We start from the raw sequence: 71,919 nt of genomic DNA on the forward strand, positions 1-71,919 counted from the left end.
CCACAACCCATTTCATGACGACATTGGTTCTAGCCAAGAGAGTTCCTTGCTGAGCTAGGGCTTTTGAGTTTTATTTATTTACTTCATCAGATTTATACGTGGCTTGATTGTAAGGGGTTGGGGTGGGGTTTGTTTATAAAATAAATAAATAAATAAATTTATCACTAAAAAGTTAGAACCGTAATTAAAAACATAGAGATCTTTGAGGATTTTGGGCTGTCTTTTTTAATAATAATAATAATAATAATAATAATAATCAAGCTGTGTATCCATTTTGTGAAATAATAAATAAAATTAAAAGCACAATAGAATGCACCAAAACAAATTAAAGCTTCAGTGAGAATTAAAGCAAATGTTCTATTAATCTATTCAAATATGGGATTCTTCACTTAGCACTGCTCACTCTTAACATTTCTGCAATGGTCCCAATTTTACTCTACGGTCCTTTGCGTGGATAAAAATAATAATCCCGCATCACTTGCAGTTTTTAAGGACAGGTCACACTCCTGCCCTCTAACCCCCCCCCCCCCAATATAACCTTATACCCATCACATGGCGCCGCGCATGCGCCCCTCTTTTTAAAACGAACTGCCGCAAGAACCTCTCCTCTCCCCAGGGCAGCCCTGCCCAAGAGATTGGCCAATCAGAGGTTTCCTAGTGCCTACAACGCACGCGCAGTACGTTCCTCTCCCTCGGAGCAGCAAGTTTTAGTGCGCAGAGCGGCTGATTCCTTCCTTCTTTCCCTCCCCTCCCCGCGTATAGCCTGTAGACTTTTAAAAGTTATAGACTGCCAGTTTCATAGGCTGGAAGAGCACTTCCGGGTTAGTTTTGATAACGCCTCTCTCTTTCTCTCTCTTGCCTGCAGGGATTAAAAGTGACAATTCCACGTGGGGCCTTCGCTTCTATAAGCCCTTTTTGTGAAAGAGATTGTGCGGTGGTGTGTGGCTTTTATTCACATGAACGTACAAAACAAGTACTGTACTGTATAGTATCCTGATGAAGAACTTCCTGGCAGTAAGAGCTGTTCCAAATAGTAGGACGGAAGGTGCAGTTTTTTAAGGAGAGGTTGAATGGCTCAACTGACATGGATAGGGCCGGATTTAGGTTTGATGAGGCCCTAAGCTACTTAAGGTAATGCGGCCCTTTATATGTCCAGGTGTCCTTTGTCAACAACAAATTGTCGCTGTTTCTTGTGTTGAATATATGCTATATGGTAATTTATGGACCTAATAGGTATCTAAAGCCATTTGCACATAACAAAATATGTATTTTATCAAAGTAATTGTTCAACTGAAATACAATTAAGAAGAAGGATAGTAATAGTGAAATGATTATTAAGTTCTAACTTTAAAAGATTTTATATTCATAACAAACTTAATAATGGAAACACATTGGCATTTGGCAATAACAAAAGTTCCTTTAGAAACACAATTTACAAAGTCTCAAAATCTAGTCTCTAGAAACCTGCTATAACAAATAATAATAGCAAACCAGTGATATTTTAGGGAGCAGGCTAGCAGGCGGGGGCCATTACTTACATCATAGGAGCCTACACAACACAAAACACTGCTGCTGCATGTAGGTTTTATTTTATTTGTTTTTTATCTTGTATTTTGGAAAGGTACATCCAGTTTTTTTCCTCTTTTAATTTTTTTGGGGGGGCCCAAGGGAGTGGGGACCTAAGCTATAGTTTGTTTAGCTGATACGTAAATCCGGCACTGGTATTACTCCAGACTGTGTTAAGTGGAGAAACAGCCGTATTAAAACAGCAAAACTCGCTAGGACGTACGACTCTCTTCCTCTATCTCTATGCGCTCCGAAAATCCCATAGAGATAAGAAACATAGCAGAATTATTATTTCCGCCTCTCACTTCCGGTATACATCGATTAGTTCCTGTGTCAAGGGTCTCGGAAGTCTGTGATGTCCGAGTTAGTAATGGTGGGTGATCCCTTTTTTTTTCTTGTCCCCCCCTCCCCCCCTTGCCTTCATAAGAGGACGTCCGGTATCTTACCCGGGGTGCTAAATGAGGCGGCGGCAAGGGGTTACTCTGGGGTCTCTCTGTGTTATCCCTGTACTTCCATGCCAAGTGCAGATGAGATTGTAAACATGGAAAGGATGGCGAGAAGAACCATGTGCGGCCATGAAACTGCCAGCACATTCGCAAAGCTAAGCAGGGTCCGGTGTGGTTTCACATTGGATGGGGGACCAACACATGTTGTGATTCCTGCATATTGCAATGGGGGTTGGGCTAGATGACCCTGGGCGGTCCCTTCCAAATTTACGATTCCATGATTTCTGTATAAACTCCTCCGACCGTCCTTGTCCCTGCAGAAGGACCCACTAGCAATTCTCCGCAAAGGCTGCGTGTGACTTTTCATCCATTTATTATATACACTGCCTCTCGTCTTGGTGTGCGTCTTTATCTCATCCTCCCCTTTTTGTCTTTACAGCAACTCTGTAAGGTGGAAACAAAATAAAATAAAAAAATCCTTCCAGTAGCACATTAGAGACCAACTAAGTTTGCTCTTGGTATGAGCTTTCATGTGCATGCACACTTCTTCAGATACACTGAAACAGAAGTCACCAGACCCAACAAACTTAGTTGGTCTCTAAGGTGCTACTGGAAGGAATTTTTTAATTTTTAATTTTGTTTTGACTATGGCAGACCAATACGGCTACCTACCTGTACCTGTAAGGTGGGTTAGGTGAAGAGACGTACAGCCCAAGCTCACGCAGAGAGCTTCGTGATTCGAACCAGGATCTTTCATAAGATTTATACACTGCACTTGATTGTAAAAAAAAAAGACTAAAAAAGCTTCAAAGCGTTTTACAAAAGACAAAGCAGTAAAATCAAGAAAAAGTTACAACCCTACTTTAAAACACACAAAAATTTAAAATACTAAAATGGACTAAAATTACACACCGACTTTCTAAGCATCTTGGTAAGCTCGCCTAAACAAATGGTTTAGGCAGGCACCTGCTTGATCTCAATAGGCAGGGAGTTCCAAAGTGAAGGCGCTGCCATACTGAACAGTTGAGTTCTTACAAATGCAGAACGGGTATTATGTGGCCAACCGGAAGTGTAGTGTAAGGCGATCTCATAGGTAAATTGTTCCCAAGCAGGTAAGGGCTGAATAGACCAATAGTAGGCTAACACCTTGAACTTGGCTTAGTAGCAAATAGGCAACCAAGTGCAGATCTCTGAGCGGAGGTGTTAAATGCTGCCCGTCGGGAATCGTGCAGCAGCATTCTGCACTAACTGCCGCTTCTGGATCAATCCCCACATACAGCTAATCCAGTCTTGAAGTAACCTACCCAACCTTAGTCGTCCCTCCCCCCCCCCCCCACTGGCCCATTACGACTGACTGGATTTGGTGCTTAGAGAGTTCTGATATAACTTGTCTGTGGCCTTTTGTAACGGAAGAAGGCAAGTCGGAGACATGTCTCTGAATTCGCGTAGCTTAGCTTCTCTGGGAGTTTCATATGTTGCAGATTTCCTGCAAGGTTGACGTGTCTACAAGCTGTTTCATATGTTTGCTACACCTGCCTAAACCCTGTGCGTTGTTATAAGGGCCATTCCATTGTCATGGGTGGGACACTTTGACCATGTTTTTTGGTATTCACACATGTGTAACAATGTAAATATACATAAAAATTAACAACCAAAATTTAAACTATGTTCTTAATAAGATACTGAACATTTTACTAATTTTTTATTATTTTTATGGATATTTTTGACAATTTTATTAAATGTTAAAAGTGTCATGGGTGGGACAAAAAAAGGACATGGAGCTTGAGATAAGTTTGATTTATGGAAAAACTGTGAGTTGGGAGGTGAATCAATGATAAACTCAGCATATCTGTTTAAATCAATGTTTATTGGTTACAACTATGCAATCAGGAATTAAGTTTAAGAAATTTAACGATACAAAATTAAGGAAAAAATGCTGTCACAGGTGGGACAATCATCAGAAAACTTTTAACTTGAACACTACGTGGGTGGACTTTTGAAAAGAAGGTCCATAAAATAAACTTCTTTTGTCTTTAGCTTTAAAAAAAATGGTTAGATTGCACGTTTGGAATCTTCCTCACCAAAGTCCAGCGCTCATCTAGCATTCTTATCAGGCTCATTTTTCATGGAATGGCACATAAATACGATATCTGTGAGCAGTGTAACATAGTGGGAGCATGGAAAAAATAATCACCCAATCAGGCTTGGATGTTCCAAATGTATATTTTATTATCATAGAAGTTGCTGAGGCAATCTTCTGTGTGCTCCCACTTCGCTTTGCCCGTGTTGATGCGAACAAAACCATAAACATTATGTCTACACCAGCTGTGAAACAATTCTATGCATTATGCAGAATGTGGTATAACTCTACTACTTCAGACTGCAGAGAGAGAGAAAAGAGAGCTCCGTTTTAAATGCCTGCCCCTAAACTAGCATATGCAGGAAAACACGCACGCAGAGACTACTTGTTTTATGTGGAGATGCTTTCAAAAATATTGCCCCCCCCACTAGAATTCTGCTGCTTTGCTCTACTGCTATAATTCCCCGTTTCCAGTATTAAAATGCTTATCCACACAAAAGGACACCATCCACACCCAAGAGGGAGATAACAGCAGGTTTGGGTTTGAAGAAATTCGTATTTTAAAACCTTAATGGGGAAGATCACCCCCCCCAAAAAAAAAGCTCAGTGAAGGCTGAGTGTGTTCATTGTCTATAGGATCATGACAGACAGCTGAGGAATAAAAGAGTCAATGGGATGTGAGCAGTAATGGAGTATTGTGTTGGAGGTCATAGCTGACTGACTGGAACATTGTTTTATTTCCGGTCCCTTGTGTTCTGCATAATGTCTGGATTGATTCCTACACAGAAGTCTATTAAATAGTTAATAGGCTATGTATTTAGACTTGTGGAACAAATTCCTGATCAGTGGACTATGAAACTCAAGTCACATAAAATTCTGTTTAGTCCAGCCACAGGAGAGTATTGTAAACAGGCAGTCTGCATCTTTTGAATCTGCCAGAATTTAAATTAATGTGCATTTAAAATAATGGCCATGGAGCACGCAGGTCAGGATAATAGAAGGCATGAGGAAAATAAGAAAAACTTAGCAATTTTTTTTCTAGTCTAGCATTCTGTTTCCAGCAGTGCCTAACCAAAGCTTAGGAAGGGTTAAAAACAGGGTATCAAAGCAACTGCCCTCTCTTCTTTAAAGGTAAAGAGACCCCTGACCATTAGGTCCAGTCATGGATGACTCGGGTTGCGGCGCTCATCTCGCGTTACTGGCCGAGGGAGCCAGCGTACAGCTTCCGGGTCATGTGGCCAGCATGACTAAGCCGCTTCTGGCAAACCAGAGCAGCACACGGAAACACCGTTTACCTTCCTGCCAGAGCGGTAGCTATTTATCTACTTGCACTTTTGGGGGTATTTTCGAACTGCTAGGTTGGCAGGAGCAGGGACCAAGCAACCGGAGCTCACCCTGTTGCGGGGAATTCGAACCGCCGACCTTCTGATCGGCAAGCCCTAGGCTCTGTGGTTTAACCTACAGCTCCACCCGTGTCCCTTCCCTCTTCTTTATCCCACCATTATTTGGTATTTGAAGGAATATTGGCTGTGACTTGGGAGTTTCCACCTAGCTATCCTGGCAATTAACTGTTGATCGGCCTATCCTTCAAGAACGCATCTAATACTCTGGCTGGTGGGCAGAAGTGAAAGAAGGAGCACTGAGCTTGAGTTGCAATAAACATAACTGTTTGGACAAAAATTAAGTCCTTGGCAATGAAGGATGTAAGTTGATTCAGGAAAGGTCTGTCACTTCAAGATTGCTTCGTAAATTGGTTCTCTCCTCTCAAATATTAGTGGTTTGGTTGCAGCTGGGAGAGGAGCACACTTTTAGAACAAGTTCAACTGTACTGCTAAAAAAAAAAAAACTAAGTTCAAGCTTTCTCTCTCTCCACAGGTGTAGCCCAGTGTCTTGGTGCAGAATGGGAATAAACAATGTAAACCTTGGATCTTTCGCCCCTGTACAGAGAACACATGCACAACTTCATAAAACCAAGTTTCTCCAAATTTTGGAAATGTATTTTTGTTAAGGATTCCTTTGACTGATTATAGGAGCGGGAAAGCTATGCTCAAGCAGTGGCTGCATTTATGCCCTGTTCCGAGCACTTTGCTTATCACACCACACTCTGGACGGTGACTGCTGTTCTCCTAAAAGCATGTTTGCGCTCATGAAAAGGGCATTATGGCTTGCTGTCAGCCTCAAGAGGTCATATCATGCTGGCATTTTTTCGTCTCTTTCTCTGGGTTTGGAAAAGTCTCCCGGACATTGCGTCACATTCCTCAGGCGATTTTGCTCCGAGACTCGCAAGGTGACAGTTGCCTACTTATAAAACACTTGTTACTGGGTTGATTTTGGCATGATTAACTTCACTTTGTAAATAATGCAGCTGAGAAGTAAAGGTGTGGCAAAAAAAAATCCATAGCAAGTTGCAATCCAAGTCATTGGATTGGGTTCTGAAGTAGATGACAACCGGTAGCTAATTCCTGCTACTACTTTGCAAACATAATGATGCTCCTTGGCCACCTGATGTTTTTCTCCCCTCTTACCCCCCCCCCCTTTTTTTTGTTAAATGAGTATCAGGGAGGTCAAAAATCCCAGTCTTAAGAACATATCCTTGGAAGTAAGTCTCATTCATTTCAGTGAAGCATATCTCCCAAGTAGGTACGTTTTGAGTTTGTTTATTTATTTATGTTTTGCGTTGGTCTATTTAGTAAATTTGTATGCAACATATGAGTTCACAACAGTAGAGTGGTTCACAGCATGTAGTTGCAACCTGAAACATCTCTGTTATGAGTTACTGTCAATGACTGCGTAGCTACTGTATGTGTATCCGGTGACAAATAGTAACTCTTAACTGAGATGTTACAGGCTGCTACTTAAAACACACTGTGTGCGTGTAACATAATTCAGCGTTCCCTAGACTAGTGTTCGCCAGGTGTTTTAACTTGGCTACTGTCGAGTTGCCTAATGTGAGCTGCACCACTTTGGAAAGAACAGCACAGTTTAAGTTCCTCTTGTTGAGCTATAAAGCCCTAAGTTTCATCTTGGGACCAACCATAGGGGCGGTCTTTTCTGTTATGGTGCCCAGTTTGTGAAATCACCCCCATCCCTTGAAACAAGACAGCTACTGATTTTATTACTATTTTTTTTTTTTTTAAATTTAACAACCTTTCTGTTTGCCCATGCATTTGTTGTTTATTAATGCAGATGGAAAACAAAAGCTGTAAGGCAGGGGTGTCAAAACTCAAATTCATCGGGGGCCGCATCAGCAGTTTGGTCACCCTCAAAGGGCCGGTTGTATCTGTAGGACTATGTGTCCACTCTTTATTATCATAAATTATTGTCACTGCATTCAATTATTACTGTTTTTTGTAATAATGTAAGTAATAACTAGCTCTGAAAGCAGAAACATAGTCAGAATAATGGCAAGTAGATATTCAAAAATAGCTTTAAAAAAGCGAGAATAAAAGGTGAAAGCTGGCGGCCAGCGGCGGCTACACGGGCCACATGACGAGGTCTGGCGGGCCGGATTTGGCCCGCGGGCCTTGTGTTTGACACCCGTGCTGTAAGGGTACTAAAGGGATTTGGCATCAGAATCACAAACTTTCATTGGCCTGGACCTCCTCCCAGTTTTGTATCTTGGAGCAAAAAAATGCAAAATGGTATCTTTTAGGTTTTTAACAAGAGTATAAATACCGTACATTGGCAAATACATTGGTCCACCACCCCAGACTATTCATGATTTGTGACCCTTTTTATTTATGTGCTTTAGGATACGGTGGACATGTCATTGTTTCCTGTTGAAAACATTAGAAATTTCAGCATAATAGCTCATGTGGACCATGGGAAAAGTACTCTAGCAGACAGGCTGCTGGAGATAACAGGTGAGATAATTTAACAGTATGCTTTATTTCTCATTCTGCTGTGCCAAGATTTATTTCTTTGGGTACTGCCTGTGGGATGTAATGTTAACCTTACTGCCAAAAGAAGTACAGTTATACCTCGGGTTACAGACGCTTCAGGTTGCGCACCACGCCGAACCCGAAAGTACCGGAACGGGTTGTTTCCAGGTTTTGGCGCATGCGCAGAAGTGCTAAATCACACTTTGCGCATGCGCAGAAGCGCCGAATCGCAACAATGCACGTGCGAAGATGTGGCGCTGCGGGTTGCGAACGCGCCTCTCGCACGGATCACCCGAGCATCCGCTATATAGACATTTCTCCTACCAGCTAAATATTCTCAGATTTTTGAAGTCACAGAGGCAACATATGATAAGCACACGTATGACTTGTGTAACTTGCCTTGTTTGTCGAGTCCGCCTTAGTCCATTGAAAGCGCACAGCTCTTAGCTCTTCCTTTTCATAGGGATCTTATACAGACTAGCATCTGTACAGGTGGCAATATATCCACGTCTCTGAGGCTGCTGCCCTTGCTACCATTTTCATGTGTAGCACCTATTTAGGTCCCTGATTATAGTTCTGGTAAGTCAGGTGCAGGCTGCTGCTTTCGGATTGCCTACATGTACAGGTGAAACTTGAAAAATTAGAATATCGTGGAAAGGTTCATTTCTTTCAGTAATTCATAGAATCATAGAATCATAGAGTTGGAAGAGACCACAAGGGCCATCCAGTCCAACCCCCTGCCAAGCAGGAAACACCATCAAAGCATTCCTGACAGATAATAATAATAATAAAAATTTTTTATTTATACCCCGCCCTTCCCTTGGCTGTCAAGCCTCAGCTTAAAGACCTCCAAAGAAGGAGACTCCACCACACGCCTTGGTAGCAAATTCCACTGCCGAACAGCTCTCACTGTCAGGAAGTTCTTCCTTATGTTTAGGTGGAATCTTCTTTCTTGTAGTTTGAATCCATTGCTCTGTGTCCGCTTCTCTGGAGCAGCAGAAAACAACCTTTCACCCTCCTCTATATGACATCCTTTTATATATTTGAACATTGCTATCATATCACCCCTTAACCTTCTCTTCTCCAGGCTAAACATACCCAGCTCCCTAAGCCGTTCCTCATAAGGCATTGTTTCCAGGCCTTTGACCATTTTTTTTGCCCTCTTCTGGACACGTTCCAGCTTGTCAGTATCCTTCTTGAACTGTGGTGCCCAGAACTGGACACAGTATTCCAGGTGAGGTCTGACCAGAGCAGAATATAGTGGTGAAACTTAAAAGGTGAAACTAATATATGAGATAGACTCATGACATGTAAAGCGAGATATGTCAAGCCTTTATTTGTTATAATTGTGATGATTATGGCGTACAGCTGATGAGAACCCCAAATTAACAATTTCAACTTTGGGGTTTCCATCAGCTGTGTGCCATAATCATCACAATTATAGCAAGCAAAGGCTTGACATATCTCGCTTTGCATGTCATGAGTCTATCTCATATATTAAACTCCAGTAGCTAATGAAAACAATTGCTTACCTAAATGGACTTTTCCACGATATTCTAATTTATCGAGAGTTTCACCCGTACTTTGGAGTTTAAGACAGGACTGGGAAAGGCATGGACACAGGTATTGAGACTGCACTTCAGCATTTGGGCCTTCGGGCTGTGCCACTAGAACTCTGAAATTCAGGTGTCGAAATTAACAATATATTGCATCAATTTTGAGAGTAGCCCTTTCACCAATCAGTTGCTCAAATATGTTTTAGATGACTTTCCCTGAGTATTGTCTGCCTGCTCTGCTAAACTTTGGAACCCTAGCTTTCTCGATAGGAATTGACTGAGAAAGATAACACATAAAAATTGATCATGTTTTTTTTGGTTTTTTTTTAAATAGCCATAGGTCTATGAGAATTAAATACAGCTATGCAAAAATGGACACTTATCACGATGTACATTAATTATGGAGTATTTTTGGCCCTCTAGGAACCATTGCCAAAACTGACCATAACAAACAGGTGCTGGATAAATTGCAAGTGGAACGAGAAAGAGGAATCACCGTTAAAGCCCAGACTGCGTCTCTCGTTTATAACCACAAAGGAACAAATTACCTCTTAAATCTCATTGATACACCTGTAAGTTAACCATCATTGTTGAAGTAATACAAAATTGAACTATTGTCGTTTTTTTTGAAAAAGAAAATATTGAATGCTTCTAGATTTTTTTGCATTATTGTTACTTCTTGTTGCTGTTTTTTTTTTACTTTGGCTTTATTCTGCTGTTGGTTTTATTTTGTTTAGCTTTTAGATGTATGCTTTATTTGTTTACTTTAAGTGTTGTCTGCTTTGCTCAGAGGGGAGACCCATTGAAATGAATGGACCTTAGTTAGTCATGCCCATTAATTTCAGTGGGTCTGTTTTGCCAAGAGCAAACAGTTGGGGGGAAAAAACCCCTCTGGTTTTCACTTTTTACAGCAAACTGCCCAGATAATTGGGTGTCGTGTAAATACTGTAAAATAAATATATAAATAACCGCAGACCGGAGCAAATCCATGGCTGTGATCTAGTAGCACCGAATTGGTTGTGTAGCTCAGTTCATGCAGGGGTACCATGTTCTGGTATATTAGCAGTGAGGAATCCTTATGCCTGCTTCAGGGGTTGGATAAAGCTCCATTGTTATCAGGCAGGAACGAAGTGGAGCTGCAATTAATCACTGGACACACTGCAGTTGTTAGACTAATGCAACTAATTTATTAAACGGGAGAAGCTGAGTTAATGAGGGAGTTTAGAAAGACTGAAGCAAATGAATTGGATGAGTCATCCAGAAATCTTCATCGCTCGGCACGGGGAGGAGTTTGTTGACTCCCATGGTATCTTCAGAAGAAAGTAAAAATACAAGGTTTCAAAGGCCTAACATCCCAGATAACTCAGACTACAATTCCCATCCACCCTAACTATCTTGGCCCAATGGCCAGGTCAGGAATGATGGGAGTTGTAGTCAACATGGAGAACACCAGGTTGGAGATACTTAGTCCCCTCCTCCCCACAAATTAAAAAATCTGTCATTTCTTCTACAGTTAACTAATTGCAGGTCAAGAAGCTTTCATAACTAGTTTCCTAAAGGGGGTAGGTTGCTGTTTCGATGTTATGATCTGTTCCTCCAAGTTAAGTGAGTCCCTGGCATAGGATGCTGCTGTAGACCCCCCCCCCCCGGGTGTGTTGGTAAGTAATTGGAAACTACTGATTTTGACGATATTCACAAAATAGCAGAAACTAGATTCGGTGCATTCTGGTAAGCTGTCAGACAGTGGGTTACACCATGACTTCGTGATGTTCTTTTGATGGTCTTTTTAACTGGACCTTGAGATGCCAAGTTCTTGAAATGTTTGCATCGCTTGTTTCCCCCCATACAGGGCCACGTAGATTTTAGCTACGAAGTCTCAAGGTCATTGTCTGCTTGTCAAGGCGTCTTGCTTGTAGTGGATGCAAATGAGGTAGGGCTTGTAAACCTTTGCTGTCTGAGGTGTAACTGACAACAGTAACTTCTGCATCGTCTTTGTTCTTCTTGGAGGAACGAAGAGTTTCCCTCTCCCAAACGGTTCGAGGGAAGATTCTTCTATCGTTGTAGATAACTGTAAGGACGTTCAGTGGTTGCTCATGAGTAAAGCGCCAAACGCAGAACTTCTAAACTAAGTTCTTTATTGTGCACAGCTATATACAGTGGAGCAAAAGATCAAACGTCCATCTCATCCCTCCGCAGAGTCCAGGCATGAACCCTTCCGGTTCTTTGTCCAACAAAAGAGGCGCGGGATCCTGAACCCCCGCCTCCCCTTCCATGTCCTTCCTGCCTGCGACCTCGGAGCGTGGGAACCTGACCCCGTTCCCCGCTATCTCCTCGGCGCGATCCTCTCAGAGCCCCTGCACCGCCTTCCTGCCTCTGACTCCCCCTGCCCACTGGAGGAATGGTCGCTTCCGGCAGAGGAGGGGGAGGACGAGCTGGTAAACAACGGAGGAGGGTCCCTGTACTCCAAACGATCCCGGGATGCTACCTGCCGTGGGGAGGGGGGGTTTCCTGACAATAACTTTTAAGAAATATGGAAAAGACCAGTTAGATTTCCACCACAGGCAGTTCCTGATAAGCCAGTACGTTATGGGATTGTTGGCTCTGAGAGTTGGATCCTGCGTGTTGAGTCTCTAGGTGCTACGAGCGCTAGGGATCTTAGCCCGCAATCCTAAACACAATTACAATACAATACAATCCTATAGACGTCTCCTCAAGAACAGGCCCCATTCAGTGCCAAGCCCTACTAGACATAATGAGCCTTCTGAATGAACACTTCGAGTTTCTGCAGATATTACCTTTGCTTGATAACTGGGGTGATAGATTAGGTAACCTGTTATGCTGCGATAGCTCAGCCCGTAGAGCTTGAGACTCTTAACCTTAAGGTCATGAGTTCGAGCCCCACATTGGGCGAAATATTCCTGCATTGCAGGGGGTTGGACTAGATGACCCTCACGGGCCCTTCCAACTCCATGGTTCTGTGATTCTAACATCTACTGCTACATAACAATTTTCCAAGATCATTTGATTTCATGGGCAGAGGTCTCTCCTAACATACCAGGAGATTGAAACCTGGGGCCTTTTATGTGGAAAATATCTGCTCTGCCTCTGAGCTATGGCCATGTCTCCCCCCCCCTTTGGGACAATTTGGGGTGGGGTGGAGAAACTATATTCACAAACTCTCAAATGTTTAATAATGATGTTTTTTTCCCCTTAGGGTATTCAAGCTCAAACAGTTGCGAATTTTTATCTTGCGTTTGAAGCACAGCTGTCAATAATTCCTGTTATAAATAAGGTAATACTTGCCACGCACAGTATTAAAAATTCTTTGATAACTTCCGTCTAGAATAGTAACTTGCTCTCAGCACCTCTGAATGCAGTTATGACAGAGGCCACCACGGAAGGGCAAGTGGCTGTTCTGGTTGTGTATCATCTCTGTAGTTGTCTCTTCCCTGATTTACATCATTCCGTCAACATATACTTAACTTTTAAGGTCCTTTATGAGCTCCCTCTTTCTTTCCCGTGGTTTGTTCATTTGTTTTATTTTTCAGAAATCTCTATACCTGCCGGGGTTAAGGAATAATAATAATAATATCACGGCAGTGGACAGCATAAAATCCACAATGAAATTACATTAGTGAAACCAAGTACATCACAAGTTATAACCAGGTGCCCAAATGCCAATATTGAAATTGCCAGCCTAGTGTTGTTTCAGGACACATGCCAAAGGGTAGGTGCTGCCTCACAAGAGGCCCTCCCTTCAGATGTCAAGGAAATAAACAACTGTCTGACTTTTAGAAGACATCTGAAGGCAGCCCTGTTTAGGGAAGTTTTTAATGTCTGATCTTTAAGCTTGTTTTTAGTGTTCTGTTGAGAGCCGCCCAGAGTGGCTGGGGAAACCTAGCCAGATGGGCAGGGTATAAATATTATTATTATTATTATTATTATTAGGAGCATATAGCACTACTATATACTTGATGGTCCCTCTTATTCTTTATATTGTGTGCAATTTAATATTCTGGGTAGGCCTCCTACTTCCTCAGTGCTGCCTTATGCTTGAGCTCAGAAGTTGCAATTTTGTGCATTTACTTGGGAGTAAGCCCTGCCGAAAACAGTGGCACCTATTTCTGCGTAAACATGCACACAGCTATGCTTCACATCTGTCTTCCTGGTGCCAAAAGAAAAACAGAATTTTGAACCTGCTTATTCTGCCCTGCATTTTCTTTGACAAATACTTCAGCTGGTTCTTTGTCCCCTATGTACATATTCTGTGGTTTCCCCCTTTATGCATCCCCTCCCTTACACTTCCCTTTGCGTTAGGCAGGCGGTTTGTCTTTTTAAAAATGGTTTGTCCCGTGCCCAATTATTTTTATTTGCTTTATAAATGAAAAAGGTTGACAACGAACCCAAGGTTTCCTCTTGACTGCAGGTCCCCAGTCTTGTTCTTAAGCCACAAAAACGTCCCAGGTTGCTAGTAAAAGATGAGGAAAGTGAAATTGTAAATGCAGTGCACATTTTTAAAGCTCCTCTCATTTTTGCTCTAACAGAATTTACTTCTGACTTCTCTTACATTGGGTGCTTTGTTCCGACATTAACTTTGTTTCGCAGATTGATCTAAAGAATGCAGATCCTGAGAGGGTGGAAAATCAAATTGAAACGGTGTTTGATATCCCCAAAGACGACTGTATTAGGGTAAGACACCTTTTCTGGTGTATAAATATCTGTGTAGCAGCTGTTGATAGAACTCTCCTACATGGAAACCTTACCAGCTAATCTTTATTAAATGATTATATTCTCACAGTGTTTACTTAGAATTAAGCTCCATTGAGATAAATGAAACTCAGCGCTTCCACCAGAATAAATTGCCTTGCTTCCTTGTAATCATTGAAGAAATGTATTTGCTTACTATTCAGAGTAAAGCATTTTCAAATATAACTGCATGAAGCATAATATATTGAGGTGACAACAGCTTACTAGTTAGCGTAGGCTGAATTAAGCTCTCTTTCCCTTTTTAATTTGCTTTAGATTTCTGCTAAGCTGGGAACAAATGTCGAAAGAATACTTCAGGAAGTGATTGAACGAATCCCTCCGTAAGTTTATTTTTCTGGCATCTTATATACAGTGCATTCACCTCCAGTTACGTATCCTTCGTACGCGGCAAACCCGGAAGTATTTTTCTGGGTTTCGCCGCATGCGCAGAAGAGGCCCCTCTGGTTGCCGAAACCTCGGGATCCAACCGGAGCTCCAGAACAGATCCCGTCCGCAACCGGGGGTACTACTGTATTATTGAAAAATGGACTGTCTTGCAGTTACACTGAGCCATCTGCTTGAGCCAGTTACATATTTGCGTCTTTTTAATAATCTCCTTAATTTAGTGAGCTAACATCTCTCTCTCGCTCTCAAATTTTCTGTTTTACAATTTATTTATTTATTTTTATTAAGAATTTATAGGATTTCCCAATTAATAAGCCAAAAACAATACAATACAGTACATGGTTAAACACTCCAGACTCCCCCCTCTCCCACCGAGGGGAGCAACAAATACAAAAAACCCCTCTCACAGAGGTAACAAAAATCATTTCACATTTAACCACATATTTTCCAAATCGTAGCGTGGTGCAGGGCAAAAGTGTGGAGCTGACCCTCTTCCTAGGTCAGTTAGTTGAATTCCCATCATTGCTTCTTACAGTGACTTCCTCATTCCCCCCCTTTACTGATTTCCAAATTATCACATAATTCCAGATTCTGTTTTACAATTTAAAACCCTCATTTTACATCCTTAAGATATCAATAACTTCCTTCCTTCTCTTTCCATTGTTCATTTTACATATCATAAATCCCTGCGTATTTTACAAAAACTATACCATTCAGTATTCCATTATTGCATCCATCAAAACGTATTTACACTTTTGAGTTTATCTTAATGCTGCCCACGTTTTCAAGTGTACACAATCTCCCCCCATATCTTCAGTAAACATTTCCCAGCCTTCTCTAAACGTATGTCCTTCTTGTTCTCTTATTCTGTATGTTAAGTCCGCAAGTTGTGCATATTCCGTCAACTTAAGTTGCCCTTCTTCTTTGGTTGGGACCTCTCTCGTTCTCCATTTTGGGGATAACGAAACAGGGGCCACAGTAGTGGCATCCATAAATAACCTTTTTTGACGCCTGGGAATTTCAGTCTGAATTGAATTCTTGATTGAATTCAGATCAGCAGATTTCTCTGGTAAATATAACATGATAAGAAAGCAGAAACGAAGGCATTTCAATGTTCTATGTGCAGTATGTGTTGCCATTTGCTACAGTAACTGGGACTGTATTTATGTGAGCACTTGGAAAACAGACATTTGGTACTGAAAAAGAACTCTCAGTATGTATTGCACAGTAACCATGATATATATGTCTTTCTTATAACAGGCCCAGCGCGAGCACACAGGATCCGTTGAAGGCTTTGGTGTTTGACTCCACCTTTGATCATTTTAGGGGTGTGATTGCCAATATTGCACTATTGGGTGGGGAGGTTCGCAAAGGACAAAGGATAGCATCAGCTCATACGAAAAAGGTTTATGAAGTTAATGAAGTGGGAATTCTGAAACCCAACGAGCAGCCAACGCACAAATTGTAAGTTGCTAGCGTTGGAAATAAATCAGAAACTGTTATTTGTTTGGCCTTTGTCAATATCCATATCTGGGTTTCCCAAACTTGGGTCTCCAGCTGTTTTGGGGACTGCAGTTGGTCCTGCCAGCTAGGGATGATGGGAGTTGTAGTCCAAAAACAGCTGGAGACCCGAGTTTGGGAAACCCTGATCTGGATTGCTACTGCCAGCAGCAGTAAGACTGATTTCCCATCAGCTTTGCGCTTTCCTTTGGCAAAGCGCAGAGTGGAAGCATCTTCCTGCTTAGCTCAGCATGGGGAAGTGGCTAATGGCATATAAAAAGGTAAAAGGTAAAGGACCCCTGGACGGTTAAGTCTGGTCAAAGACAACTGTGGGTTTGTGGTGCTCATCTCGCTTTCAGGCTGAGGGAGCCGGCATTTGTCCACAAACAGCTTTCCGGGTCTTGTGGCCACCATGACTAAACCGCTTCTGGTGCAACAGAACACCGTGACGGAAGCCAGAGTGCATGGAAACGCCATTTACCTTCCCGCCACAGCAGTACCTATTTATCTACTTGCCCTTTGACATGCTTTCGAACTGCTAGGTTGCCAGGAGCTGGGACAGAACAACGGGAGCTCACCCCATCGTGGGGATTCGAACCACCGACCTTCTGATCGGCAAGCCCAAGAGGCTCAGTGGTTTAGACCACAACGCCACTATATGATGGCATATAGGAGCTGTTTCATGGTGCCTCTGCCCTAGGACAAAGCACTGTTGGCTGACTAATGACATTAATGTTTCAGGCAAGAGTAAAATGCCCTGCTTCCTGTCCACTTGCCAAGGCTGTGTAGCAAGTTTTGTAAAGATTGCGGCACAAAAATGTGGGGAAGAGGATTTGACATAATTGTAGGCATTGGATAATGTGTGATTAAATCCCTGAACAGCTTCTTCTGCCAAGATAAAGGGCTTGAAATATCTAATGTGATAAATATTTCTGCATGATGCTGGTTTCGTTTAGATATGCCGGCCAGGTTGGCTATCTCATTGCTGGAATGAAAGAGGTCAAAGAAGCCCAAATAGGAGATACAATCTATTTGCATAACCAACCAGTGGAGCCATTGCCCGGGTTTAAGGCGGCAAAACCCATGGTCTTTGCAGGTGAGGCGCACACATTCAATGATAGGAAGTACTTTCATGTTTACTTCTACTGGTAGAGTGCTTAGGTGCATGTAGGAATCGTTGTTAACCGTAACAGGAACGTCATGGATCCCTGTATAAATTGTACCCCTGTTACAGCACCAACACTTTTTTTGTGCTCGGAAACATACTGGGAGCCAATGTAGTTCTTTTAGGACTATATGCTGCTGGCAGCCGCTCCCAGTCCCCAGCCTAGCTGCTGTATTCTGGATTCATTGCAGTTTCCAAATCACCTTCAAAGGTAGCCCCACGCAGAGCGCAGAATCTTCTTGTTGACAATGCTTTCATTTTGTGTTGATGGTGGGCTTCTGTAAATGAGGTGAGTTGGTGCTTCAGTGCCCGTGAAGATCACTGCTTATTACAACAGTGGCTTGGGGGAAGGTGGTTTATTGTTTGTTGACAGAATAGTGATTTTGTACAGGCTTGTGAATAACTCTGCCTTTTCACAGTTATTCAGATAAACAGCTTTACTCGGTCAGATTTAATTTCAAGGAATGATTTCCTCACACGGACCTTCGAAAATTTCAGTCAGTTTACTCTAATGGAAAATTTCCAGTTGGAGAATATTTCTGAGACTTCCTTATGTTCATGCAATTGATCTTTCTCTTCCCCTCATCCCGGAAGAGAAGACTTGGGCCCAGTCTTATTCAACATCTTTATCAATGACTTGGATGATGGGCTTGAGGGCATCCTGATCAAGTTTGCAGATGACACCAAATTGGGAGGGGTGGCTAATACCCCAGAGGACAGGATCACACTTCAAAATGACCTTAACAGATTAGAGAACTTGACCAAAGCAAACAAGATGAATTTTAACAGGGAGAAATGTAAAGTGCTACACTTGGGCAAAAAAAATGAAAGGCACAAATACAGGATGGGTGACACCTGGCTTGAGAGCAGTACATGTGAAAAGGATCTAGGAGTCTTGGTAGACCATAAACTTGACATGAGTCAACAGTGTGATGCAGCAGCTAAAAAAGCCAATGCAATTCTGGGCTGCATCAATAGGAGTATAGCATTTAGATCAAGGGAAGTAATAGTACCACTGTATTCCGTTCTGGTCAGACCTCACCTGGAATACTGTGTCCAGTTCTGGGCACCACAGTTCAAGAAGGATACTGACAAGCTGGAACGTGTCCAGAGGAAGGCAACCAAAATGGTCAAAGGCCTGGAAACGATGCCTTATGAGGAACGGCTTAGGGAGCTGGGTATGTTTAGCCTGGAGAAGAGAAGGTTAAGGGGTGATATGATAGCCATGTTCAAATATATAAAAGGATGTCATATAGAGGAGGGAGAAAGGTTGTTTTCTGCTGCTCCAGAGAAGCGGACACAGGGCAATAGATTCCAACTACAAGAAAGAAAATTTCACCTAAACATCAGGAGCTGTTTGACAGTGGAATTTGCTGCCAAGGAATGTGGTGGAGTCTCCTTCTTTGGAGGTCTTTAAGCGGAGGCTTGACAACCATCTGTCAGGAATGCTTTGATGGTGTTTCCTGCTTGGCAGGGGGTTGGACTGGATGGCCCTTGTGGTCTCTTCCAACTCTATGATTCTATGATAAGTTATTCAAGCTGCCTACTGCTCAGTCAACCACTGGATATAGCCCTTATGTGAAACAAGACTGAAGAATGATAATTTAAGAACCTGGTATATTATTTGTGGGCTCGCACCTGTCTCCTACAGAGAAGAGTTTTAAGTGGCTCTAAAGAAAATGCTGGATAAAATAAATATATGAGGATCAGCTGCCTTTACTAGCCCGCGTTCTGTGTTGTATTGACAGGAATGTACCCAGTAGACCAGTCGGAATATAGCAACCTGAAAAGTGCTGTAGAAAAGCTGACTCTTAATGACTCCAGTGTTTCTGTTCATCGTGATAGCAGCCTCGCCTTGGGAGCCGGATGGAGGTGAGACTTGCCATATTCAGTCTTCAGCGCCACGAAGTGCAAACATTTTCTCTTGATTTCCTTTGGCCAGGAAGTTTTAACATGCTTAGTTGGTGTTTTTTTTTTTTTTGGGGGGGAATATTTTTTAGCACTATGTGATTGACAGGGAAGATTGAGTACCGTGTAAACGTTGCATTTACAGGTTGGGCTTTCTTGGCCTTTTACATATGGAAGTTTTTAATCAGCGCTTGGAACAAGAATACAACACATCTGTCATTTTGACAGCACCCACCGTACCCTATAAGGCCGTTCTTTCCTCAGCAAAATTGATAAAGGTAATGGTATGGTTTTGATTTGGCTTTTTTGAAATCGGGGAGGGTGGACCCTCCAGATGGGGGCACTACAACAACTCCTTCCTCATCCCTGAGGCCATGCTGACTTTTTTAAATCGTTTGTAGGAACATGGAGAAGAGGTGATCACTATAATAAATCCTGACAAGTTTCCCGACAAGTCAGTAGTGGCGGAATACTTGGAGCCTACAGTTTTGGGCACTATCATAGCACCTGATGAATATATTGGAAAAATAATAAGTCTGTGCCAGGTTGGTGAATTTTTTTAAAGCTTGGGTTTCCTTTCTGCCTTCAGGGTTGAGATTAAATGAGGCAGTTTTAATTTTAACGAGCCAAAAAATAATTTTAACAGGCCGGTCACGCTCTTAGAGAGCCACTCGTCTGCTGAAGAACCTCACCTATTGCAGAGGATTCTGGGGCATATTCTTTGTTAACATCGGAGCCTCGGTCATGTATCTTGAGCCTCCTTATCCCCGGTGTGAACTGCGTGTTTGCCCTAGAACATGCTCAACCCGCAATGCAGAGAACATCTGTGGTGGCAGGCAAGCTTTTCGGAAGACACTGGTTCCTCACAAGAGAGTTTGGAAAGCCAGGAACATGTTTGATTCGGGCAAACATGTTCCCATGGATTAACTCACCATGAAGTTGTTCAGAGTGGTTAGTCTGTTTTATCCCAGTAATCCTTATTACAACCCTGTGAGGCAGTAGGCAGCATCATTACAGATTGGAAACCGAGCTGAAATAACAGTGGCTGGCCTAAGGCTATATATTCAGTTTGTGACGGAGATGAAGTTTCAGCTGACAACTTCCCGGCTCTCATCGCTCAGACTCTTAAGCCACTGAAGTACTCTGTCTCTTCAAATAAAATCCATGTATATGTATAAATTGGTTGAGAGGAAGTTACACGCATCACAGTTATTCATTTAACTGATTAAATGAACAAATGTGGATTTCAAATATGGAATTGGTTGACAAATATGTTTGGGCTTATGCAGCCACAGTATACAGTGGTACCTCTGGTTACGGACCTGATCCGTTCCGGGGTTCCGTTCGCACCCCGAAAAGTCCGTAACCTGAGCAGCAATATCGCGCATGCGCAAAAGCACGATATCACACTTCTGCGCATGCGCGAACTGCGCAGAACATTGCTGCAAAACCCGGAAGTAAACACTTCCGGGTTTGCCACGTTCGGAACCTGAAAAAATGCAACCCGCAGCTAACGTATCTAGAGGTATGACTGTTTGTGTGTGTGTGTGTGTGTGTGTGTGTATATATATATACATATATATATATATATATATATATATATATATATATATATATATATATACACACACAGTGGTGCCCCGCTAGACGAAAATAATTCGTTCTACGAATTTTTTCGTCTAGCGGTTTTTTCGTCTAGCGAAGCGGCAATGACAGCTGCGCTCCGCTAAACGAAAAAAAAGGACGAAATTTCTCGTCTTGCGAAGCAGCTCCATTGACTTTTTCGCCTTGCGGGGCAGCTTCCGCTAGACGAATGCTGTTCGTCTAGTGAGTTTTTCGTCTAGCGAGGCATTCGTCTAGCGGGGCACCACTGTATATATATATATATACACACACACACACCGTAAGACATATCCATAAAATAAGCCGTAGCAGGATTTCTAAGTGTTTGTGCGATATAAGCCATACCCCGAAAACAAGACCTAGCGATAGGCGTGGCTATGCAGCGTACCAACGCGGAGCGGTTAAGACGGGCAGCAACTGATGTAATAAAAATAAGACTTCCCCTGAAAATAAGCCATAGTGTGTCTTCTTGAGGAAAAATAAATATAAGACAGTGTCTTATTTTCGGGGAAACACGGTATATGTATGTGTGTGTGTGTGTATGTATGTATATGTATATATATATATATATATATATATATATATATATATATATATATGAGAAAATCCTTATGGCTGAGTTTTATAGCATGGAGACACCCAGTTGGTTGTCTTGTCCAATGACTTCTCTCAAACGAAACATCCTTTACAAATGCTTGTTTGATCACCAAGAAAGAAGATGCCATCACTACCTTAGGCTTCTTGCTGCAGTGCTGAACTTCCTAGATTAAGTGCAGTTTCTTCCAAAGTTCATACTTAGAACTATATTAGTACTATAATCTATTTCTAGTCTTATCCTCAGGGGATAGGATGGTTCGTTTCCCTTTCTTGGTACTAAGAGCCTTCAAAATATTTGATGATAGTCAAACAGTTCTCCAGATTATCAAGGCTCACCACAGCAAAAAAAGATGGGACTTTGTCCCAACTAGCTTGCCATCTTAAATTACAATTTATTTCACTCCGTACAACTTGGTCTCCTGATGCCATTTCTCACAACTTGGTCTCCTGGTGCCATTTCTCAGCAGGCAAAGTTATAGGAGATCAAGCAAAATAATTTCCCATTATTTTCATGGAACGGTTGTTACCTTAGCAATAAGAAATGTGAGTAGTCGGGAGAAAGACCCACAGAAGAATGTGCAAACAAGATGAGAAAATAAATATATCTTCCATAAAGAAACACTGGAGCTTTAATCGCTTAGTTATAAGTTAATTGCCCGGTCCCGGTGATATCGGTCCTTCAGTTTAAAATTCACCCATCATGTTTTAGAACCGGATATTTACTAAAGATTTATATCGTGGGAAATTCTAGTTGAATGTCCAAACTACTGTGTTGCTTGGCAGACTCGAAGGGCTATTCAGAAGGACCTGGTATACATTGATGACCACAGAGTCATGATGAAATATTTCTTTCCACTGAATGAAATTGTCGTTGACTTCTACGATGCTCTGAAATCCCTCTCATCTGGATATGCCAGGTAATGTATTTATATATATATATATATATATAAAATAAAGTGGGAAATTCATTATTTGTTGGGTTTTCAGAATTCCATTTGTACCCAGTCTCCACTGAATTTCAAGGTTTTGCAGAAGAGGTGGAGCCTCACCAAAGTGCATGAAATTTATTATTATTATTATTATTATTATTATTATTATTATTATTATTATTATTATTTTACCCCACTCATCTGACTGGGTGGCCCCAGCCACTTGAGGAATACAATGGTTTTGCCTCTGTTGTGGGGCAGAATGGGCAAGTTTATGCATCTTGCAGCACCATTCTGCTCTGAAGTAGGACCCATTGAGTTCAGTGGGACTTCTTTGCAGTCTATTCCTCAGGTTTCCCTGCGACATGTTTGATGACAAATAGGTGGGGGAGGCTGTCTTTAAAACCTTGTGGGACATTGGCAGGTTATTTCCTTTCTGCACTATTTTAAGTCCTTTAGCAAACGCTAGTAAACAGTGGAAGAATATTTTGAAAGGGGAAAAACCCTCCCCAGAAGATTATTTCAAGTACAGTCAGACCTCGGTTCTTGAACAGCTCCGTTTTCAAACGTTCCCGAACGCCGAAAACCCGGAAGTAAATGCTCTGGTTTTTGAAAGCCGCACATCTGACGCGACTTCCGCTCCTGCAGCCAATCAGAAGCCGCGCCTCGGTTGTCAAAACGTTTCGGAAGTCGAACAGTCTTCCGGAACGGATTACGTTCGACAACCAAGGTTTGACTGTATAGAAATGGAACAGCAATGACTTATCGGATCGGTGTCTATATAACTGGGTGAATTTAATATATTGAACTGGGAATAGATCTATATTGTGATTAAGAATACGCCATGTATTTATTGGTATTTGCAAAGGGGACTTGTTTTTTTGTTTTGATTTTTACTGAGGGACAACAAACCTATATCTTTACTTGAAGAATCAGGCAAGTATTCTATTAAAAATGCTGTCTTTAAAAAGCCGGAGCCATTTTGAGTGGTGAATTTAACATCCCCCCTCCCCCTCTCTTCAGTTTTGACTATGAAGATGCCGGATACCAGCCTGCAGAACTTATCAAAATGGATGTTCTTTTAAATGGGAACCCTGTAGAAGAGCTCGTAACTATTGTTCATAAGTAAGTAAACTAAAAATGCAACCCTGGTCTGCAGAGGGTATCTTTAAGAGGTGGTGTGGGTGGGTGTTAAAGGAAAGCCTGTGGTGGAAGAAATGCCAATCCCTAAACCAGGCTTCCTCAACCTCGACCCTCCAGATGTTTTGAGACTACAATCCCCACAATCCCTTACCACTGGTCCTGCTAGCTAGGGATCATGGGAGTTGTAGGCCAAAAACATCTGGAGGGGCCGAGGTTGAGGAAGCCTGGCTCTAAACTGCTGGATTTACACTGACTAGGGCAGAAAGTAGGCCTACTTTTTTCCTTGTAGCAAGCTTTTTTCTTTTTTCAAATCCCATTGATTACATTGGGAGGGGCTCACTTATCAGGTCCATATTGGAAGTAATGGGAAGGCTTGTGGATCTGAGCCAACCCCCAACCCCACTGACAGCAGAGGAATAATAGAAAACGCTACTGGAAGGCCCACATTATCTTCTGACCCCTTTCAGGTACCATAGGATTGTGCCTAAAGTACAATTTCCTGCTTTTGGTTACATTCCAAAAACTACCTGTTTGGATTTTCAGTTTCATTGTACAGGTTGGTGCTGTTCCAGTACAACACGAGTTCTTCATTTCAGCGATTCCATTTCATTGTGGAACATTAATCCTCCTCCCCTTTATATAGTCAAATGGGAAAATCTAATTGTAAACCTTGTTTTAGACTCTTGATATCTCGGTCTTTTCCTTTTTTTTTTTTTAAGGGACAAAGCATACACTGTTGGGAAAGCTCTGTGTGAACGTTTAAAAGACGTTATCCCAAGACAGCTATTTGAGATAGCTATCCAGGCAGTTGTTGGGAAAAAAGTAATTGCGAGAGAAACGTGAGTTGTTTTGTGTTTTGCTTTGTTCTAAAAAAGTTAGACAAGTGCTAGTATTACAAACCGAATAAGTCACCCCCTTTTTATCACTTGTAACTATTAAAAGTTGTTTCCAATATTTACTTAAGTAAATGACATTCTAGTCCAGACATAGGCAAACCCGGCCCTCCAGATGTTTTGAGACTGCAATTTTCATCATCCCTGACCACTGGTCCTGTTAGCTAGGGGTGATGCGGCAACTGTAGTCCCAAAACATCTGGAGGGTCGAGTTTGCCTATGCCTGTTCTAGCCTCTTAAAAGGTTACAACTGAAGTTAAAAGCAATGTGGTCTTTCATTTAGGCTACCCACTTCAAGAGCATTTCAGATTAGTCTTCATTCGTTATAGCTAATGCCAGCTTTATTTCAGAAAAGGCATCTAGACAAAGGCTCTGCATGAAAATCTCAACATACAAGGATATTGGAACGAGAGCTGTTCACAAAGATCCCCTGGCCATTTCATAACTTTAAAGGCCATTTCATAACTTTAAAGATCAGCACTTTGCCTTTAGCCTGGAGACTAACCAGAATTTTGACTTCCTTAAAGAAGTTTATCATTTTCCCTAGGTGGCTGGTATTAGTTTGCAGTTGCAATCTGGATCACCAGAAGTTTCTGAACCGTCTGGAAGGGTAGTCCCACACAGAATGCAGAATATGGGGCATAGTTGAGGCAGTAACCAAATAACTTCCCATTCCGAATTTAAGGAATGGTCTCACGAAAGGAAATATAATCATATTTCTGTCGTACCGCTTTGTAATTGGGAAGCGTATAGTAGACCGGAGTATTATAATTCTCTCCAATTTTCCTCTTGGATATGGGAAAAGTAGCCATGGAGTAAGGCTGACACCCAGTGGTTAAAATGAACTAGGAAATAAGATTTCATTCAAATTGAATACTTGTAGCTGATCAGTGCCAATGTGCATTAGCCATTTGAGGTCACATGCCGATTATTGAGTCGCCTTTTGTGATATAGCGCTAGGTGACATCATGTAACGTTTTTGCAGGGCATCTTGTGAAAATGCACTTTGGTTTAAGCATTGAAACTTTTTTCTTCCAGAGTGAAAGCTTTTAGAAAAAACGTCCTGGCAAAATGCGTAAGTGTTGTTCTTTTCTTTTCTGTGGGGCAGAGGGAGACTGTCTGATAATCGCCTTCCTTTTCATTTTGTAACGTCTGGTGATTGTAGAATCATGCCCCCCGCCCTGTGTTTTGCTTCCTCTATTGTAGGTACTGGTGCTAAGCTTATACTCCTGCTTTTCTGTTAATGTTTTAGGTTCATGTTGATAGATGCACATTTAGTAAAAATGACAAGTTTGCTTTTGGTGGCAGTTCCACAGTGTGTGAAGTTAAGAGACCTGGTTTTTATAAGAGTTATGCCACTTATTTCACCCAAAGCTCAGGGTAGCAGTTTTGCATTTATCTGTCTTTTTAGTTGCCTTGGGTACTTGAAAAGCAGTGGAAACATTTTGACCAGAGTATGCCGGCCAGTATTATAGATATTAATATTGTAAAACACAGAGAAAATAACCCGTTTGTTTCCCTTTAAACAGTACGGAGGAGATATTACACGGAAAATGAAGCTATTAAAGCAGCAAGCTGAGGGAAAGAAGAAGTTGAGGAAAATCGGAAACATTGAAGTGCCCAAGGATGCCTTCATAAGTGTTCTAAAGAGACAGACTGACAAGTAGTTGGAATTCCACAATTACTGATTTTTTAAAGTAAATGTTTGACAGACTAGTGTTGTTTGCAATGTGGATTACCTGCCTGGAATCCGTTATATCCTGTGTGTACATACGGCTCAAGACTCCGAAATGTCATGAATGTAAATGTACACTTTTGACAAGTGTTCTGATTTCAAGAACTTTTATAAATGGCAAGTGGCTAGAAAGCCTGCAACTCTTTAATAAAGCATTCTGGCTGGCAATCAATTTGTTTTAGGGTGTTATGATCCTGCAACTTATCGGCTGCCATAACTTTGCACACCACCTTTTATTCCACGTGCATTCCTGACATGCTCTGATCGTAGAATTGGACGGGACCCCAGGGGTCATCTAGTCCAACCCCCCTTTCAATGCAGCAGTCCTGCCCACAGCCATCCTTGGGGGGCCTCGAACCTCCAACCTTCTGGTTAACAGCCAGACACACTGATCCACTGCACCACAGAGGTCCTTAGTGAAGCGCATTATGTACAGTAGAGGCAGCGACCATTTTGCGCAGGGATTCCATTCCTGGCCCCCGTGCGCATTGGCAGAGCGTGCATAAGCCTGTTCCTCCCTCTCCCAGGTCCAAAAGGACCTGTGCACCAGTGGTTGTGCATCAATTGAATTTTAGACAGTATAATAGCTATGTTAAGCTTTACTTAAGCTAGAATTACAAGAGTGTGGCATTCTTATGGAACGTTAACAACAAGGAGGTAATACTTCGAGATGTGTATAATTGTTTTCTTCCGCCTTGCAGGAAGGGCAGCCAACCCTCAAAAATCTAGCCTTGTTTAATGAAACTGAGTGTTATAGCAGAAAAACAAAGATATACATACACCCCCCCATGACTGTCCCAAGTTCATATTCAAGGTGCCAAATGATTCCTTGCTGTTTTTGCTGCAAAAGACCAATATTGGCCGCACCTCCAGAATACAACAAAACATGACCAGCAGCCTAGGGATGAAAAGTCTTTCACCTTATTTCTGTGCCCCATGCAGATTCCCAGGTGTAGATTTTAAGGCACGCAGCTGCTGAGGTTTAGGTCTTGACAGTTATGTGCAAGTCTCTCAAAGTAAAGTGCTCAATTACCAGTTTGTAGGTTAAAATTACACAGCCCGTGACAAAAAGAACTTTTATATATACTTGAGTTTACACAGAGCTCTCCTCCTGCAAACAGCTTTTCTAGAGCTACCTTTTAAGTCAGAACTACTCCCATTGGCTTCCAGCAGCATACAGGTAGCGTGTAACAGGCAAAAAAGATCTGGATAAGAAAGCAGAGAACAGTGCTTGTAACAGTGCTAAGAGGAATGTACGTTTGCATATTTGGACCTTTCAAACAAAGACAAAACCCCACAGTACTTTAGATTCTCCATTTTAGCCAGTATTCCAGCATATTGCATAGCAGTACATTCATCGGCTACAGAAAACCACCGCCAGAGTCAGCCAGACGATTCCAACTTTGATCCTCTCCCTCAGTTTTGCTCTTTCATACTGTATAGTGGGTCCACAAGTTTGTTGTGCACGTGCATTAAACCTTGAGAAAAGAGAATCAACGTTAGCAATACTTCAGTATAGATGAACTGTCATTCTGTGTCTTTTCTTATCCTCTCTATCAGCAGGCTATGGAATCCAGCTCCCATTTATTGCTAGTCACCAGGGCCAATTGTCAGGGAAGGGAATAATAGCAGTCATGATTTTATTATTTGTACCCCGCCCATCTGACTCGGTTGCCCCAGCCAGCAGCTGGGCCAAACAAAGAAGTGGGATCATGGAGAGAAGTGCTTATGCATGCCAGATTAAAGACAATACCAAGGAAATTCTGCAGTACTAACAGGCAAATTTGCACTTCGAGGTTCAAGAATCATGAAATTGTAGAGCTGGGATCCCTAGAGTCATGTAGTCCAACCCCCAGGGTGGGCTCGAACTACCAACCTTCTAGCTAACAGCCAGACACACTGGCCCGTTGTACGTCTAAACACCCCATCAAGGAATAAATGGTGCATATATATACCATTATTCATTAAAATAACTTGGATGGAAACAGGGGAGACTACTCTGGCAGAAGCCTGGTGTAAAATTGCAGCTCACCTTTAAAATACTTGACCGTTTTAACTCTTAGTTCTAAGGTGGCGTCTTCATCACATACAAAGATAGTGTGAGGATGTTGCTGAAAAGCAGAAACTGTCCACATGTGATTGACCCCCTCCTCAATTGCCTTGTACAAGGCAAAAGCTTTGTGCGCACCAGTGATTAGAATCATCACCTGGAAGGAAAGAGCACCATCATTTTGCAAAGGAAGATCTGCAGACAGTTGTTGTTATGGCAGATAACAACATCAACTTTGTTAGACTGGTCATGTGCGCATGCCTGATTATCGTCTTCCAAAGCAACTTAAAAATGGAAAGCGTAATGCTGGTGGTCAACAAAAAAGGTTTAACGACTGTCTCAAGGCAAATCTTAAAAAACGTAGTATAAACACCCAACAACTGGGAAACGCTGGCCTGCGAGCTCTCCAGTTGGAGAACAGCCTTTATCAAAGGTGTCATGGACTTTGAAGACACTCGAACTCAGAACGCAAGGGAGAAACGTGCCAAGAGGAAGGCACGCTTGACAAATCCATACCATGATCAACTCCCGCCCGGGAACCAATGTCCCCACTGTGGAAGGATGTGTGGGTCCAGAATTGGCCTTCACAGTCACTTACGGACTCATTGTTAAAATCCGTGTTTATGGAAGACAATCTTACTTGGCTACGAGTGATCGCAGAAGAAGAAGAAGAAGAAGAAGAAGAAGAAGAAGAAGAAGAAGAAGAAGAAGAAGAAAGAAGATGGCAGATAATAAGCACATATTTCCTACTGACATTGTTATGCTCCTGTAAGAAGACACTGCCAAAGTCAACCTTGTACAGGCAGTAGAGGACATAAACTTGACAGAATTGAGATGCAGAAGTGTGTCCCCGTTCAAATAAAGTAGTCCACCTAAAGGCTGCACTGTAATTGGAGGGGGGGAAAATATTTTGTCCTCTACAACTGCAGTGTTTCTCAAACTTGGGTCTCCAGCTGTTGTTGGACTACAACTCCCATCATCCCCAGCTAGCGGGACCAGTGGTCAGGAATGATGGGAGTTGTAGTCCTACAACAGCTGGAGACCCAAGTCTGAGGAAAAATTGAATCAAGACTGTGCACAAAGGGACCCTAGGGTGTTTTCCAGTGCCCAGCCCCTTGAGGTTTTTGGTTTTTATATATAGAAAACATGTATGCAAACTAACTCTGCTGCCACATTGGTTCTTTGAGCACACGGGACCACCACCACCTCAATTCCTCCATCAGCATTCAACGCAAGGAGAATCGTAAGGGTTGTATAATTAGCAAAGTCTGGCTATAGTGTGGGGGTGGGGAGAAGGGAAATAGGCAGCTGTGGCCCTGGAGCATCATTGACACTCTCCCCCTGGCACCCCTTCAAACAACTTTCCCCCCCTTCAGCAGAAAACAAGAACACTGTGAAACAGCAGCATCTATTTTAATGAGATTACATGCATTATCGGCTCAAGAGGAAGCCAAATCTAGAGTACAGTGGCACCTCGACTTACGAGTGACTCGACTTCCGCATTTTTCGACTTCCGAATGACCTCCGGAAGCAAAAAAATGGCCGCCGCTTCCGAAATTTTCGACTTCCGAAGTGAAAGCGGCGGCACGATACCTCAACTTACGAAGATTTTAATGCGCTTTTTTGAGGTACGATTTTTTTTACCGTTCCGAGATGGCGGCTTCGACTTGCGAAGATTTCCACTTACGAGTGCGCCTTTGGAACGGATTAACTTCGTAAGTTGAAGTACCACTGTATTATTTTATTCAGTTCAATCAGGATGTTAACTGACAGTAAGAATGATACTAATGGATTGGGAATAAAATTACCGTTACACCTCTAGCACCTCGTCCAACTTGGGAGGAAAAAATTGTTTACCAGCATCATCAGTTACACCGCACAAAATAAATAAACATGCATTATTAGCACAGAATGTTTGTAGCAATGATTCATTTTGCAATTCCATTGTTTTGCAATGAAATGTAGCAGATCCACTTCTTGTCTAAAAGCAACACACCACAAAAATATCCAGAAGAGAAAGAAAAAATATTCTTACTTCTCTAGCATCCATCACGGTTCCCACGCCAACTGTTAACGCCATAGTAGGAACTTTAGCCAAATCTCCATCAAAGTATTTTGCATTTGCCAGAATGGTGTCCATTGCTAGCGTCTTCAATCTCGTTCTTGATACCAAACTTGAGCCTGGTTCATTGAAAGCTATGTGACCATCTGGACCAATGCCTTGAAAGAGCACACACAAGGAAGACAATGTAGATGGGAATGTCTGGTAATACTAAACAACTTTATGCAGCAGTAGATTGGTGGCATTCATTCTAAGCTATAGTTGATAGTTTGCTTCTAAGAGCATCAGAACTAAACATACCTTTATCTTGGTAGTTTCGTTCATAAGATGTGCTCCAAACTGCAAGTTGAACAACTTTGCAGCACAGCATTGAGCGCATATGTAATATAAACAGATGGTGTTTATTATGAGCCAAGCTTATAGGCTAGTCCCACTATGTTTAATAAATCATTCCAACTATTTTTGTTCCACCCAGATACTTTTATTAGGTTGCAATCCCCCCCCCCACTTGCCTGAGAGTAAATCTTATTGAACTCAATGGGATTATTCAGAGTAGACCGGCGCACAAAATTTTGTTTGGTAATTATGCATTACTGATTTGAGCGCTCACTGAAAAACTCCTTTTTTGCCACCATTGTTGAATAATATATATATATATATATTACCTCCAACAAATAGATCTATTCCACCAGCTTCCTCTATCTTTTTTTCAAACGCATCACACTCTGCCTTTAGATCTGCAGCATTTCCATCGAGAATATGAGCGTTATTTGGATCTATATCAATATACTTGAAAAAATTGTTCCACATGTAAGAATGGTAGCTTTCTGGGTGACTTCTGGGAAGCCCTGGAACAAAAGATCCAACACAAATGCTAATTTACATTAGTTATCCAATTACTGGACTGTGAACAATTTTTCTAGGATTACATGGCATACATGTAAACCACCCAGTCCCACCCTATTTTGCAAAAAACATTTAAGACAAACCTACCAACGTATTCATCCATATTGAACGTCTTCACATACTTGAAAGAAAGATCTCCTCTTTTGTGATATTCTATCAGTTTTTTGTAACATCCCAGAGGTGTACTTCCTGCAAGAAGCAAGTTCTCATTATTTCATGCACTCTGAAAAAAAATACCTTCACGGTAGTCACAAACTGCAAAATAGTCACAAATCCAGTTGATCTCTGAATCTAGGTTTGAAGGATTGTTGTTGAGTACACATGCGGCAAAACCTCAATTTATACCTTCCAGTATTTCACAAATGGATATAGGACATGTGTTTATTTTATTCTTACACTATGGGTCTTTCTCTCTTAACATCCACCTTTTATTATTAGTAAGGTAAAAAAGGTAAAAAGGACCCCTGGACGGTTAAGTCCAGTCAAAGGCGACTATAGGGTTGCGGCGCTCATCTTGCTTTCAGGCCGAGGGAGCCGGTGTTTATCCACAGACAGCTTTCTGGGTCATGTTGTCAGCATGACCAAACCGCTTCTGGTGCAGCGGAACACCATGATGGAAACCAGAGCGCACAGAAATGCCGTTCACCTTCCCACCGGAATGGTATCTATTTATCTACTTGCACTGGCATGCTTTCGAACTGCTAGGTTGGCAGGAGCTGGGGCAGAGCAACGGGAGCTCACCCCATCATGGGGATTCGAACCACCGACCTACAGCACAGCAGTAACCTAGAGAAGCAGGAAGATAAATACTTGTTGCAGCAACTTGCTCGTCACAGGACTGGACAAGTTGCTAAGCTAGGTGTAGCACTGTCATGCAATAGTGCTTGAAATACAGTGTGTGAGTAACTGGACCCACAATGCTTTCCTTTTTATGGGTAGCTTTCCAATACAGCAGAAAACAAACTAATACATCTGAAGATTTTTTAAAATGTTATCACACATACCTACACAAAAGCAAAAGAGAAAGAGTGATTTGATAAAACAGGAGCAGCTGGAAGATACTATCCCAAATCAATGATCGCTCTAAAAGTAATCACGGCTACTTTTACAATAACAGCTGTCTACTGGTTATTATAGAGATACACTACCTCCAAGATCAGAGGCCACATGACTCAGGCTTCCGTAAGACATATCTGGTTGTTAAGCAGGCTGCCAGACTAGACATGACCCCGGTCTGACGCAGAAGGGCTTTTATTAGGTTTTTATTCTGTGCACATTTATTTAGAAGCTAGTCTGTATACATACAGGATTGCAGACCACCTGCTCCCCACAAAAAACACCTAGGCACAGGTGATTCTCAAAGCTGACTTGCTCTGGAGACTCCACAGAGATAGAACCTGCTCCTCTGCATGTAATGCATCCAGAAAATAAACCTTTCTCTAGAAGCCCAGAGTCAGCAGTCGCTTGAAGGTGCTCCTACCAATCTTACCCCCTCCTTCAAAAGCCAGGGATCCGTTGTCAATACACGAAGTTCAGGGCTTCCAGCCATCTTTTTCGGCAGTCACTAGCTACTTCCAAGCCTTGCTTACTTTCTTTCTTACCGCATGAATGTGTAACAAAACTCCAGAAGCCATTTTCATTAGGCTACTCTGGAAGCAGGCAATTTGCAGTACTTGTGTGTATGTACACACTTTCTGCACCTTGGAAAAATCCATCTGGATCCTGGGGAGGGGGGTGGTTTGGAGAAGTTGGAAAAGAAAAAAATATCCTATGTTCTTTCCTTTACAGCCCCTCCTGAGACTACTGGGCTTTCTGGGATAGGTGTGTATCTGTGAACCCACTTTAACTGCCTTAAACAAAAGGGGAAGTGAGTGTCTTATGGTTGAGAATAGAAAGCAGGATGAGGGAGGAACTCGCAAGCCTGGCCGGAAGGAAATTATCCCACAACAATACACAGGCAGTTGAAGGATGAACAGTGGTTTCCTGCACAGCGTGGGGTCATGTTCGGTGCCCACTTGTAGAGCTGGAAGGGACCCTGGAAACTGAAGCATCCATGACAGATGACCATCCAACCTCTGTTTTAAAACCTCCAAGGAAGGAGAGCCCACCACTTCCGGAGGGAGCACGTTCTGCTGTCAAACAACACTTGCTGCCAGAAAATTATTCCTGTTTAGTTGAAACCTGCTTTTCTTACAACAGTATTGGTTTTCATTCTCTGATACTGTGCTAGGAGAGCTGGATTTTGGGCAGTTCCCCTGCACAGGGCGCTGAGCCAAGGAGCCGCGAAATAAAATAAATAATAATAATAATATCTATATTTATATATGTGGCAACTCAAAGTTGGGTGTGTGTCAAATTCTGTCCTCCTCACTCAGGGCACCCTATGTCTGTGGTGCTGGATTTTAATTCAGAGGGCCCCTGATGTGTGTGTGTGTGAGAGAGGCAACCCTTCCCCCCTCCCCCAGCAATTTTAAACAAATAAATAAATGCCAAGCAATTGGCATTCACTTACCTGTTGGCAAGCCCAGAGTGAAATACCTGCTCTGGCTTGGTTTGTGCTGGATGATGCGGTTGCAGATATACTTCGCGGCCCACTCGCTGGCCAGGTCGTAGTTGTCAAGGATCACCAGCCTCATCCTCCTCCTCCTTCCTGGAAGATGCAACGGAGAAGGGGCGGCGGCGGCAGCAGCGAGCAAAACAAAACAGCAGCAGCTGCAGCGACTCACTACCCGGCCTATGGAAGCGGGCGGACTTCCGGCGCGAGCCCCGCCCCTTTCGGCCGCCGCCGCCGCCGCTGCTTCGGCAAGTTCCGCGGTTATGGGAAAGGGGTGGGGCCCCTTTTCCCGAGCCGCTGAGGAAGGGGCTCGGAGAACCCAGCGCGCGTGCGCAAGTTCGGCTATAAATGCCTGCCAGCCGCGGCTCCTCGCGTTATTCGCGTTTGGGGCGCGGAGTGTGAGCCTTGTTGTGTTAAGAGGGGGGGAAGGGGCAGGGGCAGGGAGAGGAGCGGTTCAAGGAAGCATTTTTTTTTTAAAAAAAAAATAAACGCTGCTTTGAAAGGGAGGAGGCTTTTTAGACGAGTTTTTCAGACGGTGAAAGGAGAAAAGAAAAATGCAATCATTATCTGAGGCAGTGCTAGAGGGGAAAAGGCAAACTTCCTACCCCCCCCCCTTCATAGTTTGTTAAACGTGGGAAGAATACTTTGCCAATGCAGATTAAGGGTAGGTGGGGAATTAGCTTTGAGAGTGGGCTAAATGCAAACTTGGGCAGTGTAAGGGGGGAAATGCAATCTCCCCCATCATAGTTTGTAAACGTGGGAAGAATATTCTGCCAATGCAGATAAAATCGGATTGTTCTACATGAATTGCAAGGGTAGGTGGGGTGAAAATGCAGTACCTATTTTTTTTTGCTGGTATGCCAAAAAATGAAGATAATGTTAAATCAAGTTTATTTGCATGCTGCTTTCCTACAGTGAGTTGTGCGCATAGCAGCTGACAGCAAACATTCCAAGCAAAGTACAATTAAAATCGGAAGGAATTAAATGCTTACCAAAAACACCAATCTAGGTTTAAGGATACGAGTACAAAACAAAAACACGAGTTAACTAACGAGTTTCTGGTAAAAAAAAAAAAGACATGCAGCTGGTTCCTATATACTTGTTTCAGAGGAGGCTGCTACCAGCAAAAGGCAAATGTCTCCTGGTAGTACCTTTTCATAACTTTATAAATCTGAGATTGCCAATCCTTGCATGAGTCTCACAATTAATTTGGGTACTCTTGCCTTTTTCCTGCCAAATGAACTTTGATTGGATTATGGATTGGATTGTAGGAATCAAATTATTTCTTTGCTAGGAAGCATGTGATTTTTAAGTCTAGTTATAGAACTCTTCACTCTCACTACCCATTTAAAGATCTTGTTGAAGTTTCCTGCGTGTAGTGACTCCTATGTGTTTTTGTTGAATCTCTTTTCCTGTAATGGTTAGGGGCAGATAATTTTATTGCAGCATTTGAAAACTAGAATAAATGTCTTTTGCATGCTGCCATAGGCCATTGCAAGTACAATAAGATACAGGAACATAAGTACGTACATTCTGTTTAAAATAGTATCAAGGTTAATACCAACCTTTAAAGTTTATTGGGGGTACTCTTGCCTTTCTGTGCTGTCACTGGAAAAAGTAACGATGAAATAAACTTGCTTGTAAATTAAGATTAATCACCATGACCTAAACTGTGCATCCATTAAAGTGACACAAAATGAGAATTTTTGGGACAGAAATTCAAATGGCAATGCAATAGAAATTCAAATGGCAATGCTACATTAACAAATTAGAGGGGGCAGAATATATGCTTTTAAACTCAAATCCTTCTGTAGGCAAGATTTTGATGGAGTTACTCAAATTAACCATACTAGTCTTAGATCAATATTTATATGGGGTCCTGCCTGTGGGACAAGTTTTGCTATTTATATTTACTGAGTTGAACGCTGAAACCAGGTTTATGAAAGCGTGAAACATTCTTGGAGAGTCTGTGTAGTTTAAATTTGCAAAGAACATAGTTAATATTGTTTCTAGCTTTATGGAATCCCAATTGTGCCTCTGATACTGTTGGCTGAAAAAGGTATCTAGAATAACCACTGGTATTTTTCTAGAAAGAGGCGTCAGAATTCACGAATTCTTCCCTTGTTACCCTATATAATGGCAATGGTACCCACCTGAGAAGTGCAATAAGTTTGAGTGGCAGCTGAAATTTTTTAGTTTGAGGGATCTTGGAAAATACCTTTTAGGGGTATTAGGGAAAGGAACACTATTGTGTCTTTCATCCTGGGTGGGGTAGAATGTAAAGTCTTGCCAGGTTCATTTTCAAAAACTCTAGATCTGGGGACCAAATACGGGGAAGATTTTCATGTGGGATTCTTGTCAGCAATTGAATGAATCCCCCAGCCTTTCCCAAGTCAATGTCCACATGACCAATTAAACTCCTGGGCTTTAAATGAGATTTATTAGAAAATTGGAGTCCTTGGAGAATACAGGAAATAAAGTAGAAAGGTTGCAAGGACTCAGGCCAGGACGGCAACAAACAATGGTTTTCTCTATATGTTGTTGAAAGTATAAAACAAATTCCAGTTACGATTGTTAACTGCAGGACAAGGCCCTGTTTCGTTAATCAGCTATCGTTTTAGTTTTATGGTCAAAGTACCGAATGTGTCTGGCTAGCTAGCTCTGTTGCACCTTATAAATGCAGTATCGGATTATCTTTCCTACCTTCCCCTTCTCCCAAACAGACACACCTTGTGGTCACACGTTTGAGATTTATGTATATTGTCATGCGTTCACTTGAGAGTGCTAAACAGATTGGGTCAAGATGGCACATGGAAAGAGGATATTCACAAGTCTTATATATATTTAAAACATCCCACCCACTCTAAAAGGCCCATAGAGAATTAAAAGACAAAGGTTAAAAAGTAATGTTTTTGCTTGGTGCAGGAAATAGGGCCTCTGGCCTCTTCTGCAGCCCAGATTTTGTAGTTGCTGTGGTCCTCAGAACAGCGCAGCCACCAGATATGAGTAATTTGTGAATTAATGCTCAGTATATACATTGCTGTCATGCAAACATAATTAAAAATTTTGCTCCCTCTCCTTGCTTGAAATTTCATTGATCGATAGGATTAAGTTTAAGATTCAGGGTATTCAGTGTACCTGTTAGCCTCCAGTGTTCAGATGCCTTGTTTAAATGTACAATATTTGAAATTTAAAACTTTGTGCGAAACATATATACTAGCCACCAGATGGCAGAAAAGGCTTGTGAATGGCTGAAAAATGAACACCAAGTGTGCAAAAAGCCTAATGAAGGAATTACTATGATTGGCTTGAGGTAACCAGCAGTCTTTTTGTTCTCTCTGCCTATGCTCCTTGCCCTGATCTGAAATGGGAAGTCCTGCTGATGTGTTTAATGGTTTGCTGCTGTTGAAAAAGCAGTATAGTTACTTCTGTACATGGCCCCTGCAGCCATTAGAGCAGGCATGCCCAACCTGCGGCCCTCCAGATGTTTTGGACTACAATTCCCATCATCCCTTACCACTGGTCATGTTAGCTAGGGATCATGGGAGTTGTAGGCCAAAACATCTGGAGGGCCGCAGGTTGGGCATGCCTGCATTAGAGGGTTGCAGTCTGCTCAGGCGATGGCTGTGTGAGATCTTCGATCTGCACCAGTGGACAGGGCTGGGCAGCAAAACAGGACACTAGCCACCATATCTATACACATATATATATATATATAAATGTAAAAGGTGGATGTGACTGATCACCTTTCTTGGTAACTGCTTGACTGATTCTGTTGAAATTTGGACACAATGTTCCATGGCCATATGGGAGTGTTTGTGCTAGCACACCGTTTACTGGTAAAAATGTGATTTTATGCAAAACTAAGGCGCCCTCCAGTGAACGTCAAAACCATAGACGTCATCTCATTTCACCACCACACTCCACCTGCCCCTGCTCCCTCCTACGTCACAATCACCCTCTCCCTACTCCTACAAACCACCGTAGTCTGTGCCCCCACCGTCTCCAGCCTGCACAGCTGACTCTTGTCAACTGCGCTGCTGCCTCGAGAGCCAGGCCTGCCCTAAAACCTGCCTCAGCTGACTCCCACGCTACCTCAAGAACCAGGCCGGCTGCAAAAATCGCCTCCAGAGCCAGTCTGCCCCAAAAGCTGACTGTGCCGCCGCCTTGAGAGGCACCCCGGCCCCAAAACCCGCCTCAGACTCCTTCGCCCCTGCCTTGAAAGCTAGGCCGGGCCCAAGACCCGCCTCTTGACAGACAGGCCGCATCCCAAATATAGTCTACCCTCAAGTATTATGATATTCTACCACTTCAAAATGTCACCTTCTCTTTTCAATTTCACACACTAAGCCACAGCAACACTAGTGGCATCTATTGCAGGTGCCGGTGCAGTTTGGGAAGTCTTTTTGCAACTCCCACCAGTCCCAGGAACACAGCTGATGACCAGAGGTGGGGGGAGCTACAGATCCATAACATGTGGAGGGCCAGAGGTTCCCCACACCAGCTTTAAAGTGCTGCTTTCATTTTTTTTATTTAGAAAGTTTATTGAAAATTGTATCAAAACATAGAAATAAAAAACAAGCAAATAAAAATTCCAAACTTTTAATGACATAAACGACAAAACAACAAAACAAATCATACACAACCAAATACTTGTAACAAACACTAACAAAAGCAAATAAACCAAATCAAACAAACATACATACTTTCAACACTCAATCCTATCCAAATCTTAGAGCGTCCACTTGTCCTCTCGGGTTAAGTTAAACCATTTTATTACTGCTTTCCATTAATGCTAAACTTAAGTATTTCAAGTCAACAACCAATTAACCCCTGTGTTACTGACCCTTAGACTGTAATAATGAAAGGCAACACGTAGACCAATAAACAATCAAGGCACTAATTCATTAAATGTAACAAACAACCCATAATACAGGTGATACAATGATCAGTCTCAGGATGCACGTAGATGCATGTGAAGTGGTGCCAAGGTGATCGTGAGGACAGTGATCCGGATAATCGCAGAGTTTTGAAATAATACTTACTCAGCATGACTATAAAAAGAATGATGGCAACGATGACCCGCATATGCATGAGTACTGGTAAACAAAAGTTCATAGCAAAACATCACAAAATTAGCATAAGAGTTAACAATAAAAGGAGTAGTCTTCTAAGGAGCAGTGGTCATAAGCCAATGTAACCACTGCTACTGGTTGCAAGAAACCCAGAGTATAAGAAATCAATCACACCCAGGTGGCACTTATCAAAACAGAAAACAGAATTTAAAGATACAGTACAATTACAATGCCGATGGTAAACATTAAAGGAAATAATTAAGATCCAGCTTAGAATTAAGTCCCTCCGGATGGAGTGTTTTAAACATAAAAATAAATTGGGACTCTCTGTCATAGCCATCTGACATGATCTTGTCTGGCATTAGTGACTTTCTGGTTAACCCACAAAACTGTATACAATAAGTCCGTATTAGAATGGTTTTTTAACAAAATGTTCAACAAGAGGCGCTTCTAAAACTGAATTCTGGATATGGGAATGATGTTCCCCTATCTGTATACCCACCGCATTGGTGGTGGAGCCGATGTAAAATAAGTTGCACAGGCATCAAATTAAATATACTACTACTTTAGTTTGGCATGTACTAAAATGATTGATGGTAAATCTAAAATTTGTCTTTTCATTATAGAAAACCTTTGTAAGGCTAAAGGGCAGGCAGAACATCTGCCACATCTGAAATGTCCCGTGGGTCCAGTAGTACAGAGGTGCAAGGGACAATATTGTGAGGGTTAACATCAGTATGTACTAATAGATCCTTGAAAGATTTAGTACGTCTGAGGCCTATTAAAGGAAATTCCGAACACGCGGGAATGTTCCAAAGAACATGCCAGTGCTTTCGTATTAATCTACTAACTATCCACATAGGGGGTGCACTCCAAAGAACCTGTAGTACGATTTGAGTATATGTGGGGTGTGTAGTCGAACTAAGGAGTGCAGACTGGTCCCTAGTGAACGATTTAGTCTTAGATCTATTGACTACATCAACAGGATATCCCCTAGCATGTAATGAATCAGCGAACAAATTAGCATTTCTAAGAAAGTCATCGTCAAGCGAGGAATTCCTCTTGAGATGTAAAAATGGCCCATGGCGTAAATTATTCCTCAGGCGTTTGGGATGGAAAGACGAATAATGTAGAAGCAAATTGCAGTCTGGGTTTTTTGTGAGGTCTTAACAGCTAAATAGCCATTGTATTTAATAACCTCCGCATCCAAAAAAACACATGATACGGTGCTGTGATTACCGGAAAAGGACAGTGAGGGATGTAAAGAGTTGAGCCAATCGGAAAACCGTAAAAACTCATACTCATTGCTGAACAGAAAAAATAAATCGTCGATAAATCTGCAATGAAGCAGATGCAAAGGGATTATTTAGAATATATGATTTTTCAAAGGCACCCATAAAAATATTAGCTACAGCGGGGGCTATAGGGGAACCCATAGCCACTCCTTGAATCTGGAAATAAAATTGATCCAAAAAATGGAAATAATTATTTTCAAATATGATGTCCAACAAATCCAAAAGAAAACCAGACTGGGGAGAAGGTTCAGCACGAGACTGTAACAGACTGCAGGTAAATAGCCCGTGCCTCATCGAATTGAATGTTAGTATATAATGAGGCAACGTCCAGGGCAGCAAGAATCATGGACTCAGAAACTTCTGTGTTCTATGACTCGGATAAAATGGGCCGTATCCTGTAAATAGGCTGGTGAATCCTTTGCAAATGGCTGCCAAAAAGAATCCAAATATTTAGCAGAGGGTTCCAAAATGGAACCCGTGCCAGAGACAATGGGTCTACCTGGGGGAGAATGAATATTTTTGTGAATTTTTGGAAGGTAATAAAAAATCGGAACACAAGGGTAAGGAGGCAACAAATAATCAAAAGTTTGTTTGTTAATGTAACCAACACAATATGCTTGTTGTAAAACTGTCTTCAAAATAGTAATTATCAAGTATGTAGGATCCCTGGAAATTTTCTGGTAAAACTTGTCATCGGATAACACTCTCTTGGCCTCCAATATATAATGTTGAGTGTTTTGTTGTTGTTGTTGTTTTATTAACACTTTGTTTAAAAAAACATTCACACAATTCACACATCCAACAAATATTACTACAAAATTCAAAACAAGACAAAAAATCAACATAGTTTCCAAAATTTAAAACATACTTGTTAAACAAAAGGACTTCCATTAACATCGCTGTATATGTTAGTTTTTACCCAAATTTCTCGCACAGTTAAAAGCTTTTTATTCCCTTTTTATCTCTTACTCTGGTTTAATATCTTTATTTGGTTCAGTCTAATTCTGCTAATAGAAATTTTCCTATACCATTAGTCTGCATATACTTCTTAAACAGTTTCCATTCTTTATGGACTTTTTGTTTTGATTGTTCTCTTACCGTTCCAGTAGCTTTTGCTAGCTGTAGATATTCTATCATTAGATTTTGCCAGTCTGTAATATTAGGCAGTATCTTATTTTTCCAGTTCCTGGCTATTAAAACTCTGGCTGCTGTTATCCCATACAATAGTAACATTCTTTTTGATTCTTTCAATTCGTTTGGCACAATGCTTAATAAAAATATTTCTGGCTTTTTCTTAAAAGTACATTTTAACAATTTCTTTAATTCATCATATATATTATTCCAAAATGTGCCAACCTCTGTACAGTGCCACCACATATGCATATAAGTTCCCTTCTCACATCTCCAACAAATGGGCGGTCTGTTTTTATACATTTTAGATAGCTTTTCAGGTGTTTGGTGCCACCTGTACATCATTTTAAGAATGTTCTCTCGGAATAACAAGCAGTAAATTTTATATCCACCTTCCATAATTTCCCATTGTTCCATCAAAATGTTATATCCTAGGTCTTGCGCCCATTTTACCATTGTTTATTTTACTTGTTCCTCAAGATCCCATTCCAATAGGAGGTCATACATACGTGAAATGTATTTTCCTTTACTATAAACTAGCTCTTTTTCAGAGTTGGATCTTCCTTTTGCAAGGCCCAATTTTTTATTCGTTATGGATCTTTGGTGGATTTGATGGTATTGTAGCCAGTCAGACAAATAACCTTTAATATTTTCATATTTCTTTAAAGACCACTCCTTGTTTTTCTAATAACATATAATATGTAGCCCATGTCCCTTCCATATTTGTTTTCCTTATCGTGATAACCTCCACTGGTGAGGTCCATAGGGGGATTTTAGGCTCCAAAATTCCTTTATATTTTACCCAGATGTTATAAAGTGATTTTCTTATTAAATGGTTTAGAAATCCCCTATGGACCTTTACTTTTTCATATAACAAATATTGGTACCAACTAAATCGGTTATCAAACCCTTCAAGGTCTAATATCTCCGGGTTTTCCAGCGTTAATCCATTCTTTTACCCATAGTAACCCAGCCGCTGCATGGTATAATTCCAAATTAGGTAATGCGAAGCCTCCCCTTCCTTTTCTATCAGTTAGTAGTTGATATTTTATCCGGGGCTTTTTCCCATTCCAGATGAATTTTGTTAGTTCTTTTTTCCAATCTTTAAAACATTTCATACCCCCCAGTATTGGAATGGACTGAAACAAAAAAATCATCTTGGGGAGTATGTTCATTTTAATAACTGAAATTCTGCCCCATAAGGAGAGATGTTATCTATTCCAAGTTTCCATGCTTCTTTTAATTTCTTTCCATGTTCTCACATAGTTATCTTCATACAGGTTTATACTTTTGGGAGTTAGCCAAATCCCCAAGTATTTGGCTTTATTTTTAATCTGTATTCCAGTTTTTTGTTGTAATTCATTTCTCACTTCTGAATCTAGATTTTTAGTTATTATTGTTGTTTTTTTGTAATTTATTTTCAATCCTGCTACCTTTCCATATTCCTTGATTGTTTCTAGAGCTATTGGTATGCCTTCTATTGGGTCTTGAGTAGTTATAATTATGTCGTCCGCAAAGGCACGCACTTTATAGGCCTTCTTACCAATTACTATTACTTTTAGTTTTTTATCGTTTCTAATATTCTGTAGCAATATTTCTATTGTTAATACAAATAATGTTGAGTGTTTTGATTAACAATGCCACCCCCTTTGTCTGCAGGCTGGATAGTAATATTAGGATCATGCGACAAGGCTTTTAGACAGTCATGTTGAAGCTTGGACAAATTATCTCTAGTTCTGGGACCTTTCTTCCCTAATTTCTCCAAATCCTGTAATACCAATTGGTGAAATAAAAAAGATACCGGTAGATGGGTTAGTATTGGCTGGGATATAAGTGGATTTAGGTTTAAATTGGCACCCCATGTGGCTACTTGTGCCAAGCATATCCCGTAGCTTAATACTACGAATGAGTTTGAATAAATCAATTCTCATATGAAAGGCGTTATACATAGCTTTTGGAACGAAGCCAAGTCCCAGAACACATGAATAATTATTAACAATCAAAATTTCCTTCTTGCCCTGGGGCGCCTGCCCCTCCGAAAAACCCTTTGATCTTGAGATGTTTCCTGTCTATGAGGAAGAGGATGTAGGGAAATTTGTGGTTCTCCAATGTCCGACTGGGATGTAACTGGAATGGCCAGTGTGATTATCCGGATCACTGTCCTCACGATCACCTTGGCACCACTTTACGTGCATCTACATGCATCCTGAGACTGATCATTGTATCGCCAGACGTACATTAATCATAGTGGTCACTTAAACGACTTTCAGAGACTTTTTATGTTAGGAACCATATTTACAAAAGTATGTGGTCCTGTATTATGGGTTGTTTGTTACGTTTAATGAATTAGTGCCTTGATTGTTTATTGGTCTGCGTGTTGCCTTTCATTGTTAACAGTTGAAACGTATATATTTGGCAAATTATTATAGATCCTCCTTTCTTGTGTATCAGTACAAATTATTAGAAATGGATCCGATACTTTAAAGTGGGGCACTGTCTTTTATATATTCGCCAAATTTTTTCCGACTTGTGACAAAATTTGATTGCTACCTCCTCTAATTAATTCCGTTAATTTGGCCAAATCTAAATAAATAAATAATTTCTCTTGCCATTCTCTAATACTTTGAATCTCTTGTTTTTTCCAATATGTAGCGATCAATATCCTTGCCGCAGCAGTTGCGTAGAGAGTTTTTCATCTTTATTCCCTCGTCCAGTATCCCTAATAAAAAGGCTTCATGATTTTTCTTAATATTTTTAAAATTTATTCAAAGATCTGATTCCATTTTTTTAAAATTTTCCCAGTGTTGCTTTCAGCTGGGGTCAGGGGGGGTCACAACAGAAGCACTCTCAACATATTTAACAATTTTATTTATTAATAAAGGAATATATATTGCTGAATGACAAAAATGTATAAGCTAACGATACACCCATATACCATTGTGGGAGGTGTGCCCGCATAGGCCTGGTGGAATAAACAGGTGTTTAAAAGTGGCACAGAAGGTGCCTTCTTAATCTCTATTGGCAAGGAGTTCCACAGGACTGGGCTGATGACAAAAGGCTCGGTTTCTCGTTGCTGTCAATGGAGCCTCCACAATTCAGGGAATATAAATGCATGCCTAAGAAATGAGCTCTCATGTGCATGCTTGGGTTAAAAGTGGGTTCTGCGTCTCAGAAAGCTAAACTACAAATTTAAGGGACAGTGGCTACCAGATTCCAAAGAAGCAGTTCTGTCCAGGGGGAAGGGGAAAACCTCAACAGGATCCTGAGAATACTTCTCTGGACAGCTATGGCAAGGACTACAATAAAACAGTGAGATATGAAAGGCAAGAGCAACGAGTGATTTCTTAGCAGCAAGCTAAAGCCAAGCGCTGCTGATCTTCTTCAGAAAACCTTTCAGTGTGCTCAGAAGACTAATCTCTATTCAGTACAAATACACATCATATTGCTAAACTTTAAAAATAATTATAGAAATATAACTGATAAGAGAAATATATATGAAAATATATGTCCCTCAGTTTTCTTTATTTTTCTTCTTCAGGGGCTCTTCTTCAAGTGAAAGAATAGCTGAGGGAAAAATACACATCATATTGCTAAACTTTAAAAATAATTATAGAAATATATAACTGATAAGAGAAATATATATGAAAATGTATGTCCCTCAGTTTTCTTTATTTTTCTTCTTCAGGGGCTCTTCCTCAAGTGAAAGAATAGCTGAGGGGAAAAGCCAAAGAACCACCAGTTAAAATTGGTATATGGCATATACACAACCATAAACTGTATCCTCAAAGTGTCCTATTTCCCAGGGGGGTGTTCCTTGATTCAGAAAAGCCATCCCAGTTTCCAGTTATATTCCAGAATGTCCCATTTTTCCTTAGGATGTCCCTATTTTCATCAGAGAAATGTTGGAGGGAATGTTTCCATTATGCTGTACTTTCATTTTTTTATGGCAAAAAATGGACACACAAGGAAGACAGGAAGTCTACAGATAACAATCTTGCATAGTTCCCTTGTTTCTCCAAATGAGTCAGGATGGCATGTAGAGCTATTGCCACAGCATCCACCGTGGATCTCTTTGCCTTGTACGCAAACTGGTAAGGGTCGTGTCCCACTGGCAAACAAGATATGCGGTTCTGCACCAGTTTTTCAAAACGATGGGTGTCAACGCCACAGGGTGAAAATCATTCAGACTGTCTATATTTGATTTTTTTGGCAGGCGTATAATGGTAGTGGATTTCAGACTGGCGTGGAACAGTGGCTTGGGCCCAGAGACTGATTAAAAATCTTCATAAATATTCCTGCCAGTTGGTCTGAACTGGCCTCTTACCTCCTGAGCAGGGGTAAACAGCACTCCTGCCAAGACTTTTGCCCAGTGAAGGTGACCAGGCAAGGCTAGCATCTCCCCAAAAGGCGCCTTGAGCTGTGCTGTAGACCAGGAGTGGGGGAGTTGTGGCCCTCCAGGTGCATTGGAATCCAGCTCCCATAAGGCCCAGCCAACATGGCCAGTGGTCATCATGGGTGATGGGACGTAGCCCAACATCATTTGGAGGGCCATATCACTGCCCTCAGAAAAGGCAGCAGCAGCCCCTGAATTAGCAAGTGCAGGATTCTCAAAAATACCTCTTGCTTGCAACTACTGGCTTATTCTGCATATCATTGCAACTTCTCTATACATTGATTGACTGCATCTCCCTCTTAAGTCTCCTGACTTGCCTCCTCAGTGCTTCAATTTCCTGGAGAGGACAGAGATTGGTAGATACTTCAGTAAGCCGACAGTGCTATTGCTGAGAGGGAATTCCACCCCAGGATGCTAGGCATTGCAGGCAACGCCCAGAGAGCTCTTTCCCTAGCCTGCAGAGGAGTATGGGGAAAGGCTGCTCATGGCAATGCCTGATGTTTTTAAACAGGCCCCTTTTCTGGCAATTTAAACGATTAAAGCTGACTTGATTAACTTCATCCGCCAACTACCCATCTGGCCTTACCTGAGCAGCATGTGTAGCTTGTCTTGGATTACCATGATTCCCTTCAGCCACAATCAAGCTCCCAGGTCTGGATCTGTTGTCCTGACCTGAATACAAAAGAAGTGATTTTACATCTCCATTCAACATGAAACGAAAGCCCAGAGCCTGGCTACATGCTTCCCCTCATCTGGAATATGGTCACTCCCAGCCCAAGGATCTCCTTGTAGAGGACTGCTTGTATGACAAGGTGTTTCTGTGGACTGCCTCCTCCCTCTGCTGGAGCAAGCTACCTTTCCAGCAGAAAAATGCTTCCTGGTAGATTGGAAGTGGCCATCCCCGAATTCTCAGGCAGTTATGGTTTCCCTTGGCTGATCAACATAGTTCCTCTATCTCTCTAGGAGAAGTGTTAAGATCTACTACCATTGCTGAGACTGCTTTCCTTGCACACTTAGGCTACTTTTATCTGACCGAGATGGCCTCTGGTGATATCTTTCACCTGATGCTTTCTTAGTCCCAGCTGCAAAAACCACACAAACACCAATTTAGGAAAGGCATCAAGTTGAGTCTTAAGGCTGCAATGCATCTCCATTCAGGCCGCAGCCTGATTAAAGTGTTGTGGTCAACACCTTCCACACAATGGAAAGGTTTCTTAATAAAAGTGTTTTTCAACACATTTTTTCATTTCAGGCTGTTTTCTTGTTCCTGTAGATCCTTTGTCAAAATTCATGCCAGGTTTTCGTCCACGAGGTTTTTTCTATGAGACACCTGACGCAAATAACAGAGGAGACATTTTTTGGGTGCCTTTCATTCATACACTTTAAAGTGGAAGGATTTCAGAGGCAGATGCTCTTTTTCTTCAGAGTGGGTGGGGGTTCCCAAAGGAGCACTATTCAGACCTGCATTCAGATTAATGAAGTATTTAAAATGGACATGAAAAATGTTGGTTTTTCATTTGAAAAGTCACGTTTGGAAACAGAGTTGCTTGATACAAAATCAAAAAAATTATCTAAAATGTATAATTTGCTGGAGTAGCACACGAAAGATGAGCAAGTGAAGTCATCGATGATTGGGAGAGACTAGAAAAAAAGGTATGAAATTTACTGCTTGTAATCTTTTGAAAGAGAATATGCTGAAAATGATGTATAGATGGTACTTAACACCTGTGAAATGGGCAAAAATGCATCATGTATCTGATGATAATTGTTGGAAATGCAAGGAAAAAGAAGGTACATTTTTCCACATGTGGTGGACTTGCCCCAAGATAAAAGAACTCTGGGGAAAAAATTATAACGAACTGAAAAAGGTGTTAAAAGCCAGAAGCCTTTTTGCTTGGAATTGTAGGAGATGAGATCCCAAAGAAAGATTATACATTCTTTTTGTATGCCACAACAGCAGCCAGGTTATTAATAATTGCCAAACACTGGAAAACACAAGAGATGCCTACGATAAATGACTGGCAGATAAAGGATGTTTGAATACATGGAACTTGCCGAATGACTGGAAGGATCCGTGACCAGAAAGAGGAGAAGGTGGAAGAAGACTGGAGAAAATATAGAGAGTATTTGAAGAAGTATTGTAATATATAATTATCCTTATTGGAAGTGCAGATAGGTTTCCGGTAACATATATGATTTAATTTTTGGACAGAATTGGTTGATTTTCTTTGTATTAAAATTTAAGATTAGAGAAGAGGAACCTGCTATAGGAGATAATTGGACAATGCAGCTCAGAGAGGGGGACTGAGGGAAGTCCCCATACAATGGGAAATAGCAATGATATGGATTATGAATATTTTGTGTTTAGTTTGTATGTTGTGTTTTGTTTGTTGTTGTTTTTTTAAAAATGCAATAAATATCATTTTAAAACTATTCAGACCTGCATTAGTAGCCTATGAGAAATGGGCTTGTAGCCATGTGGCAACTGCACATCATGCTGTTGCGTTTAAGGGCTGATGTTGCACTTACAGGTAGAAGAGCTCATTGACATTATTTTAGGCTCTGTGTCAATTGACTTTGTGACATGACGGGGAAGTTATTTTTACATGCGACCTATTGTGAGGCAATCTCAAGGCACTTGACAATGTCATAAAATATGCAAAACATTGAAAATACAGCAAAATAAACAGGCCTACAGTAAAAATAGCCTTTATATCCCATACTGGCTAGCAGCACCAGTCCTCCAAATTCATGATGGATAAGCTCACTTCCCACTTGGACCAGAATTGCACCCATGTTGGCAAAGGCCGCCTTTCTAGAAGGAGTAGCAGAGGCTGCCCCCACCCACTACTCTCTTCTCCCAGGCATCTGAAGACACGAACGGCTCACCTTCTCTACCTGTGTGCCACAAGCCTGAATTGCAAGGCAGTTCCCACTTTGGTGCAACAGGGAACAAACATGCAGATGATAAGTTCTGAGGCTCCCCCCAACAAAGCTGTTTCCCTGCCCACCCACAGGGAAACTGCGCTATTCTCCCCACAAACCGAATAGGATGGGGACTATAACATAGGACATCCTAACTTTTGAGTTCTGTTGAGCCACTGCTGCTTCCTCAGTTTAAAGCATGGCAGCTCAGGTGAGCCATTAAGCTAGAAGCTGCCTTCTGGAAATGTGGCATGCAGGAGAAGGACTGACCCTGAAATTGGCTGTCTGCCTTCCACCTCACGACACCCTTCCACAGCCTGGTGCCCTCCAGGTGTTCCAGGGCTCCATCTCTCATCAGACCAAGGCAACACAGTCAGGGGTCAGGGATGGGGGTGTGGTGGAATAATGCCTGCTGATGATTCAGGTTCATCATGGGTTAACCTATCACTCCCATGTTGGGTGGGTGTTCCCTGGGAGGCGGAGCTAGTTGGCATTCTAAAAGGAGGGGGAACAACTGTTGAAAGGCAGTTGGGGGTTTGGCAGTTGGGGGTGGAGGGTTAGAGAGAAAAGGAGAGGTTAGGCTTTTGGGGCAATGCGAGGAAAGGTCATTACCATTGCTAAAGGGATGCAGGAAATATAACAACAAAGCTGAATTACATGAGAAGAAAATTTGTACCAGTAATAACCCGAGACATCCATGTTTTCAAGTTACCTAATAAAGTTAAATGTGCTTAAACGTTCGTTGACTCTAGCAGTGTATCAGTATCTTAAGAGGTGTGACTAAGAGGAGAGAACAAAGCTTTCCTGTGGAAGAGGAAACTGTTTGCTTATTCTCCTGTCATACAGAGGGCTGGACAGTGAAGCCAAATGTGCCACTTAATTGCCTAAAGGGAAGGCAAACTGCAGTAGTTGGGAACCCTGGTAGGGAGATCCCATAGGTGGCAAGAGGTTTTCAAACGTAGAGCCCTGAGGTACCCAGAGACAACTCCCGTAGGAACACTGAAGGATTCATCCTAGTTGTCAGTATTGAGGGAGGGGGAAATAGGATTGCTCACAGGGGGGGCACTTGTCCAAACCAGCTGGAGAGATTCAAGGTGTGTGGGGATAGCCAGCAGATGGGACGACCAGTAATCCCGGAGTTCCTGCTTCCACTGCGTCGTGAAAGGGTCCGCTGGCTATGATCTGAAGGTAGTTGTCGTGAGTTCTGAAGGTTGCTGAAGGTTTTCTGCAGGTATCTGGAAGTTGCGAAGATTCCGGAGGTCTCCAGAGAAGATAGGCTAAGCTAGGTAGCGGCCAAAACTTAGAAGGCCAAATAAGAGTTTTTTAAATAAAAGAAATAAAAACTTAAGAGACTGCAGTCAATGGTGAAGAAGCTCTCAACTGCTCTATGCGGCTGGTTTTGGTTTTGGTTTCTCTAGCTTGTCACGCACCGATGTTCTCTGGCTTGTCTCGCGCGTTCTCCACACACGCTACAGAGAGCGGAGGCTATTTATTAAGGAATCAAACAACGCCATAACATTTACATGAACCAATCACAACCATGTCTCTGCTAGTTTCAGGGTGGGAAACCATCTATTGACCGGTACATTGGCTAAATTGGTGCGCTTTACCCAAACGCGGAGGGATCCATGCAGCAAACTGCCTGCTGGATCTTTTGCGCTTCCTAACGTGGAAGGATACCTTAGAGTAAATACAAACGAATAGGTGCAGTAGCACCTTCAAAACATATTCCCACAAAGGTGGGCATTAGTGCCTCAAATCTCTTTCCCTACCTCTTGATCTGTGACTTGCCTGGCCTTGACTCCCCTTCCTGAACAGCCTGTGGCACCCTGCCTAATCTGGCGCCCTGCGCCAGTAACGTCTATGTTTAGGATGCCTCTGGCTGGGACAGACCACTCTGGAGACTTAAAGGCAGAAGAAACAGCCTCTGTCCCCTGGAGGGCACTCTCAAAGGAGATGCCCTCAAAGCTGAACACACTTTTCCTACTCCCAGACTGCAGGCTAGAGAATGCTGCTGCATGCTTGCGACCCATTCCCTGGGAAGAAGAAACCTCATCCAGAGGTGGATTTTCTCGACCAGGGATGGAAACACTTCAGCTGATGCCACGGTGACTAACGTAGTGACAAGCGATGGACTGCAAGCCGTAAATTAATCAGTCCCCCCCCCCCGCCCAGAAGCGCATCCCATATACTGTTTTAAGCTGGATGGTGGCAGTTTTATGGATGTAGAAAATGGTCAGGTGCTGGGAAGACCATGGGATGACCCGCAGTTGTCGGCAAAATTCAAAGTAGGTCTATGTTTCGGTCTCCGCCGTTATGTTAGTGACCACCCTAAGTGGGTACGTAGCCTACTTACTTGCCATGGTTTTGCGTATCCTATTGGTAGCATGTTTGGGGGTATTGCAAGCAATGGTACTTATACTTGAGGCAAGTCTGGGACAGGTGATTCTGGTTTGACAAGGGGAACAGGCATTTCCAGTGGAGGTGTTTCCCGTTGAGACACAGCAGGCGGCGGGATCACATCTGATGCTGGCACTGGTTGTGGGGGATTGTTTAAGGAATGGCATTTCGACCAGTAATTGTTCAGAGTCCTACAGGGAATATTGAAGTCCATGGATGCTTTTCTGACACTGCACCCCTCCCTGACTGCTACTAGAGCGGCATTTACTATTTCAGGAGTGAACGAGCCTCTGTCGGACTTCTTTTTATAATTGCAGACCATTTTAAATACGCAACAAAACATTTTAGAATTAGCCGTTTCATATATGGTTATTTGGCCGATTTTATTACACAATAAATACATTTTTTAAACAATAAGACTAGCTGATTTGGCCAGGGCACGTTTTCCAACGAGACACATGTTGGAATATGTGCCCTGTATGATGTTGGAAAACTTGCCCTGTCACCGTATTGGAACTTTGACACTACTTCAACGAATAGCGGTGTAAGTTATTTGCAAAACAAACACATAGTTACGTGAAGAAAGAAACCCCATTTTTAGTACATGCAATGTCAAAACAAAGTTTAATACTAGTACGTTTATTTTAAGTTTTAATAAAGACCTGAAAGCTTACTCACCATTGAAAAAATGAAGAAAACAGCTCTTCCGACGATGAGACAGCAGCTACTAAACTAAAACTTTCATAGATGATGTGTGCTGTGTTGCTACTTAAGCCAGTTCGCCCCCTGGCGTCATCTAGTGGCTCATTTCAAAACTAAAGCTAGTTGGAAAACTTGCCCCTGTGGAAAATGTGCCCCGGTCTCCCTACTCTGAACACTGAGAGTACTATCCTACTGATGGGGAATGGAAATTAGCCAAAATTTCCTTCCTTAAGTTTGCTTGAAATGCAGAACATGACTTGCTATAGTTTTGTGATAATCCTTATTGATATTTTGTTTAAACAATAGTGACATATGATTTGCAACACCACACTGTTCATCGGCACTACAGTTGTACGTTTGTCATCGTTCAAACCAAAAGCTTTCATCCCCTTGGGGGATCATGAAGCCTGCAACACTGAACAAAAACAAACAACGTCCAGAGCGAACAATTCATAAGTTGCTAATAAACTGTAAGCAGTTCGAAAGAGATTACCTGAATACTAATGAACAGTATGTTCTTTTTGCAGTTTAATAATGTGGGTTGACTTGTGAATACTTAACCGTGAAGAGTTCAAAGCAATACAAAAATACGTTTGTCCCCCCCCCCCTTGCAGCTTTACTCCTGCTTGTTCCCCTGTGTTAAGATCAGCTATTAAAAGGACAGTGGGCATTTAAGAGTTGGTTGTTGTTCAGGTGTTCGTTTAAATTTGCCTTGAACTGTATGCGCACAGCATATGTAGCTTTTTCTTCTGCATTCACTTCAATCTGTATACAAGCCCCCCACCCAATCAGCTCCATCTTTGTCTGTCTGTCTCCTAATGTTTCTGTTAATAAATCCATTCATCTATTCTGGCATCTGAACACCCTTGTGTTGGAGAAGCCTGCTCCAACAACTGAAGGAAGGTCGTGAGGGTAAAAAAGAAGGCAGCGGAGGAAACGAAAAGAGACGGGAGACTCAGAAGAAACAGGAGACTGCAGTCGGGTATCTGGTGCACTCGGAGAACGACGGACGAATCCTCCTGCTCGCACCCAGGCGGGGACTTTTATTTTTCAACCGTTTTCTGACGTAGCCACACAATTAACCAATAACAGCAACACACACACACGTATTTCCTGGCGGGAACAGCTCCGCAGCATCACTGTGCCTGATATTTCCTGCCGTGCTTTTCTCCAACATGCGCAGCGCTGTGCCTTGACAGATCGCGCTGTGTCTTCCGTCCTGCGCGGCAGACACAGCAGGCTCGTTTGCCGCTAATGGCGGCTGCACGCGGGAGCACTCCAGCATATTCCCACACCCTTGGTTTGTTTCAGTCTCACAGACAGCTGTATGGATATTCACTTTTAATCTGCTGTTAACCCTCACCTTTATCCTCTCAAGTTCTAGCAGAATAGGATCCACATTTTTCCTCACAGGCAGATGGAATCCTCAGGCAGGCTTCATAGAAATGCCCCAGCAGCTGATATTCCCCAGGGACCTTTTGGGGCACTATGCCTAATGGGGAGACCCCATGGGTCTGGCGGGGGAGCTGAGTCGGAAGAGGACCAGCATCTTAACTTCCCGAGGGCCCTTTGCTTCATAATCTTCCTTTCTGCTACTTCAGGGAGCTCCCTTGCAGACTTTTGACTGGGTGCGTTACCAGAAACTGGTTCACGAGAAACCTGGGATGTGAAAACCAAATTTGAAACCTTCCTCAAGATTGCTGTCTGTTAATAACTATAATTGTGGAAGGGGAAATTTAAACAGCGGTTGGTGCTAAGGAGAATGAGGTAATATATGGGTGCTGCCTGTGTTACTTGCTGTTGGGTGCCTTTGTGGATGCTTCAGAGGACCCAAAAGGTGGTCTTTAAAACACTTGAGTGAAGATGCGGTCCAGCACAACCACGTTCACATGTATGGGAGTAACAACAACTTTCCCTGCAACAGGCCCGTTATTAAATTCCCAGCACAATTTGTGCTACAGTTTCTGTTTGGGTTTTGCAGCCTGGCCTTTCGTTCACAACGTCCAACCAGATGCCAGAATTGTTCTCAGCCCCCCCCCCCACATTTCCTAAAAAATCTCATCATGCTCGATGGCAGCTATGGCACTGGCCTTCTCTTAAAACTCCAGGAATTTTTTTCCTGCTGGTTAAAAAGTTGCCACCCCCTATCTGGGTGTAGGAGGCAGAGACCAACTTAGCATAAATTTAATAGATCTTTTGCCTTGTTTTTGTTTTTTTAAATAATCTCTGCGCTCAGGGCGGGTGCTAGTTTTTTTTTTTGCACCCTAGGCAAGATCACCCCCCCCCGCCAATCATATTTCAAACAGATGTTTTACAGGAAGAATGAAAAGCACATAATTTGAAATTGTTAATTGATTTTTTTAAAAATTGTGAAAACAAGTCATAAAACAATTTCTGATTTATTTTCTCAAACAGAACACAGTTTTAGCACAGAAATCACTTTGAAAAATGTTAAATGTGATGCTGAAATTTAAGTCTAATGTTTCAATTTCAAGCAAATCAAAATCTTATTTTATGTGCCTTTTCCTATGCAAATTTTGTTAACAGTTCCTTCAGGTCAAGTGCTGATGCTTCAGCATGTTTGATATAGTTGCCAAACAAACTACTCTCTTTTGGAGCATAGTTGATTGTACGTGTGTTTTTATAAGTGAGTTTTGAAAAACTGCGTTCACCACTTGCCACTGACTGGAAGTGTGAGAAGGATCCTAAGAGAAACAAAAACATTAGGCACACTATTCTGGATTTTGTGTTTGTAGTATGAAGAGAAGTACTTTTTGTGGTGGCATAGACTGGACGCCTTCGAGCAACTGCTTGAAGTTCACAGCACAGATCTTCAGCATCAATATCTTTTGTTTTCATTGTGTGTCAATGACTACTCCAAAGTCTTGCAGGCCTTTTGTACATCTTCAGTACATTTTTTTTGTTGATGCTGTATATATCATACAGGAAGTCAAATACTGAATTATAGGGTTGTAGTTGTTGGAATCTCTTTTCAACAAATTGAATGGCCATATCTAAAACAGCATAATAGAAATCCACTTTGAATTTTTGCTTTGGATCTTGTGGTGCCTCATCTGGCGCCGCATACCCAAACTGTTTTTTCTTTCTCCTTTGTCGAAATTGTTCTAAGTTTAGTAATATTTCTAACTCCTTTGCAATCACACTAGCATGTATCAAAACTTGTTCAAAACCATCATCACACCTACAGCCCACAAGATAATTCTTGGTTACTTGTATTTGACTTGTAGCTGAACTTAAATCAGTTTCCTTATTTTGTAGTAGTTTGCTTGTCAGATTTATTTCAAAAAGCATGTTGTACCATACAACAAGGGATACCACAAACTTGAACTTCAGCAAGACCCTTAGCTTTAACAAGAGATTCACTTGTTTTGTGTGGGTGTGGTTCATTATAGATCTCCATTAAAGCATCATATATACTACCAAGATGATATCTCAGTGGTTTCAAAGCATCAATCCGACTCTCCCTTCTTGTTTGACTCAAAGGCTTAACAGTAATGGTAGGAATGGGGCCCCAAGGCACTCACACAGGAGAGTCCTCCTGGGCAGCAACCAAGATGATATCTCAGTGGTTTCAAAGCATCAATCCGACTCTCCCATCTTGTTTGGCTTAACAATAATGGTAGGCACATGGCTAGTTAGTATTTGCCAATGCTGAGTTGATGCAGAGAAATAATTATAGATCTGTTGAACCAACATGAAGAAGCCTGTTGCTTCCCGGCAACTCTTAGCAGCATCATTGACAACCAAATTGAGAGAGAGTGCACTGCAGGGCATGAGAAAGGCAAATGGATTTACATCAAGAACTCTCTTTTGTACTGTTCTTTACCTGTCATGTTACTCCCATTATCATAACCTTGACCACGCAGATTCTCAAGTGGTAATCCCATTTGCTCAAGCAGCTAAAGAAGAGTATCTGCCATAAAGGCACCAGTAGTCTTCTTTAGAGGAACAAATTCCAAGAAATGTTATTTTATTGTAACCTCAGGCTCAGATGTTTCAGTATCTGATGGCATGATTACATTGACAAAACGTACAATCATTTGTTCAGTATGACTAACATCAGGTGTACAGTCCAAAATAACTGAGTAGTATTTGGCAGAGTTTATACGTGCTAGAATGTTCTGTTTTATGGAAGTTGCTAGAAGCTCTATAAGCTCATTTTGGATCTCTTCCTAAGTAGTGAACCATAGTTTCTTCTTTAACTGTGCACACATTCAGTCATGACATGGTCAAAAAGAGCCAAAAATTCAACAAGCTTCAAGATATTTCCATTGTTCTCAATGTACAGCTTTTCAGTTGTACCACGAAATGCCATGTTTTGCATGCCAAGAAATCTGACCGCAGCAATCAAGCGTTCCAAGACTTGTCGCCAATATTGCTCTTCTTCCCTTATTTTCTGTTGGTTGATATTATCAATTGTTTTTCCTTTCTTTTTTTAAATTTTTATTAAAGAGTTTCTTGGTTTACAGAAGTGTGTGTAATGTCTCTCGTTTTTTTCCATATAACATTTTTACAGATCAGTTTTGGTTGTTGAGACATTAGGGAGAGAAGGGGGAAGGAGGTGGGTGGGAAGAGCAATTCAAGTTCTCTCCATGCCTGGTATAGATGGAGATCTGTCCTCTCATGTGCCGACAGAATTGCTCCAATGTTCTTACAGTCTTTTGAACCTGGGTCATTTAAATCTGTTGCTCCACTATCTCTTTTGCTGAACAGCCTACAGCAAAAACAAAAAACCACATCTTTTGAGGTAGAATATATCAGCCAATGACGGCACATTTCACCATTTGCCAGTTTCCTCTTGTAATAGACAGGAGAGAATTTTCTTTTTTGGGGGAGTCTTTTGGAAATTTATATGATACAATCTGCCGTGGGCCATGCTGAACAATAAGCTGTCGCAAATTTTCACTGCAATAGTTAGGCCAGTTAGCAGGGTCACTAATCCAAGCTAGGCAGAATACCCACGTGTTTTGTAGTAATTGCAGTACTCGCAGTAACCTCAAAATCCTCGGTTTCCTCTCTGTTCCACTGGAATGTCTCCAGACTGAGATTTTGTCCTCAGAAATAATACCACTTGTATTAGGAGTTTCCTCAGTAGTAGTTTCATCAATGGTACTGTCCTCTTGTTGTTCTGTACTTGTTTTACAAAGGTATTTCCGGAAGAACACCTCTTGCTTGGCGTCTTCCTTGGCTCTTTCTGCCTTTTGTTTGCGGAACTGAGCTCCAGATGGTTTTTTCCTATCAGCCATTTGAAAAAACCTTTAAAGAGTTTGATATGGGAGGAAACAGTGCAGTGAGCACACCCCATGCCATTTTGAAAGTGGACCCCTAGCTCTGCTTCTCTTCCCCATAGTGGTGATGGAGGGAAGGGTCCACATAGATGCTTCCAGCAGCCACCATTCTTCTCTTTGAGCTGGATTCAGATAGGCCCCTGCTGCCACGCCTTCCCCCTCGCCTGCCGCCCCTGGTACCTTCTTACCTCGTCGCCGTCCGACCAGCCCGCAGCTCCGCCAGCAGCCCAGCACCTCCACTCACGACTCCGGGCTAGGCGCCAAGGAGGGAAACTGCTGCTGCGCCTGCACATGAGGCACGAGTAGCACAGCAGCAGCGCCTGCCTCGGCCTACGAAGGGCGGGCCACGGGTAAAGAGAAGTTGGTGGGCACCAGCTGCCTGTGGCGCGTGAAAGAAAAGGGGGGGTGGGGGCAGGCTGGCCAGCGCCCCCTCCATTTTGGCGCCCTAGGCAACTGCCCACTTCACCTTAATGCACACACCGGCCCTGATCACAGCACAGCATCATGAATAGAACACTTGGTTAACTAGTCCTCCAGGAAAGAACAATGGTGGTAGAAGCTCATCAATGTAGGTTATGGCTCAGCACCTTGTGGTTGAAGCAGGAAAGCATTTAATACGAAAGTGGCCAGCTTGTGGAATTCAGTTTGTCTTTGCCCAAGCTTCAAAGGATAGACAAGGAGGAAAGGGTTGCTTACCTGGTCACAGGGTCAGCAACTGTTGCTGTCTGTCGCGCTGGGTGTAGCGTTTCAGTTACACCACGTTGCGTGAGCTCAAGAATGACAGACACAGGCTTGACCTGTAAGCTCTTGAGAGGGAGAGAGGAGAAAACAAAAAACTCCCTTCTCCCCCACCTCAGGCACTTTTTATTAACACAAAAGACCGCATTATAGAATTCAAACCAGCCAATCAGATTCAGACAACACACTACAATCAGTCTCCACGTGGTTGGAATCGGGTAACAAAGACTTCCTTGAACATCCCAAGAAACCCCCCAACACATTCCCACACATCAAAGGGCATCAAAGCATGCAATAAATGTATAGAAACAGGAACTAATAAAAACAGGAGATAGCAGAAAGGTAAGATCTTAACATCGTAACCCTAAAACAAAGTTGTTTACCAACTCCTGAGATTGATCAGGCAATTTCCCTTCTGAGGCTTGGGGGGATCAAAGAGCTAAGTTTGTCACAGGAATGCCTGACAAATGGAAATGCAGCATCTGGTCTCAGTAGGCACCAGCTTTAGTGAGAGCTTGCTATGCCTGCTTAAAGACTGGCAAAGAGTGCATAGCCTTATGGGAAAACACACAGCCTTATTGCTTATGAATCAGGCCCAGTAATGAGATTCATATTACATAATTCCTTATTGTAATCCACGGGTGACCGCCACACTGGGCCCCTCCGTCAAGGCTAGGCAGCCAGCTTTTTTTGGGGGGGGGGCGGAATTCCCAGGCTGGCCATGGGAGATTAGCAGGTCTGCAGTTTTATCCATTTTGGGTGGCAGACAAGGCATTGGGTAGTGGTCTGTCCAAATGCCAAATCACAAGTGGTCATAGGTCTTCCTTCAGGGACTTGAGAGGCCATACATGTAAGCCTGAAGATTGCAGATGAGCTATTTTTCCTGGGCTTGACCCTGTCGAGTGTGAGCCCTCCACCAAGGAGGCTGTGAGGGAAATATACCCGATGTCTTGTGGAGGTTGAATAAAAATAATAAAAATCTAAGGCTTGTACTCCATATGTAAAAGGTAATTTGAAAATATTTGTTTTTCGAAGATATTTTTTTTTGTTTTGTTTATGTATAATGGATGTATCTACGTGTTTGCAATAAAGAAATAGAGTGGGAGACCACATGGTCTACCTCAGGCTTCCTCTACCTTGGCCCTCCAGATGTTTTGAGAATACAATTCCCATCATCCCTGATCACTGGTCCTGCTAGCTAGGGATGATCATGGGAGTTGTAAGCCAAAACCATCTGGAGTGCCAAGGTAGAGGAAGCCTGGTCTAGCTGATGTGCAACAATCTCAGTTGTGACAACTGATCCATGTACTTGCCAGGGCTCTACTCCTATAAAGGTGTCATCACGATGATGATGATGATAATAATTAATAATAAATCAGTTCCCCTGTCAGAGAAACTTCTCACTCACCTTTTCCTCCTTTAGCAGAGTTTACATGTGTGCATGAAACAAAGCTTTAATAGTAGATAAATATAGCCTAGTAACAAACTGAGAGAAATGAAACATCTTTGAGGTACATGACTGATAACCTCTGTTTCAAAACTGACAACCTGAAGGGAGGGACCGATTTCAGAGTGCAGCATAAAAGCCCCACCCACAAGAGGCCAGATATTCTATTAAGCAAATTAGGCTTAAGTGTTTTTCCTACAATGCCTAAACCAAATCGAACATACATCTGGAATCAATACTGTTGTGGCCAATTTTTTTAATCCCAGAATTTAGTCTTTTCCAGTTTGTTACCTTGGCTCAGGCCTTGCTCCGGAGCAACACAGAAAAGGTGCAAAACAAACAAGCACACAGCTTTTCTAATTATAAACTTGACACTAAAAAGCAGATCAAAGCAATTTCCAACGGGGAATAAATCACAGGCTGCAGTATCTCCTACAGCCATAATTGTTAAAAAGCTTAGGGTGAGGTCTTGAGTTTCTAACAAGAAGCACCTTTCATGTAGGAACCAAGTTTCCTTTCTCAGTTGTTGGTGAAGCTCATAAATATGAGATGTGCTATTGTTCCCAGTGGTTACATGGGGGCACTGGTGCCAATTATAGGGGGCCCAGGCACCCAAAAAAAATAGTTTGTGGGGCTCGGCACCCACACTGGGGTTTGACATGACTTCTGGGTCTTTACGTAGCAGCAGACATGGTGTCCCAAGGCCTTGTGTGGCTTCCGATGCAGCTCTCAGGTGGCGCATGTGATGTCATGACATGTTACTATTGAGGTGGTCGCTTTCCCGAGTCTTCCTTCCAAGCTTTATTATGTCTCTAATGGCATCAGCTACAGACATCAAACAGCAGGCTATTCTACAGCTTGTTCTCTTCCTTCTTGCGGCTGGTTAACTCAACAAACACCTCACTTAAATATTCTCTTAACAACCAATTCCCTCTGTTTCATTTCCAAATCTGCGATCACGTCCCAGGTTGCTTCCTGCATGGTGCAGGTTCCATCAATATCTACAGTTCCTTTTCTTCGGTTCCACAGGAATCTGCAAAACAACTCAGATCTCCATTTAAATGTACCAGGTTTTAAAATAGTTAATGTCTCCAATTAGTTAAGTCTTATTTGCCACAGTTGAGATCCACTTTATTGCTCTTAAATTCCAATCATACGTATCCAAATATAATTGTAAATACTGCTTTTTATTAACTCTGAGCTTGCTGCAGTCAGCTAAATCAATGATACCAGCCTTACTTGTAAATCCAGGATATAGTAATAGTCTCGCATCACCTCTAAAGTTCCACGAGTAGAAATAAAAATGAGAAAAATAGCCCTAATAGGTTCTGAGTTCCAAACTCGTGAAAAGACTCCAAGTTTAGGTTCAATATCAATGTATTAATCCAAGGTCTCCAGCTCACATCTCCCAAGTTTGTAAGTTTTTAATCCTGGATCTCAAGTTCATGTTCCAAATAAGTGTTTTAGCAGCACGACCCAGCTGAAAAAGATGCGCCAAATACTGCAGCACTTGAGAAGTAAGAGGGAAGTGACCTGACCTCAGCTGACAAGGACTGACGATGAAAAGTTTAAAAAATCAGCCCAAGCCTTCCTGTAGGACCTAAGAGTGGAAGGGGAAACTGACGCAGCTACTCCCTGCAAAACTAATTGCTGCCAAGGTTCCAGAGATGGTCTGGGAAATGTTCCGGAAGTAGTTGCACATCGGGAGCCAGGGACCTGAATCGCTCCATCTGAAAACGGGATAGAGCATCAGCAATCTCACTAGATAGCCGGGATTCCGTCGTTGACTGAGGATCCTTTTGGGTGTGATAAGTTATGTATTAAGCGGTACTCCCCTGGAGTTTATTTGGAACTATACCCAGGGGGGATATGTGTAAGTCCTGGCGGGGGGGCGGGACAGGAAATGGACCAGCTATTCTGCGTGCTGAAATTTCTTTATTAATTTTCTTTAAAGCGATGTCAGGCATCTCCCTAACCGACTTTTGGTTTGGAGGGTTGCGAGGGGTTGGGGGCTGGGTTACTGGGATCCTAAAACCCTGGTAGAACCCTTCCCATAAGTATTTGGCCGCTTTATCGGGATAGCTAAAGAGAAGTGATTTTAAAGGGTTGAGTTTGATGGGAGAAAAGGCGAGGTCTAAGGAGGAGTTACTAATGATTGGCGCCTGAGGCGTGGGGTGGTCCAGGAGCACTCCTGGTACCGGGGTGGGCGTTCCCCCTTCCCCCACGAAAGGACTGTTTCCCTTTGAAACAGGCAGTTGAGGGGTGATTACCCCAGCACCTGTCGCATTCATGAGCAAATTTGCAAACGGGTCTCTTGCACCACCCATTGTTAAATTCCCAGCATACCTGATGATGGGTATCCTTCCTATATTCAGGTTTCCCCGACTTATAGGGGTCAGGCTGCTTCTTCTCGATGTAAGGACCTATGTGTTCGTTCCAGTAGTTCTGATCGATCAGGTCCCAGCGTGTGGTTGCCAAGAGGGACACATTTCTACGAAATGCCTCATCATAAGTTAAAGCAGCCGCTTCCCCTGCCTTTGCCTGCGCTTTTCTTATATGAGACAAATATGCCAAAAGATGCATAGCCCTCTTGGGGTAAGCGGTAACGACCACGCCCATAAATACCTGAAACCCATCCAGCCAATTCTCGAATGTCCTCTCGGCCCTGGGCTCCCTGTACTTCCGCCTCCCATAAGTTCGCTTCCTCTCCCCTTTTGCAGTGACCTTAACTGGGGGGAGGAGAGTGAAGATGTCTACATAATCACCATTCAATATTTTAGACCTTTTCTTTTTGGTTAGGTGATTGCCTAGGATCACGTCAGTAGAAACAAAAGAAGTTAGGGTTTCCGGTACCAAAGACCCTCCCTTCCACTCCAATGTACCATTAAAGGATTTCCGATGTGAATTGGCCCTCCTTTCATGAGCCCATAAAGGGAGGCCAAGCAGATCTTCACCTTCCCCCCAATACCCTTCCATAGAAGCGTCACTATCGGAGTCATAGGACGTACCTGAGTAGTCTTCGGTGTCTGAGTGCTTACTCTTTTTGGCCTTCTTGTGAGCACTCTTTTTTGACCTCTTCGTTCCTTGCCCTTCCTGTCTTTGCTCCTGCTGAGCTGAGGTCGATGACTCTTGCAGAGCAGCTGACGTTGACGGTCCTGGAGTAGAAGGCCCTGGCTGGGCAGCCGTTGCAGAGGTGCGCTCATGCCCCTCCTCATCTGAGGACGTCTCTGATAGCACCCTCCCTTGAGAAAAGCTTGCACTGGACTGAGTTTCCTGAAAACAGCTTGGCACACCTGGGGAAGGCTGAACTGAAGATGCGTTAGTCTGGGAAGAACTAGACTCGCCTTGCGAGTGCAGCGAACCGGCTGCCACTGTGGCTGGGGCCTGAGACTGTGTTGTCATGCCCTGAGATTGCGTGCTGGCCGATTGGGAAGTGTTTTGTAGAGAAGCAGAAGTCCCGGGATGTTCTGAGTCCATGGGTGCTGTGTCAGGAATGCAACCCGGTGTACTCTCTGCGTGGGGAAGCTCCACAATGGTAGGACTGGGCTTAATTTGATTGTATATGGTTTGAAAGCCAGTTAATAAACTTTCTAACACCTGAGGAGAAATAGTAACGACAGCGCCACCCTGTGGTTGAGATGAGCCCCCGCTTTTAGGCTTACCTGAAGAAGCTGTGGCTGACTTTGGGTGCTTCCCTTTTGGGTCCATTATTTATTGATTTATTAGCTTATTTATGTATTGTTCATGAAGTGTTAGGTAAATACACGTACCACCCTTATCCTATTTATTACTATTATTGTTTAAGAAAGTTGCTAAATAAAGTTATGTAAACATTTAATTAAATTTATTTATTATTACTAATTATTATTAATTTTATTATTGCTGTTATTATATGTTAAACTGCCCACAGCAGCGTTAAGCCCACACTAATGACTCCTTCAAAAAAAACAACCTTATCCTGATTGGTCACTGCCCTTCTGATAAACTGCTTGCGGTAACGCTAGAAAGTGTTAGCTCTGCACAGAACTTAACTGAAAATTGAAGGAACATAGGCTGCACAGTATGAACCGGTGACAGCCACTCCACTAATACTTAATTAAGATACATCAACCACTCTTTACTTAATGCACTTTACTGATATTAGTAGCAGAAAGATTTTATTAGGCTGTAAAGCCTTAATCACAAACTACCAGAAAACTTCCAGAAAGGGCCACGATGGGTCCTGCTCGTTATTAGTAAAGATTATGCCCGAGGCAGAGAATTAACTACAGCCACAGACACGTAAAAAAAAAAAAAAATTTAAGGCAGTGAGAGACTGCGATGCAGCTTCGAAAATTATTAAGTAAAGGGAGCGATAGTTAAATATAATAACCAATGATTGAGAAGCAAATACTGAATCAAGCGGCTAAACTATGTATCAAACAATGGGTTCCCTCACAAAATGGCCGGCGGGCTGGGGCCATGTGGCTTCTCCTAAAATGGCGGCGTGCCAATCCAAACAAAGACGAAGGTGACCGGTTAAGCAAGGTATACAAAAGGCAGCGATAAACCCCTGAAAAAAGGCAACAAACCCCCCATAACAAACAAATAGGGCAGGATATGCAACAGCAATGCTAAACCCCCTGAAATTATGCAGCAAGCTCCCCCCCCCCCGAAACGGACAAGTTCCTAAGAGGCACGAGAAAACAACAGGCAGCAGAAAGTAAACACACCCTCAGTAGCCTCCCTCAGTAGCCTCCGGCAGGGCAACCAAACCCAGAAATGGCGGTAGCAAGAACAAAGAGCAAAATGAGCACCCCTGAATTAGCCCCGAATACTTTACCGATCCTGGGGGGTTTGCACACTGTTGGAGCAGTAATTCGCCGGCAGCAGCACCTCAGCACGAGCAGGCAGAAGGCGCACGGCACCGGGTCAGCGCGCCGGCTGGGCCCGTTGCCTGCAGGCTAATCAGCGGTGCACGCAGCGGCGGCAAGGGAATCACGGGGAGCAGCTGGGCAGGGAGCGTGACCGGCCTGAGGGTCGCTGGAGGTGAAGCAGCGATACAGCGTTGGCTGCTGGCGGCAGCGAAAACGACCCCCAAAAGAACGGCTAAGTCGGCGAGGAAAAGCTGCGATCCCACTTCTTGCCTTTAAAAGCAAAAGCGGCCGCGCACGATCAGCTGAGTGGCGGCCTCAGCAGCCAAGATCTCTGATAAACTCGCGAGATTTGGCGCCGCTTTAGAGGGGAATCCCTCAGAGCAGCTGATGAGGCAAACAGCTGATCAGCAGCCAAACAAAAGACCACGTGGAGCGCAGCGAAGAGTGGAGAAGCACCGGAAGCAGCCGCGGTGGTTTTTTCAGCCGATTCAGCCACTAGGAGCCTCCTTTGGAGAAGGAAGGTGTTCAGCGCAGCCCCCCGGCCAGAGGGGAACAGAAGCCTCTTTGCGGGAGCGGAAAGCCGACCCTGAAAGGAAATTAGCTGCGGAAAAAAGGAAGCTGGCGTTTAAAAACGCCCTTGGATTTCAGCTATGGCTCTGGCGTTTAAAACGCCTTTTGGATTTCAGCGAAGGCGACTTCATTGCAGAGCGGCTGCTCCGCAAGCAGGCGGCACGATCCGACGAAGAGGCTCAGCCCGGCACGAGGAGGCTTGATTTGGCGGTTGAAGCTTGATCCGGCGTGAAGATCTTGATCCGAAGAAGAGTCTTGATCTGGCACGCAGGAGCAGGTAAAGCAGGAACAGCCAGGAGCCCAGGAACAGAGGGCGAGCTCTGGCTGCGAGCCCACTTAAATGCAGTGGGCACGCCCTAGCCTGCTGTGCCGGTTGGCCAGCCAGCTGGGCACCGCACCCAGAACTCACCCAATAGCGCCAGGGGATGCAGGCATCCCCTGCGCACGTGGAGGGCTCGTGCTAACTGCAACCCCCCTTCCTTTCTAAGGGCGGAAGGGGCTTTATCAGACCAGAAACAAACTCGATGGTCCTTTGTGGGGATAACCAACTTCTGGGATAACCAGTAATTCCCAGAGTGCCTGCTCCCACTGGTTATGATTGGGTCTGCTGGTTATGAAGCTGAAGGTCGTGAGAAGTTGTTTGGAGTTCTGAAGGTTTCTCCGGAGTTACGAAGGTTTAAGGTTCCAAAGAGGGAAAGGATAGGCAGCGAAAAGAACAGCAGAAAGTGTGGCCAAAAATAAGGCGGCCAAATAAAGTAAAGAAATAAAAGACTAAGAGACTGCAGTCAATGGTGGAGTTGCACTCTCCCGACTACTACTCTGTGCGGCTTGGTTTCTCTTTCGCTTTCTCTCTAGCTTGTCTCGCACGGTTGTTCTCTCTTGGCTTATCTTGCGCACTCTACACACCGTTACAGAGAGCAGGGGCCATTTAAACTGAACAGCGTCATAACATTAACATGAACCAATCACAACATTGCATTTGGCTGTGTTTCCGGGCGGGAAACTGCTTTTGGCCGTTACTTTAAAGCTTCCTGGCGCGCTTTACTGTAAGCGCGGAGTGATCCAGGCAGCAAACCTTGGCCGGATCTCTTTGCCTTCCGTGCATTGCGCGGAAGGTTTTTGTGCTGCGGAAAAGTGCGGGAAGTCCACAAAACGTATTCCCACAGTCCTTGAACTCCTCGAACCATAAATGAACCACCACTGCAATAGGAAAAAACTTAAGAAAAGTTAAATCCTGCGTAATAGCCTCCCCCTGCCAAACTGGCAGCCAATGCATGGCGCACCATTGACCTTTCCAATAAAACCCAAAACTTAAAGAGCCAGCTACATCGGAGTGAACTTGGAAGTCATTGTGGAGGTTCAACAAATCTTGCCACAATGAACACTGTTGAATTCCTGCAGGAATCCCAACCAATTCTGAAGATCCGCCTTAACTTGACTTGAAAGGCGCACCTTATGATGCGGGGCCCATAAACCAGGTGTAAGCCTGGCCAAGCAGGCACAAAATGGGTGTCCGGGTACCACCACTCTACAGGCAAAATTTAAGTGGCCCAATAGGGACTGAAGCTGCCACAGAGTTACGGTTAAGGGGAGCAATTCCTCAAATTAATTATTTTATCAGGCAGTCGGGACGTTTGAGAAACTGTATCCAACTAGTGGTTTCAGCCCGTTACAATAACGGGCGCTAGAACATATGTGGTGGAAAAAAAATTAAAAATCACTTTTTAAAAATATTTCTTCTTTTTTTTTGGGGGGGGGGGGGTTTAGAAAATCCACCAACCTGGTTTCCCAGTCCTGCCATGCACTTGTCTTCACACATCCTTCGCCCTGCTTCCCCTTTTATCTTTTTGTCCCTTCCCTCTTTCTTCCTGGCACTCCAGTTCTCTCACAGCCTTCCTCTCTCTCTCCCCCCCCCATACAAACATGTTGGGGGGGAGTAGACAGGGGCGCACAGAGTCTCTCGCAAAAGGAGAAAGAGCAAACAAACACGCGTCTCTTCGCTTCTCTTTCCCAATACTTTTAAGATGGGGGGGGGATTAAGGGCTCAAAAATCTAATTGTTAGGCAAAGCGACATCGCAGAAGGGGACAGCTGAGCGGCAGCAGCTGTGGCAGCACGGCGTCCCTCTTCGTCCTCCTGAACGTCGGCGCTCCACGGGGCGGGCTGCTTTGTGCTGTTCCCGGGCCACTAGTCTTCGAGGCTCGGGCTTTCAGCGGCAAGAGCGGCAGCGTGGCCTTCCTCCTCTGCCTCCCCTCTCTTCTGGAGTGCCGACATTCCATTTCAACGCTTCAACTGCCGCCTGCTCCCAGCCCAATGTCTCATCCAATCCCTGTGTCCCTGGGGCACATGCGCAGTAGCGCAAATCCAGAGACACAGGGACTGGACGCAGAGACACTTGCGTTTTATATATATAGATTGGATACCTAAGTAAATCAATTGAGTAGGAGGGCCATCAGTCTTTACAGCCGCCAAAGGAACGCCCAGGTCTTCTGTAAGGGAAGCAAAGGCCTGCATTAACACTGTGCAATCGCCGGTATCACGCGCTGAGGCCAATAAAAAATCATTGAGGTAATGAGTAACCCCTTCCAAGCCGGTTTTAAAATGCCAAGGCCCAGTCCCAAAAGGTGCTAAAGCACTCGAAAGTCTACACAGGCTATTGAGCAGCTCATAGGCATAGCGTTATCAAAGTAAAAGGCCCCTTCAAACAAACCCTAGCAACCAAAAATCATGTGGGTGAACTGGTAACAATCGGAATACCGATTCAATATCACACTTAGCTAACAAGGCCCCTGACCCAAATTCAAGATTAAAATGCAAAGAGCAATACGACCATTTAAGGACTCCTCTCAACTGTGCTCAGACTGGGTGATCTGATGCATGCAGCGTAAAGAGAAAGCTCACCGCTGCATGCAGGATATAAAATAGCCTCTGGAGTGTCAATCAAAATTGGCAACATCAAAATCTCCCCAACAACCTAGAAGAACCCAAACACTGTCGTGGCCATCTAATCTATCCGGCCCAGCAACAGAAAGGTTGCCTTGATAGACCCCACTGCAACATGTGCTCTCCATGAAGGAGAGCACACTTAAGCCTTCTGGAAGAACAAAAAGGGTATATACGGGCCTCTTTGGGAAGGATATCTTGTAAATGGGGAATTGTCACTGAAAGGGGCAGGGGCAGGGGCAGGGGCAGGATTAACAGATTATCAGTGACCGAAGACATACTTTAAAAAATGTCTTGTAGAAAAAGACAGGGATTTTAAAAGAGTTTTCTATATATATGTAACTTTTGTGGGTATATACATCATAATCCCCCCCCCAAAAAAAGAACCATGGTTTGTTGTTGTTCAGTCGTTCAGTCGTGTCCGACTCTTCGTGACCCCATGGACCAGAGCACGCCAGGCACGCCTATCCTTCACTGCCTCTCGCAGTTTGGCCAAACTCATGTTAGTAGCTTCGAGACCACTGTCCAACCATCTCATCCTCTGTCGTCCCCTTCTCCTTGTGCCCTCCATCTTTCCCAACATCAGGGTCTTTTCTAGGGAGTCTTCTCTTCTCATGAGGTGGCCAAAGTACTGGAGCCTCAACTTCAGGATCTGTCCTTCTAGTTGAGCACTCAGGGCTGATTTCTTTGAGAATGGATAGGTTTGATCTTCTTGCAGTCCATGGGACTCTCAAGAGTCTCCTCCAGCACCATAATTCAAAAGCATCAATTCTTCGGTTTAGGGTGCCAAATTATAATAACAGGATAATTTAAAAATAAGCTTTGGCAGCTATAGATGAAAGCAATTGCTTTCTTGGCTACTATACAGTGAATTGTTAATTTAGATTTATAGGGTTGCCTATAAAATTTTAACACCCTTTGAGCTTTTATTGCTTTTTAGAAACCCACCGACGCCATTTTTACACCCGAAAACCAGGGCATGTCAGGAATTTTTCTGATGTGTGGCAAGCCTAGATTTGCACCCATGCTGACTGGGATGAGCTCCAACACAAACTGGCTTTTTTCTTCTTCATGCTTTTGAACAGTAGTTATGAAATAAGTCAGGCTCCAGATTGCAAACAGGAGGAAACTACTCAAAGGCTTTTTTAAATTATTATTTTTTAGGGAAATTCCCTGGGAAAGCAGGCAGGCTTTCTGCACAGATGGGTATGCAGGTCACAAAATGTTCTCTCAAAATCCCAAAAGATGCTCAGTGACTCCCACAGTTTGAACTCGTTTCTCTACATAACACCTACATCTACACTCATCTTTCCTTCCATGCGGTTTTCATTTCTTACATTCATGCCAGATCATTACTATTTTTTTATGTCTCGCAAGTTAGGCTGAGAGTATCATCTGAAGAGGATTAAACAAAACCTACCCACAACCCACTAACTATTCTGGGTACAAGAAGAAATAACTTGCTGAATTGTAACCATGGTGACCCACAGTAAGTTGAAGTGTCTGACTTAGGTGTCTGATTCAACCCAGAAAAAGTTGTGAATGGATTAAATGCAGGGAGGGGAGCAGCAGCGCCTTCACTTGTTTACTTCACCCTAGACAGCAATAGTACTTCTGGAAATAGTTTAAGGACAACTGCAGGTATTACATGGTCTTCAGTTTAAATACAATGTAAAATTCCCATTTCTGGTCCAATCTAGATAGGGAAAGCCTAACATTTCTTTCCCTCACCTTACCTCACAGAAGTACATACTACTAATTCATTTTTTTTTAAAATTGTCTTCGTTTTATAAATGTTTCAATCTTAAATAAACAAAATAACACAAAAAATTCACAGAAAACATAACCTAAAAAAGTAAATCGCTCATAATAAACAATTTTACATACAAAATAACTAGTGAAATACCATAAGAACTAATTTTCCAAAACTTATAAAACAAACGATATTAAAAATGATTTCCAATTAATCTCACTATATTTTATGTATTAAATATATTATATCACACAGTTTTGTATTTCTTATTTATTTTCCTTTTATTCTTTTAAGTTTTAAATTTGTTCAATACCAGGTTCAGTCTAATTCTGCCATGTCCTTTTATACCATTATTTATTAAATTTTAAAACTTACCTACTCCTTATGGACTGTGATTGTTTCATTTGTCCTATTACCCTTCCAGTTGTCTTTGCTACATAATACTAATTCCTAATGTCTTACTGGGTCCTGTGAGAATCTGTTCTTGTTCTTGTTACAGCTCAGATTTATTGCCCATGCTTTACCATAAGGGCTAGCTACAACAATTAAAACAATTACAATATTAAAATAACAGCTTACAGCCAGCAAGTATATATTTGTTCTATAGAGGGTGTGCCTAAATACTGCGGTCAAGTGCCACCCCCACTCTCTGCAAGACTCCCGGGGGGGTGTCCCCAAGCACTCAGGTAGAGTCTGCGCTCCTTTGGAGAAATGAAACACAGCAGAGGCTGTTGCAGCTTGAAGAAATATGGTTTAATCACCTATGTACACATTCAGTCTGCATGGAGGGAGTCCAGATCTTACAGCATGATCATTTCAAGAGGGGCTTGTCCCCTATAGCAATGCAGCCAAGGAGTTCAAGGCATCTCTCCCAGCCAGCCTTCCCAAGATGGATACCAGAACCGACACCATCTCACACTGAACATGCGCACAGTGCAGCCGTGTTTAGTGCTCCAAAAACAAACCCCTGGATTGCAATGAGTACCAACTACTTACGATAATATTTCTACACATTAACTACAAAGCTTCTTGAAGTCCTATTAGTGTATTCAACTGCAAATTGTTTGTCAAATAATTCGTAAACTTTAACCAGTCTTTGATGAATTTCTGGTCCCGCTGTTCCTGGATTCTTCCCGTCATTTTGTCCAGTTCTGCATATTCCATCAATTTCACTGTCCAATCTTCTTTTGTCGGTATTTCTTCTTGTTTCCACCTTTGTGCTAGCAAAATCCTAGCTGCAGTCACTGCGTATTGGAAAAGTTTAGTGTCCTGTTTTTTAATGTCTGTACCTATTATACCTAATAAAAGGCTTCTGGTTCTTAACAAAATTATATTTCAACATTTTTCTCAACTCATGATATATCATATCCCAGTATGCCCTCACATTCTTACATTCCCACCACATATGATAAAAGGTACCGACACTTTCCTTACATTTCCAACACTTATTGTCAGACTTATACATCTTTGCTAGTTTAACTGGGGTAATATGCCATCAATACATCATTTCTAGCATATTTTCTTTTATTGATGTGCAAGCCGTAAATTTCATTCCTTCCTTCCAAAGTTTTTCCCAGTCTTCTAGCATGATATGTCCAAAGTCTTTTGCCCAATGAATCATCACCGACTTTACTTCTTCATCCTTTAGGTTCCATTCCAACAGCATCTTGTACATCTTAGCAAGTACCTTAAAGTCACTATTCAGTATTTCAATTTCAAATTTTGATTTAGTCTCGCTAAAACCTGTCTTCATGTCGCTTTTAAACCTTTCATTGATTTGGTGATACTGCAACCAATTATTTACAGTCTTTCACCTCTTCATATGGTTTTAATTTCCATTTAGTGCCATCATTTTTAAGCAATGTCTCATATGTTATCCAATTTTGGCTCACATTTGTCTTTTTAAAACTGATTATTTCAATCGGTGATAACCACCATGGTGTTTTCCTTTCCAACAAGTTTTTGTATCTGTCCCAAACTTCATAGAGAGACTTCCGGAAGATGTGGTTTCCAAAACTTCTATGTACCTTTATCTTTTCTTGCCATAAATATGCATGCCAACCGAATCTATTATGTCCTTCCAAGCCCAGCAAATCTGTCTTCTTCAACACTATCCATTCCTTTAACCAACAGAGACAGGCTGCTTCGTAATACAATTTCAAGTCCGGCAGAGAAAATCCTCCTCTTTCTTTAATGTCAGTTAGTAACTTAAATTTTATTCTGGGTTTTTCCCCCTGCCAGACAAATCTTGATATTCTTTTTTGCTATTCTTTGAAGACAGCTGTCCCCTTGATTATCGGTATTGTTTGAAACAGAAATAACATTTTCGGTAGCACGCTCATTTTAACTGCTGATATTCTTCCCATCAATGAAAGTTTCATTCTCTCCCACACCTCCAGGTCTCTCTTCATTTTATTCCATATTACTTCGTAATTGTCTTGATACAAATATTTTTTGGTGTTATCCATATTCCTAGATATTTGATTTTCCTTACCACATCGATTTGTACTTGTTGCAATTTCTGTACTTCTTCATTATCCATATTTTTAACCAAAATCTTGTTTTTTTCCCTGTTAAGTTTAAATCCTGTGACTTGTCCAAATTCTTCCAACTCCTCCAATACTGCGTTTGAGCTTTC

At 42.5% G+C, this 71,919-nt stretch overlaps 2 protein-coding genes across 4 annotated transcripts; one reads left to right on the top strand and one right to left on the bottom strand.

Annotated features, from left to right (window-relative positions):
* The first annotated feature begins 1,864 nt into the window (after positions 1–1,864).
* Positions 1,865–26,345, top strand: GUF1 (GUF1 homolog, GTPase). 3 transcript variants are annotated; one of them, XM_033159801.1, is made up of 18 exons: positions 1,865–1,939; positions 5,968–6,379; positions 7,844–7,955; positions 9,953–10,101; positions 11,379–11,459; positions 12,744–12,821; positions 14,135–14,218; positions 14,552–14,616; positions 15,941–16,144; positions 17,137–17,276; positions 19,094–19,217; positions 19,399–19,531; positions 19,655–19,798; positions 22,257–22,390; positions 23,426–23,527; positions 24,265–24,384; positions 25,477–25,513; positions 25,968–26,345. In XM_033159801.1, exons 2-18 carry the CDS (start codon positions 6,227–6,229, stop codon positions 26,103–26,105), a joined length of 1,998 nt encoding a protein of 665 aa, XP_033015692.1. In that variant the 5' UTR covers positions 1,865–1,939; positions 5,968–6,226; the 3' UTR covers positions 26,106–26,345. The 3 variants fall into 3 exon arrangements, with proteins under 3 accessions (XP_033015692.1, XP_033015694.1, XP_033015693.1); XM_033159803.1 differs by lacking the exon at positions 23,426–23,527; XM_033159802.1 differs by lacking the exon at positions 12,744–12,821.
* Positions 26,346–26,754: 409 nt separating this feature from the next.
* Positions 26,755–33,877, bottom strand: GNPDA2 (glucosamine-6-phosphate deaminase 2). The gene is made up of 6 exons (XM_033159805.1): positions 33,704–33,877; positions 31,279–31,380; positions 30,951–31,133; positions 30,259–30,443; positions 28,206–28,380; positions 26,755–27,651 (listed from the first exon to the last, which is right to left on the bottom strand). The coding sequence occupies exons 1-6, from the start codon at positions 33,825–33,827 to the stop codon at positions 27,590–27,592; spliced, it is 831 nt and encodes a 276-aa protein (XP_033015696.1). The 5' UTR covers positions 33,828–33,877; the 3' UTR covers positions 26,755–27,589.
* Between the last annotated feature and the right edge of the window lie 38,042 nt (positions 33,878–71,919).

Source organism: Lacerta agilis, chromosome 9 (genome assembly GCF_009819535.1).
Source record: "Lacerta agilis isolate rLacAgi1 chromosome 9, rLacAgi1.pri, whole genome shotgun sequence".
Classification (NCBI taxonomy): domain Eukaryota; kingdom Metazoa; phylum Chordata; class Lepidosauria; order Squamata; family Lacertidae; genus Lacerta; species Lacerta agilis.

Excerpts from the sequence above, each read along its gene's own strand:
- GNPDA2 (XM_033159805.1), bottom strand. The coding sequence starts at position 33,827 with ATGAGGCTGGTGATCCTTGACAACTACGACCTGGCCAGCGAGTGGGCC. Across the intron at positions 31,381-33,703 it reads CACTCTGGGCTTGCCAACAG|GAAGTACACCTCTGGGATGT; the intron begins GTAAGTGAATGC and ends TGCTTCTTGCAG. Across the intron at positions 30,444-30,950 it reads AATAGATCTATTTGTTGGAG|GCATTGGTCCAGATGGTCAC; the intron begins GTAATATATATA and ends TGCTCTTTCAAG.
- GUF1 (XM_033159801.1), top strand. The coding sequence starts at position 6,227 with ATGTTTGCGCTCATGAAAAGGGCATTATGGCTTGCTGTCAGCCTCAAG. Across the intron at positions 14,617-15,940 it reads GTGATTGAACGAATCCCTCC|GCCCAGCGCGAGCACACAGG; the intron begins GTAAGTTTATTT and ends TTCTTATAACAG. Across the intron at positions 17,277-19,093 it reads AAAACCCATGGTCTTTGCAG|GAATGTACCCAGTAGACCAG; the intron begins GTGAGGCGCACA and ends TTGTATTGACAG.